This window comes from Triticum aestivum, chromosome 2A, assembly GCF_018294505.1.
Source record: "Triticum aestivum cultivar Chinese Spring chromosome 2A, IWGSC CS RefSeq v2.1, whole genome shotgun sequence".
In the NCBI taxonomy this organism is placed as follows: domain Eukaryota; kingdom Viridiplantae; phylum Streptophyta; class Magnoliopsida; order Poales; family Poaceae; genus Triticum; species Triticum aestivum.
The window spans coordinates 77,087,619-77,159,707 of NC_057797.1; the positions used below are offsets into that span (position 1 = coordinate 77,087,619).

The 72,089-nt window shown below is 48.7% G+C and overlaps 1 protein-coding gene and 1 long non-coding RNA gene across 4 annotated transcripts; one reads left to right on the forward strand and one right to left on the reverse strand.

The window, feature by feature from the left end:
- Positions 1-4,280: 4,280 nt before the first annotated feature.
- On the reverse strand, positions 4,281-4,859 carry LOC123184809 (uncharacterized). Its single transcript, XM_044596866.1, has 2 exons — positions 4,775-4,859; positions 4,281-4,687 (listed from the first exon to the last, which is right to left on the reverse strand). The coding sequence occupies exons 1-2, from the start codon at positions 4,782-4,784 to the stop codon at positions 4,395-4,397; spliced, it is 303 nt and encodes a 100-aa protein (XP_044452801.1). The 5' UTR covers positions 4,785-4,859; the 3' UTR covers positions 4,281-4,394.
- Positions 4,860-22,675: 17,816 nt separating this feature from the next.
- Positions 22,676-34,370, forward strand: LOC123187600 (uncharacterized). 3 transcript variants are annotated; one of them, XR_006494049.1, is made up of 7 exons: positions 22,676-22,842; positions 23,260-23,410; positions 24,161-24,325; positions 24,924-25,030; positions 25,726-25,831; positions 33,009-33,114; positions 34,063-34,370. It is a non-coding gene; the product is annotated as an uncharacterized lncRNA (long non-coding RNA). The 3 variants fall into 3 exon arrangements; XR_006494050.1 differs by having other exon boundaries at positions 22,683-22,968; XR_006494048.1 differs by having other exon boundaries at positions 22,683-22,842; positions 23,281-23,410.
- The last annotated feature ends 37,719 nt before the right edge of the window (positions 34,371-72,089 follow it).

Below are 72,089 nucleotides of genomic sequence, written 5' to 3' on the forward strand. Positions count from 1 at the left end.
AAAGTCAGAGAATATAGCCATCATGCATCTTTGAAAGGTAGAAGGTGCATTGCATAAACCAAAAGGCATACATCTATAAGAAAAAGTACCGAAAGGGCAAGTAAAAGTGGTCTTAGCTTGATCATCAGCTGACACAGGTATTTGAGAGAAACCAGAATAACCATCTAGAAATCAAAAATGTGTATGTTTGGATAATCTTTCTAGCATTTGATCAATAAAAGGTAAGGGGTAATGATCTTTTTTAGTAGCCTTATTTAATTTGCGGAAATCAATTACCATCCTATAACATGTAATAATTCTTTGCGGAATCAATTCATCTTTATCATTAGGAACGACAGTAATACCTCCCTTCTTAGGAACACAATGGACATGACTTACCCACTGACTATTAGCAACGGGATAAATTATACCCGCCTCAAGGAGCTTTAGTATTTCTTTTCTTACCACTTCTTTCATCTTAGGATTCAACCGTCGTTGATGATCAGTAACTGGTTTGGCATCTTTCTCCAAATTTATTTTGTGTTGACATAGAGTGGGACTAATGCCCTTAAGATCATCAAGAGTATATCCAATAGCAGCACGGTGCTTCTTCAGAGTTTTCAATAACTTTTCTTCCTCCTTCTCTGAAAGGTTAGCACTAATAATAACAGGATATATCTTCTTTTCATCAAGATAAGCATATTTAAGAGTATCAGGTAATGGTTTAACCTCAAACACGGGATCACCCTTGGGTGGAGGAGGATCCCCTAGGATTTCAACAGGCAAGTTGTGTTTCAGAATAGGTCCCTATTTAAAGAACACTTCATCTATTTCCCTTCTTTCATTCATAAACATATCATTTTCATGGTCTAGCAGATATTGTCCTAAAGGATCACTAGGAGGTACGGCAATAGAAGCAAGACCAATAATTTCATCTTTACTAGGCAGTTCCTCTTCACGGTGTTGTCTATGAAATTTAGAGAAGTTGAACTCATGAGACATATCACCTAAACCAATAGTAACAACATCCTTCTCGCAGTCTATCCTAGCATTAACAGTGTTTAAGAAGGGTCTACCAAATATAATGGGACAAAAGCTATCTTGTGGGGAACCAAGAACAAGAAAATCAGCAGGATATTTAGTTTTCCCACATAAGACTTCAACATCTCTAACAATTCCCATGGGTGAAATAGTATCTATATTGGCAAGCTTAATTGTAACATCAATTTCTTCTAACTCGGTAGGTGCAATATCATGCATAATTTCTTTGTATAAGTCAAGCCATGATAACAGGCACTAGCACTAGCACTAGCACTAGCACTAGCACCCATATCACACAAGCCATGATAACAATGATCTCCTATTTTAACAGAAATAACAGGCATGCCTACCACAAGTCTATGTTTATCTTCAGCACAAGGTTTGGCAATTCTAGCAGTTTCATCACAGAAATAAATAACATGCCCATCAATATTATCAGCCAAGAGATCTTTAACAATAGCAATATTAGGTTCAACTTTAACTTGCTCAGGAGGTGTATAAGTTCTAATATTGCTTTTACGAACCACAGTTGAAGCTTTAGCATGATCCTTTATTCCAACAGGAAAAGGTGGTTTCTCAACATAAGCAGTAGAAACAATAGGATCATTATAAGTGATAGTCTTTTCTTCAACTTTAATAGGTGCAGCTACTTTTACTTCTATGGGAGGATGATATTTAAACCACTTCTCCTTAGGGAGATCAACATGAGTAGCAAAAGACTCACAGAAAGAAGCTACTATCTCAGAGTCAAGTCCATATTTAGTGCTAAATTTACGGAAAACATCGATATCCATAAATGATTTAACACAATCAAACTTAGGTGTCATACCTGACTCCTTACCTTCGTCGAGATCCCAATCTTCAGAGTTGCATTTAATTCTTTCCAATAAATCCTATTTGAATTCAATAGTCTTCATCATAAAAGAGCCAGCACAAGAAGTATCGAGCATGGTGCGATTGTTGTCAGAAAGCCGAGCATAAATTTTTTGAATAATCATTTCTCTTGAGAGCTCATGATTGGGGCATGAATATAACATTGATTTAAGCCTCCCCCAAGCTTGAGCGATGCTTTCTCCTTCGCGAGGCCAAAAATTATATATATAATTACGATCACGATGAACAAGATACATAGGATAAAACTTCTGATGAAATTCCAATTTCAATCGTTTGTAGTTCCATGATCCCATATCATCACATAGCCTATACCATGTCAATGCATCTCCCTTCAAAGATAAAGGGAAGACCTTCTTCTTGATAACATCATCGGGCATACCTGCAAGCTTAAATAATCCACAAACCTCATCCACATAGATTAGGTGCTCATCAGGATGTAATGTTTCATCTCCTGCAAAAGGATTAGCTAGCAGTTTTTCTACCGTACCCGAAGGAATTTCAAAGTAGACATTTTCCTTTTCAGTAGGTTCAGTAGGTTGAGGAGCAACTCTTTCCTCTACTAGTCGGCGTGAAGATACCCCGAACACGCCCCTCATAGGATTACTTTCCATAGTAACAAGTGACAGTAAATTTCAGCACACTATATAAATTTTTCCTTACCAAATTCCACCTACCAAAGGCGCTTCACTCCCCAGCAACGGCGCCAGAAAAGAGTCTAGATGACCCACAAGTATAGGGGATCTATCGTAGTCCTTTCGATAAGTAAGAGTGTCGAACCCAACGAGGAGCAAAAGGAAATTATAAGCGGTTTTCAGCAAGGTATTCTCTGCAAGCACTGAAATAATAGGTAACAGATAGTTTTGTGATAAGATAATTTCTAACGAGCAACAAGTAACAAAAGTAAATAAAGTGCAGGAAGGTGGCTCAATCCTTTTTGTAGCAAAGGACAAGCCTGGACAAACTCTTATATAAAGAAAAGCGCTCCTGAGGGAATTTTTTTCAAAACTGTGATAGATTTTATAGCATTTTCGGAAAGTATATGACGTAATGCAAAAAAACCACAACTAGTAGCCCGTCGGCCATCCTCTGGCCGAAGTAGGGCATTTCGGCCAAAGCTAGGCCGAAGTAGGGCTTTTCGGCCAAAGCTAGGCCGAAGTAGGTGATTTCGGCCATCATTAGGCCGAAGTGGAGCATTTCGGCCAAAGCTAGGCCGAAATAGGCTTTTTGGTCTAATCTAGGCCGAAAAGTACTACTTCGGTCTCATGTAGGCCGAAGTTGCATGGCTCGTGCTGAAATGTTCCCGCCACCCCTTCCCGCCACCCGTTTCCCGCCAACCCCTTCCCGCCACCCGTTTCCCGCCATATGTTCCCGCCAACCCTTCCCGCCATATGTTCCCGCCACCCGTTTCCCGCCAACCCCTTCCCGCCACCCGTTTCCCGCCATATGTTCCCGCCACCCGTTTCCCGCCAACCCCTTCCCGCCACCCGTTTCCCGCCAACTCTTTCCCGCCTTATTTTCTCCTCTGTATCTATAAAACCCCCTTCAGGCGAAGGTGGATAAGCATTCCAGTGTAGTGTAGTCGAGATGTCCCATTATCCATTCGATCGTAGTTTTCACCCTGGGATGAGCAGCACTCTTCTGAGTCTAGTTACCGATTTCAGGATGGACAATAGGATAGTTCCATGGGACGAACTCACCGGTAGTGACACCATAATGAATGAGTTGGCTCACCAATTACGTAGGTCTGGGTGGCCTGAAAGGACCTATGAGGAGGTACGTCAAGAACTTCTTAGGTTGCATGAAAGGTGGAAGAAGGTAGTGGAGCCGAAGAGTGAAACTTTCAGAAGGACTGCAGCAAAGAATACATTTTTATGGACTGAGGAGAGCGAGGACGATGAAGATGTCTTCATGCCGCCGCTTCCGGGTTCTGCATCGTCAAAGGGCAAGAGTTCTGCATCGTCCAAAGGCAAGACTTCTGCATCCTCGAAGGGCAAGAGTTCTGCATCCAGCAAGGGCAAGAGTTCTGCATCCAGCAAGGGCAAGAGTTCTGCATCGACGGAGGGCAAGAGGACCGCATCGTCGAAGGGCAAGAGGGCTGCATCAACAGAGGATGACGATGATGACTTCATGTAGTATGTAAGATGTATTCCAGTTTGTATTGTATTATTGTAGGGCATTATGTTCTATCTGAATTTCATTTTGTAGTATGTAAGATGTATTGCACAAGTTCAGCCGCACCGTTTAATTCAGATGTACTTGTATCTTAATTATCGGTTGTAATCTATTTGGAAATGTAACTGGAATAAGAATGCGAATTAATAGTAATATGTCTCTCGCATACATAAAACAATATATGTCTCCTGATCAGATAGAAGGAAGTGCGATAGTAACATAGATAATGAGTCATACATAGATAATAAGCATATGCGAATAGTCTGAAACTAACATAGATAATGAGTCATACATAGATAATAAGCATATCACTGCGGGGGACGGCGACGAGTCTGGGTCTTCCTCGGGCGAGGACCGGAAGGCGATAAGCGCTGAGGCGGTGGACGAGGCTCGCGATAACCACGACCATAGTTAACCTCGTCTGTCACGGTCTGTGTCTCCTGCGTCGGTGGTGGTGGTGGAGTGTGAAACACTGTCTGCGAGAAGCCATAAATGTTTGTAGCATGGTCATCATCCTCGCGGTCGCCCTCAAAGTAATCAGCACCACCACTAAGGATGGGTGACTGCTCTGAATGCATGAACGGTTGCGACAGGTTGCCGCCTGCGGTAAAGTAAAAAACTTGTAAAATTGATACAAATGCATGAACGATTACTACTCTGTTCAAAAGAATGTAGTGAGTAGGGTTACCTAGTTCCATCTGCTGATGCCAGTAAGAGCTCCCTGGCTGTGAAGGAGGTGGCTGATGCCAGTAAGAGCTCCCTGGCTGTGAAGGAGGTGGTTCATTCCAGGAAGAGCTCCCTGGCTGTGAAGGAGGTGGCTCATTCCAGGAAGAGCTCCCTGGCTGTGAAGGAGGTGGCTCATGCCAGGAAGAGCTCCCTGGCTGTGAAGGAGGTGGCTCATGCCAGGAAGAGCTCCCTGGCTGTGAAGGAGGTGGCTCATGCCAGGAAGAGCTCCCTGGCTGTGAAGGAGGTGGCTCATGCCTGGAAGAGCTCCCTGGCTGTGAAGGAGGTGGTTCTGCACGGTGCACAGAAGGTCGTGGTTGTGAACGTTGCACAGAGGGTCGTGGTTCTGAATGCTGTACAGAGGGACGTGGCGGACGATGTGCTGGAGGAGGAAGTGCAACATCCGAAGACCGTCTACACGTAACAGCAGCGTAAATCCCCCATAGCTTGTCATCAAGACGCCTCAACCATGAGACGCCCTCTCGCGGTGGGATAGTTTCTCCCCTCTGAAAGCGCCGCATTAAAGCGGAAACCTCCTCTCGCGCCTGTACTGTCAAGTCACCCTGTAGATGAAGAGTTAACCAATTATATCCTCGTTGTATGATAGACACCACGAATAGACACCCAAACGAATATGTCCAGATTAACAAAAGACTCAACATATAAGAACCAAGGCATTTACCGCGTGGTGTCTGGTTCCCACAACAGAGGCAGTTGGGTACATATCGCTGGTGAGAGGGGCTTCGATCTGATCAGGAGCAGCTGATGGAACCAAGTAGATCCTTGTTGTATGCCGGTAACGCTGCAGATACAACCCGAACATTTGCCAGTTAAAGGCCCGACCCTCACCCCAGGTATTTGTCGCAGCGGTAGTCCATTCGTCAACGTAAGGGGTAATGCTCTTAAGCCAGTAATCCATGGACTTGTTTCCTCCTAGGCGACTGTCCCTGATATTGACATGCGCGATACAGAATTAGGTATATTATGAATGTATAGCTGACAACTAAAATAGTATTAGTACTTACTTGTGCACGTGCTCTGGCAACTGTGGAATTTTTGGAATCTCAGGCTCTTGATATAGACCGAACTGTCTCATTACTCTATGAAGAGACATCTCCTCAACCGTCACATCGAACACCAACTTGGCCTTGGTCATCCAAAAATGCCGATCTCTAGTGCACAATCCAGAAATCCCAACTGGGTACCTCGATGATATAGCCTCAGCCGAGTATGGCTCCCAGATAACTTGATCCTCGTGCAAACTATCAAACTGCGCCGTGAAGGACGGGTAGCATCCCCTAACCTGACTATGTGCAAACTGTCTCTGTGCATGACAACAAATAAGCATTAGTAATACTAATGAATGGCAAAAAATAATTAAATTAATTGTTACTTAATATAAATGTACCTCTCGCCGTGCCCAAACAGAACCCATAGTAGGTAAGTCGCCGATAGCAGGCACATAAGCCCCAGCTAAGTCCTCCAAACCAAAAGGTTTATCAATGTAGACATAGGGTCGTCCAATAGGGAATCTCTCGTATGACCAGAGCAGCAACAATAATGGACATCCAACAACACCAGATTTTCTAGACTTCAACAAGCAAGCTTTGCACAGGCCTCTGTACGTAGCCGCTAACACAGCAGAACCAAAACTCCTCTGTAGAATATCCGCGGGGCAACGTGCGTCAGCTATCTCTCGTGCAATACCGATGAGTCGTGCATCGACAGTGGTCACGTGGTTCTCCGTAAACATCGTCTTGCCGAACAGCCAAAGAATATATGCCTCTAAGGACCGGTCAATCTGTGCCTCCGACAACTCAACATTGGGATGTCCTAACGAGACAATCTACATAGAAACGTAATAATTGTATGAAAATCGGGCAACTAAAAAACAACATTTGTTTACGTGGCCGTGATGGTTACCTGAAACTGGCTCAACCATCTAAAAAGAGGTCCATGAGGATCGTTGTCTATGGCCCTAGCAGTCGGGACCGCAGCCAAAAAACGGGTCTGCATCGCTGTTTGCCACCCTGATTCTGCCTCTAAGGGACCTATGGCAGCACCGGCCAGAGGTAATCCCAACAAGTACGACACATCCTGTAAAGTAGGCGCCATCTCTCCCCATGGGAAGTGAAACGTATGTGTCTCTGGCCTCCATCTATCTACTAAGCAGGTAAGGAGTGACTTGTCGTAAGAGAAACGTCTCACTTGCCTCTTGTGTAACTGCACTGGTTCACCTGCCTCATCTAAGTCCGGACCATCAATCCACTCATCCAATGTACCCTGAACCAGCCGTGCCAAGGGTAGAAGTCCAGCCCAACTTAACCTACAAAATAAAAATATTGTTAGCGGCTATAAAAAGTATGTAAAACATAGTAAGTCATTATATGGACTCCATTATATGCACACATACCTATCAACCCATGAATCGTGTATCAGCCAGTTAGTCTTTGGGGTACGAGTGACCAACACGTCTAAGTTGTTGCCCGCTTCCAATAGGGCGCCCCGGTGCTTTCTGTCGATGTTGCCATTAAGCAACGGATACAAAGACATATCTGCAATTCAAACAACAAATCTCAGGCGCAAATAAAAACATAGATCTGACATATTACAAATTAAAACATAGTCCTGACATAGTACGAATTAAAACATAGTCCATGAGGATTTACATATTAAAACAAAGTCCTGACATATTACAAATTAAAACATAGATCTGACATATTACAAATTAAAACATAGTCCTGACATATTACAAATTAAAACATAGTCCTGACATATTACAAATTAAAACCCACTACGACACATTATATAGCTTGTGAGTTATTTCTTCCTCGTCCGCCCCTTCGGCCTCGACTGCCACGACCACGTCCGCCTCTTCCTCTTGTTGTCGCAGCCGTCGATGTGGAAGCACTCGTCGATGCGGAAGCACCATCTTTGTTCAGGTCGGGACAATATTTCATCCTATGCCCATAAGCCGCGCATAACAAACATTGCCTGGTTGCTCCACCAGCTTCAGACTGGTCCATATCGTTCCGGATGCGACGGGCCTTCCGTCTGCCCCTACTTGTTCGCCGAAGGTCTGGATGCGGGATATATACTCTCTCACCGTCGTTTACCTTGTTGAAATTGCCGACGACTCTAAACCCTGTCATCTCGCCTGTCCAGGTGTTGAGCACTGCCTCTTTTAAATAGTATGGGGACACGAAGGAGATAGCATCCAACTCAATCTGCCCACAGGCAGCCAACACATGAGAGCAAGGTAGGTGCAACAACTTCGGTTTGTTGCATGTACACTCACACGTTGGATAAAATTCCGTTCCAATTTTTACCTCGTGTGTCTTCACCTCATTTCCAGAACCAAAACCATCGGTAGGAAGCTGAACCTCATACCTCCTTTCTTGATTCCCTATGAGTCTGACAGTGTGCTTCTTTGCTTTCTCTATCTTCTTTGCCATGTATTCCATGACACGGCTACAATAAGGTGTGTTCTGATTATCTTCAATATGCTTCTGTGCTAACTCGTGCCTTTCTCTGAAATATCTCAAAGTGCCATGGAATACAGCCTCCACAATAGCTGTGAGTGGCAATGCTCTGTTCCCTCTCAGCACAAAGTTATACACCTCTGCAAGATTGGTTGTCATGTGGCCATACCTAGCTCCATGTGTGTCATGCAGCAAAGACCAATTCACTGGAGGCTCTTTCTCTATCCACTCAGAAAAATTCTTTATTGCCCTTCCCTTCTTTCTCGTAGTATTAGGAGGGTCAATTCCTGGCAAGTCACAAAGACCTACTGGCTCCTCTAGCTCCGCGATGAGTGCTGCTAATTTAACTTGATCTTCTTCCATTTTCTTCCTCGCACGGACCTGCTTCTTAGTAAACTCATCTAGTTTTGACCAAATAAATTCGTATTTGCGCTGCTGGCTCTGCTTGCATAATTTTTTGAACAAGTTCATCAACCGCTTGTTCTTGAACTGTGAGAAAAAATTAGCCCCAAGATGGCGCATGCACCACCGGCTCTGCAAGTCCCTCCAAGGTGTTCGTTCGTCATCTGTTGGATTACGAAGTGTCTTCACGGCCTTCAATATACCAGCATGTCTGTCATGAATGACACACACGTTTGGTCGGTCCTTCACAATGGCAATTTTCACTTGCCGGAAGAACCATACCCAGCTGAGAAAGTTCTCACCCTCCACAAATGCCATGGCAAGTGGGATGATTTGATTGTTCCCGTCCACACCAATAGCAGTCAGGATTTGCCCTCTATACTGACCGGTCAGGAATGTACCATCCACAAACAGAACAGGAGGACAATGCCGGAAAGCTTCGATGCACATACCAAAAGAGAAGAACACTCGTTTCAACACCTTGAAATCTGGTATACTCAGCAACCTCATGTGTTGTACGTTCACATAAGTGCCGGGATTCCTCTCCTTCAGTATGCCCAGGAGACGGACAACATTATCATATGAGTCGAAGAACGTCCCAAACCTTTCCTCCATAGCCTTCTGCTTAGCCCTCCAAGCCTTCCCATAAGGAATGACATACTTCCATCTGACCTTCACTGCTGTCTGGATGTGTTTTGCTTCCATATCTTTCTTCTCAACTATCTCAGTATACATGAGTTGCGCAATGAGACTTGAAGTCAGGTTCGGATGCTTCACCAGCAGGTTCTTCCTCACACAATTATGTGGGATGACAATGGTGACAACCCAGTGGATGTCGTACTTCGGCACGTGCCCGTGCACCTTCCCTGGACAACCTTTTTCAACACATTTCACGGTATAGTTTGTTGGACTTGATATGTGTGTCTTAAAAACCCTCTGCGTAGACATAGCCCACTTTATCACCGCATACTTCAATTTTTTCTTTGTATCAAACATAGCCCCTATTTGTACTTGGTTCAGATTATACTGCCATGGAGTCTCATGGCCATCGTTCACCGTAAGGCCGGTGGATATGTCCTGCTCCCATGCAGAAGGAATCGGTACCTCAACTTCATCCTCAGAATTTTCAGAATCCAGTTCCTCCACCAATCCATCCTCGTCCTCTTCCTCCATCACCCTCTGCATTTCATCCCCTTCCTCATCCCCATCAGCAAAACCTGAACCAGCTAATATTATCGACTGGCTGCTCTGCCCAGTATCAGGACCACAAACATTGTGTGGCACGTAGTCTGACTCTTTCTCGGGTTGGCTAGCATCCACATCTTGTGGTTGTGACCCGGATAAAACAATCTCGTTAGCCACTTCACTGCCTTGGCCGGGTTCATACCCCCTGTGGAGTTCTACGGTATTCTCCTCCTTCGGCACAGGTTGCACAAGTGCATATGGGTGGATTCTTCGGTCTCGACAGCGTCTTAACAGGGACAACCAATGCTGGCTCCTATCTACCGGCATCAACTCCCACTTGACATTTTTACAGGATTTGGTCCACAATGCATGAATACTGACAGAACATACTTCAGGATCCAGACCGAAACTAGTTGTCAACCAGTACTTCAACTGTCTAATGTCCAGTCTGTCCGGGTCAGCTAGTGTCATGACGCCATTTTTAAACTCGCTAAGATCAACCCCCAACTCATTATATCGAACATTACCAGCGCCGTAGTAAACATTCAGATTTACTGATTCAGACATTTTCACCTGTCAGACATTGCCATCTTCTCATTAATCACAATATACACTAATATTATCCGCTACACGGACTATGCGCTAAAATGCCTCCAAAAATATATTAACACTAAAATTCACAATATACACTAATATTATCCGCTACACGAACTATGTGCTAAAATGCCTCCAAAATTATATTAACACTAAAATTCACAACGAACACTAATATTATCCGCTACACGAACTATGCGCTAAAATGCCTCCAAAATTATATTAACACTGCAATTCACAACGAACACTAATATTATCCGCTACACGAACTATGCGCTAAAATGCCTCCAAAAATTTATTGACACTAAAATTCACAATATGACTTATATACACTAACTAAACTATACAATTTACATAATATTTGTGAGGCCGTGATTATACCTTCGAAGTGTGTGTACGCTTCTTGCACCACCGGAGAACGACAACGCCGCCCCCGACGACCGGAGGTTCAACTCCGGTCAGCCCCTAACCTGCTCCTCCTCCTCACCACCTCCTCCTCTGCAGCAGCTTCTACTAGTCACCACCACCTACTACCCGTCCTCCTCTCCACCATGGCTCCTCCTCCCCACCATGGCTACTCCTCCCCAAACACATCAAAAACTATCCCATAGCAAAAAATAACACCATAGGCCGGTGGAGATTGCGATGATCTACCGATTCTGTGGGTTGGATTTGCAAATGAGTGGCAAATGGAGGAGATCGGCGCGGGGGGGCGAGGTAGAGAAGAACTGAGAGAGAGAAAGGGAAACGAAGAAGAACAGGAAAGAACAGAGCGCTGGCGTCGGCGGGGCTTATCCGCACCTTTTCGGCCGTAGCCTGGCCGAAAAGCTCTGCTTCGGTCACCTGTGGGCCGAAAACGGCCCAGTTCGGCCTCCCAGCAGCCGAAGCTACTATTTTCGGTCGGGCCCGAGCTGACAGCGCGTTTTCGGCCCAAGCGCGGCCGAAAAGCCTACTTCGGCCATGCCCTGGCCGAAAAGCCCCTTTTCGGCCCACCCCTGGCCGACGGGCTACTAGTTTTGCATTTTTCTCATTCTACACTATAGTTTCCGAAATTGCTACAAAAAACATGATACTTTTGAAAAAAATTCCTCCCGAGGACACATGGGAATTATCGTCAAGCTAGTTTTCATCATGTTCATATGATTTGTGTTCGGTACTTTGATAATTTGATATGTGGGTGGACCGGTGCTTGGGTGCTGTCCTTACTTGGACAAGCATCCCACTTATGATTAACTCCTATTGCAAGCATCCGCAACTACAAAAGAAGTATTAAGGTTAACCTAACCATAGCATGAAGCATATGGATCCAAATCAGCCCCTTACGAAGCAACGCATAAACTAGGGTTTAAGATTCTGTCACTCTAGCAACCCATCATCTACTTATTAGTTCCCAATGCCTTCCTCTAGGCCCAAACAATGGTGAAGTGTCATGTAGTCGATGTTCACATAACACCACTAGAGGAGAGACGACATACATCTCATCAAATCGAACGAATACCAAATTCACATGAGTATTAATAGCAAGACTTCTCCCATGTCCTCAGGAACAAACGAACTACTCACAAAGCATATTCATGTTCATAATCAGAGGAGTATTAATATGCATAAAGGATCTGAACACATGATCTTCCACCAAATAAACCAACTAGCATCAACTACAAGGAGTAATCAACACTACTACCAACCTACAAGTACCAATCCCAGACTTAGGGACAAGAACTGGATACAAGAGATGAACTAGGGTTTGAGAGGAGATGGTGCTGGTGAAGATGTTGATGGAGATTGACCCCCTCCCGATAAGAGGATCGTTGGTGATGACGATGGTGATGATTTCCCCCTCCCGGAGGGAAGTGTCCCTGGCAGAATAGCTCTACCAGAGCCCTAGATTGGTTCTGCCTCGTGGAGGCGGAGTCTCGTCCCGAAAGCTTGCTTATGATTTTTCTTTGGACGAAAGACTTCATATAGCAGAAGATGGGCACCGGAGGGCCAACAGGGGGGCCCACGAGGCAGGGGCGCGCCCAGGGGGGAGGGCGTGCCCCCACCCTCGTGGCCAGGGTGTGGGCCCCCTCTAGTATTTCTTCCGCTCAATATTTTTTATTATTTCCAAAAATAACTTCCGTGGAGTTTCAGGACTTTTAGAGTTGTGCAGAATAGGTCTCTAATATTTGCTCCTTTTCCAGCCCAGAATTCCAGCTGCTGGCATTCTCCCTCCTTATGTAAACCTTGTAAAATAAGAGAGAATAGGCATAAGTATTGTGACATAATGTGTAATAACAGCCCATAATGCAATAAATATCAATATAAAAGCATGATGCAAAATGGACGTATCATAGGACAGTAGCAAATTTCCCTCAAGTGGATGACCTAAGGTTAATCAATCCGTGGGATGCGTAGGATGAAGATGGTCTCTCTCAAGCAACCCTGCAACCAAATAACAAAGAGTCTCTTGTATCCCCAACACACCCAATACAATGGTAAATTGTATAGGTGCACTAGTTTGGCGAAGAGATGGTGATACAAGTGCAATATGGATGGTAGATATAGGCTTTTGTAATATGAAAATATAAAAACAGCAAGGTAACTAATAATAAAAGTGAGCACAAATGGTATTGCAATGCGTTGAAACAAGGCCTAGGGTTCATACTTTCACTAGTGCAAGTTCTCTCAACAATAATAACATAATTGGATCATATAACTATCCCTCAACATGCAACAAAGAGTCATTCCAAAGTCACTAATAGCGGAGAACAAACGAAGAGATTATTGTAGGGTACGAAACCACCTCAAAGTTATCCTTTCTGATCGATCTATTCAAGAGTCTGTAGTAAAATAACACAAAGATATTTTTTCCGTTCAATCTATCATAGAGTTCGTACTAGAATAACACCTTAAGACACAAATCAACCAAAACCCTAATGTCACCTAGATACTCCAATGTCACCTCAATTATCCGCGGGTTTGATTATACAATATGCATCACACAATCTTAGATTCATCTATTCAACCAACACAAAGTACTTCAAAGAGTGCCCCAAAGTTTCTGCCGGAGAGTCAAGATGAAAACGTGTGCCAACCCCTATGCATAAGTTCACAAGGTCACTGAACCCGCAAGTTGATCACCAAAACATACATCAAGTAGATCACGTGAATATCCCATTGTCACCACAGATAAGCACATGCAAGACATACATCAAGTGTTCTCAAATCCTCAAAGACTCAATCCGATAAGATAACTTCAAAGGGAAAACTCAATCCATTACAAGAGTTAGAGGGGAAGAAACATCATAAGATCCAACTATAATAGCAAAGCTCGCGATACATCAAGATCGTGCCAAATCAAGAACACGAGAGAGAGAGATCAAACACATAGCTACTGGTACATATCCTCAGCCCCGAGGGTAAACTACTCCCTCCTCGTCATGGAGAGTGCCAGGATGATGAAGATGGCCACTGGTGAGGGATCCCCCCTCCGGCAGGGTGCCGGAACAGGGTCCCGATTGGTTTTTGGTGCCTACAGAGGCTTGCGGCGGCGGAACTCCCGATTGATAACCCACAAGTATAGGGGATCAATTGTAGCCTCTTTCGATAAGTAAGAGTGTCGAACCCAACGAGGAGCTAAAGGTAGAACAAATATTCCCTCAAGTTCTATGGACCACCGATACAACTCTACGCACGCTTAACGTTCGCTTTACCTAGAACAAGTATGAAACTAGAAGTACTTTGTAGGTGTTTTTGGATAGGTTTGCAAGAAAGTAAAGAGAGCATAAATAAAAAGTAGGGGCTGTTTAGATAAAGACACAACTAAATTAGTAAAGAGCTTGTTGTCACGAGAAAGTTATTTGTCCCTAGGCAATCGATAACTAGACCGGTAATCATTATTGCAATTTTATTTGAGGGAGAGGCATAAGCTAACATACTTTCTCTACTTGGATCATATGCACTTATGATTGGAACTCTAGCAAGCATCCGCAACTACTAAAGATTCATTAAGGTAAAACCTAACCATAGCATTAAAGCATCAAGTCCCCTTTATCCCATACGCAAACAACCTACTTACTCGGGTCTGTGCTTCTGTCACTCACGCCACCCACCATAAGCAAATCATAAGCATATTGCAAACCCTACAGCGGCAATCCCTCACGCTTGCGCGACACGGAGAGCACCATAGGACAACACAAATAAAAACATACAACTCAAACCAATCACGATCATCAAATAGCCATTAGGACAAAACAGATCTACTCAAACATCATAGGATAGCCATACATCATTGGGAAATAATATATAGCGTTGAGCACCATGTTTAAGTAGAGATTACAGCGGGTAAGAGAGAGGTTACACTGCTGCATAGAGGGGGGAAGAGTTGGTGATGATGGTGGTGAAGTTGTTGGTGAAGATAGCGGTGATGATGATGGCCCCGGCAGTGCTCCGGCGCCACCGAAAGCAAGGGGGAGAGGGCCCCCCTTCTTCTTCTTCTTCTTCTTCTTCCTTGACCTCCTCCCTAGATGGGAGAAGGGTTTCCCCTCTGGTCCTTGGCTCCCATGGCGTGGGAGGGGCGAGAGCCCCTCCCAGATTGGATCTATCTCTCTGTCTCTCTCTGTTTCTGCGTTCTGTTGTGGCTCTATTTCACCGTTTCGTATATATATGGAGATCCATGACTCCGATTGGCCTGAAACCTTCGCCGTGATTTTTTTCCGAAAATTGGCTTTCTTGCGGCAAAAGAAGAGCGTCAACCACCTTACGGTGGGCTCACGAGGGTAGGGGGCGCGCCCCCTACCTCGTGACCACCTCGGACACTGGTTCACGTTGATTTTCCTTCCATATTTTCCATATTTTCCAAAAATAAGCTCCGTCCGTTTTATCCTGTTTGGACTCCGTTTGATATGGATATTCTGCGAAACCAAAAACATGCAACAGACAGGAACTGGCACTGGGCACTGGATCAATATGTTAGTCCCAAAAATAATATAAAAAGTTGCCAAAAAGTTTATGAAAGTTGAATAATATTGGCATGGAACAATCAAAAATTATAGATACGACGGAGACGTATTACCGATCTAGGTTATGTTCTCGGGGTTTCTGTATATATAAGAGGTTTTGGCGTCGGGAACAAGTCAGGGGGGTCTCCAAGGCGGCCACGAGGTAGGGGAGCGCGCCCAGGGGGGTAGGGAGCTCCCCCACCCTCATGGGTGCCTCGGGACTCTTCTGGCCCATCTTCGATACTCCGTGGGCTTCTTCTGGTCCAAAAACAATATCCGTGAAATTTCAGGTCAATTGGACTCCGTTTGGTTTTTCTTTTCTGTGATACTCAAAAATAAGGAAAAAACAGAAACTGGCACTGGGCTCTGGGTTAATAGGTTAGTCCCAAAAATCAAATAAAATAGCATCTAAATGCATATAAAACATCCTAGATGGATAATATAATAGCATGGAACAATCAAAAATTATAGATACGCCGCCATGGCTCGCTCGTCCTCCTCGGCGACGAGGAGGCGGTGCTGCAGCCGAATGTGGTCCACACGATCCTGGTCCGTGATCAGACGAGGCGGAGGGGCGACGTGAAGATCGACCTCCCACCTGCTTCAACGATATCGCACTGCGATATCGCTAAAGCCTTCCGCCGACGCTGGTCCGCCCGCTCCGCGCGGCGCCTTGCCGTCCTCTCCGCCCAGTAGGCGCGCTCGTTGGCGACGTCCTCCGGGTGGCGCTGATGTCTACTACACAACATTCTTCTTGTAGACGTTGTTGGGCCTCCAAGTGCAGAGGTTTGTAGGACAATAGCAAATTTACCTCAAGTCGATGACCTAAGGTTTATCAATCCGTGGGAGGCGTAGGATGAAGATGGTCTCTCTCAAGCAACCCTGCAACCAAATAACAAAGAGTCTCGTGTGTCCCCAACACACCTAATACAATGGTAAATTGTATAGGTGCACTAGTTCGGCGAAGAGATGGTGATACAAGTGCAATATGGATGGTAGATATAGGTATTTGTAATCTGAAAATATAAAAACAGCAAGGTAACTAATGATAAAAGTGAACGCAAATGGTATTGCAATGCTAGGAAACAAGGCCTAGGGTTCATACTTTCACTAGTGCAAGTTCTCTCAACACTAATAACATAATTGGATCATATAACTATCCCACAACATGCAACAAAGAGTCACTCCAAAGTCACTAATAGCGGAGAACAAACGAAGAGATTATGGTAGGGTACGAAACCACCTCAAAGTTATCCTTTCTGATCGATCTATTCAAGAGTCCGTAGTAAAATAACATGAAACTCCTATTTCCGTTCGATCTATCATAGAGTTCGTACTAGAATAACACCTTAAGACACAAATCAACCAAAACCCTAATGTCACCTAGATACTCCAATGTCACCTCAAGTATCCGTGGGTATGATTATACGATATGCATCACACAATCTCAGATTCATCTATTCAAACCAACACAAAGTACTTCAAATAGTGCCCCAAAGTTTTCACCGGAGAGTCAAGACGAAAACGTGTGCCAACCCCTATGCATAAGTTCACAAGGTCACTGAACCCGCAAGTTGATCACCAAAACATACATCAAGTAGATCACGTGAATATCCCATTGTCACCACAGATAAGCAAATGCAAGACATACATCAAGTGTTCTCAAATCCTTAAAGACTCAATCTGATAAGATAACTTCAAAGGGAAAACTCAATCCATTACAAGAGTTAGAGGGGAAGAAACATCATAAGATCCAACTATAATAGCAAAGCTCGCGATACATTAAGATCGTGCCAAATCAAGAACACGAGAGAGAGAGAGAGAGAGAGATCAAACACATAGCTACTAGTACATACCCTCAGCCCCGAGGGTAAACTACTCCCTCCTCGTCATGGAGAGCGCCGGGATGATGAAGATGGCCACCGGTGAGGTATCCCCCCTCCGGCAGGGTGCCGGAATAGGGTCCCGATTGGTTTTTGGTGGCTACAGAGGCTTGCGGTGGCGGAACTCCCGATCTAGGTTATGTTCTGGGGGTTTCTGTATATATAAGAGGTTTTGGCATCGGGAACAAGTCAGGGGGGTCTCCGAGGCGGCCACGAGGTAGGGGGGCCACCCTGGGAGGCGCGCCCAGGGTGCCCCCTACCTCGTGGCCGCCTCGGGACTCTTTTGGCCCATCTTTGATACTCCGTGGGCTTCTTCTGGTCCAACAACAATCTCCGTGAAATTTCAGGTCGATTGGACTCCGTTTGGTTTTCCTTTTCTACGATACTCAAAAATAAGGAAAAAAAAACAAAAACTGGCACTGGGCTCTGGGTTAATAGGTTAGTCCCAAAAATTATATAAAATAGCATATAATGCATATAAAATATCCTAGATGGATAATATAATAGCATGGAACAATAAAAAATTATAGATACGCCGCCATGGCTCGCTCATCCTCCTCCGCGACGAGGAGGCGGCGCTGCAGCCGAATGTGGTCCGCACGGTCCTGGTCCGTGATCAGACGAGGCTGAGGGGCGACGGCCTGCGCCTGTTCGCGCGTGTGGACGTCCCGGAAGTTCATCTGCGACGGAGACCTCTCTAGGCACCACGGCCCCGCGTCGTACGCGCGGGCCGATTCGTGCACGGTCCGGAACATGCTGAGGCCGAGTCGGACGTCGCCCGACGGATCTCGACGGAGTACCAGCCGTTGGGGCGCTCGCGGACGCCGCGGTAGCCTGAAGATCCCTGGCGGCGCGGCGGCATGGTGGCGCGGTGGTGGTTGGGCGCTGGAAGCGGCGAGAAAGAGGTGGAAGCGGCGAGGTGGCGAGGGGATGGGCGCGTGGCAGTGTGGTGGAGTGCGTGGTGAGCGCCGCATTTTATAGGCGCGCGCGAAGCGGCGCGCCAAATCTACCATGCGAGCTGCCGCTATCTCCCCCGCGCGCGCAATCGCTTCCCGTGTGCGGTAGTTTCCCGCCTCCGCTGGAGCGTGCGAAAACTTGCCGTGCGCGCTAAAATGCCAGTTTACCGCGCGCGCGCGTCTTTTGGCGCGTCTGTTAGAGATGCTCTAAGTGTTTCACCCTTCTCAGTCATGATATCCTAAAGGACCCAGCTCTCATTTATCTTCTTTTTTCCGAAAAAGGGTTTCCCCCCGCTTTGTATACAAAGCAACCAACCGAACCATACAGAGATAGGTGTTGAGGCGGAAGCAGCACAGTCACGCCCAAAATAAACGTCAGAGAAAAAGCAAAAGAAACAAATGCCGACAACGGCGGATCAACAAAAACGAAGAAGCCTCGCGATCGCTGCGCCCACCGGGATCTTCCACTAGGCTCCAAGACTCCAAAGCACTGGCACCTATCAACACCTCCAAGAAGGATTGCGATGATGACGACGCTGCTGCCAAGGGTTTCCCCCGGTACACGACGAGGCGAGAGGAAGGGTAGCCCCCGACGCCCTCCCAGAAGGTCAGGTGGCACCCATAGGCGCCACCGCGCCGGTGTCGGCCACGCCGACACGGGTTTCCCCCGGTCCCAACCCGCACCTCGAGCGCTCCGGATCCAGCCACCAAACCAACCACCACCATGCGCCAACGCGGTCATGAGGCCCCCACGCTGTCTCACCACGGCACCGCGAAGTGAGGACATCGCGGCGAAGAATCTGAGCCGGGACTAGGGCATCAGCACCATTGACACGCGGGAGGGCCCCACCTCCACCGTCAGCGACGGTAGCCGTCCGGACGCAATAGCAGGAGCACACCAGGCCCGTGGGCCCACAGGCCCGGTCGAGCCCTCGTGGGCCCGTAAAGCTCCCGCCTTCGCGCTGCTGCCGGCACGCCATCGGCGCCGACGCCCCATATCCGAGCCGCTCCTCCTCCTCACCGCGCCGCAGACAACGAGGCCACGCCGGGGGCCGACCCGCTAGGACCCAGATGGGGCCCGCCGGGCCCAGATCTGGGCCGGGGGCGCGACCCCGCACCACCACGCCACCTCGCCGCCAAGGAGCAGCGCCGCCACCACGTCCACCGCCGGCCACCCCGCCGGGTCACCGGACCGCCGCCAAACCGAGCGACACCGCCGCCGCCCCCCTGCCCCGGGCCAGGAGGACGCGCGCGCGGGGAGAGGAGATCCTGCCGCCGCCGGCACCCCCCGGGCCGGAGCAGGGGGCACCCGCCGACGACGGCAGGGGAGAGGAAAAGGATGCGAAGCCGAGGGGAGAGACGCAGGGGCCGCCCCGGCCAGGGCGGAAGGAGGGGCTGGGAAGGAAGGGTGGTGGAGGGGGCGGATTGGGGCCGCGCGCCGGCGAGGGCGGCCGGATCCCGCCGGAGACGGGCAGGGGAGGTGGCGGCGGCGAGGGTTTCGGGGGTGGGAGCGAGTCGCGGGAGCCCCACCACCTAACCTTATCTTCTTTTCTTCTTTTTTCTCTTGAACACGTTGAAAACATAAGTTCACCATGGAGAAGCATTTGACATTTTTGGGCTCGAGAATTTGAAGCGGCAGACATTATAACTCCAATCAAGACTAAAAACTTTGACAGGTCTGCTTAAGAACAAGTTTAGCAGCAGTTTACGTTTCAAGTTTAACCTTTTACAGCTAGTTCGACTGGTCCCTGATCAAAATTTTGATGGTATATAACTCTTTACAGGTTCAAGGTCTCTTGTAATTGCGTGCTTGATCTGGTAGTACGACATGTAAAACATGAAGGCATGCGAAATGTTTCATAGTGTGTCTTAAAGCCTGGCATTTCAGCAGTATAATTGCAGACTGATTTTGCATAAAGCTGAGAGCGAGTTTTTGGTTATGAAAGTGTGGGAGACATATCCCACATGAAAATGTGCAATGATTCATTTCAAAGAAGTCTGTTACAATGTAACCACAAAGTTATTATTTCACTTGAATATCTTGCCTCAGTTTTGATATTTATTTAGTAAATGTAACCACAAAGTAATGTGTACTACCTAAATAGGAGTAGGAGATATTTTTTGCAATCAAGGAGATAAACGCACGCTTCTATATTTCAGCATGCAGAGAAATTACAGCTAGCGGTACTCATTTTCGCTTTGCATACCAGTACAGACCAAAACTATACTTTGCTTACAATACTAGTATGAGAAGATATGAAATGAGTCCAAAATAACAGGAAGTGAGAACCGTGTCTCATGCCAGCCGGAGCACAATGTTTCCTCTTGTCCTAGCTATATCCATTCAAGAGTTGAGATCGTAAGCTAAACCATGTAGTGGGGTGCTAGCACGATCCGCCAAAGAATGCGAAGGGGGTTGACGGGCGGAATCTCCGCGCGGAACTCAACCCTCCAAGCCCAGCCAGACTCGCCCTCCCTCCTGTAAATATGAGTCTGAAATATGACTCCAAGATCAGGACGGTGGTAGGCGCTTGCCGTGTTGTAGAACGATATCATGACAAAGCTGGGGCCTGCGATGTATCGGTAGATGTGCCACTCGGGCCACCTGAGCTGCACGAAGGTGCGGGGCACCGGCTGGCCGTCACGCGTCCTGAAACGGGGCGGGAACGGAACCGGGCGGACTCCCAGGCCACAGATGCACTCGGGAGGGAGGATCTGACTGCAATCCTCGCAGAGCTGGATACCGCAACACGGGACAAACCAGGATGACTCCCGGCGTGCGCACCGGCGACAAGTGTCGGGCACCTCCTCGGCCCCAATCGCGTCATGCTGTAATGAATAGGCCAATGATTGCCAAATTTCAGCAACCTTTATTACTGAAGAATTTGGTATCGGCGAGCTACTGAAGAATTTGGTAACAAGCATGGTTTTGTTTACCTGAGCTGCAGCGGGGGCGACGGGAACGCCGGGCCGAGTCCTCTCAGTGGCCGCCAGTATGTGCTGCGTAAACCAATCCAACAAAAGTTAGAACTTACGTCTTGTCATGCTGCAACTTAACAATGTTTTGCTTTGTACTAGTACATGACAAAGAAAATGTTCAGCTTTTTCACTTACAGTAGCCAATGCCGCGAGAATCTGGGAGGTGCTGCCGTTCCACTCCCCGACGCCCATGCCTCCGGGCGTCTCTGAACCGGCCGGGGTCGACGATGAGTGTCGCCGTGGAATCAAACTGCAAGAAAATAAATTACTCTACACATGAGCACATGCTAGTACTAATTTTGAGTATAGTGCTTGCATCAGTTCTAATTCAGTATAGGGGCTTACCGCGAGCGTAGTGATGGTGCCGTCGTCTGCTTCGTCGCCATAGAAAAGGTACAAGTAGGTCGGTCGAGGCGGGGGAGCAGGAGCAGCGGTCGGCGCCACCACCGAAGAGTACCCGGTGGGTTCGTCACCATGAAGAAGAAGCATGTAGCCAGCGGGGATGTCATCCCCGTGGCCGCCAGAAGACGCCGAAGGTGCACCCGCCGTGACAGAAAGAGCACTGGCGGAAACAACCTGTGCAAAAAAAGATAACGCGACCTATTGATCGAACTCAGCCGGTTATCGGTTGCGTGATCGAATTTATCCGGTTCGGGCAGCTTACCCTGGCAATGTTGGGCTCGCCGGAGGCTAGGCGGAGCGTGGCCCCGTCTCCAGAGAGGAGAACCACGTACCCAGGAGCGGCGGCGGCGGCGTCGGTGTGTCCGACGGAAGACGACGTCGAAGGTGCGGTCACCGGTGCGCCCGCGGTGACAGCAGCAGCAGGGGCCGAAAGAACCTGTGCGAAGGAAACCCTCAGTTTCTTGGGGTTCATGGGTTTCTTGATTCAAGAACTTGTCCCGTTCTTGATCAGCGAGGCTTACCGCGGCAGTAGCGGTGTCGCCGGAGACGTCTCCGCGCGGGAGGTACGCAATAGGAGCCAGCTCCCAGACGACGGGAAAGATGACGGGGCGGGTGGCCATGTCCACCGGACCGCCCGCTAACGCGGCGGCGCGGGAGGCTTCCTGGAGATCCTCGAGGGAGGCAGCCGGCGGCGCGGCGGCATCTCCTGCCTGCTCGGAAGAGCCCGACGGGGAGGGGAGGTGGTGGTGATCAGGGAGGCGTCTCTCGTCTGGCGCCATGGCCGCTCTCTCTCGCTCTCTCGGGTTCTTGATGGAATGGAAGGTTAGGGGAAGGAAGGATGGAAGGGAGGAAGGGGAGAAGGAAGGGAGCTGAGGAGAAAAGCGGGAGAGGAGAGGGGGGGTTTGATTTTGGAGAGATAAACGTGGCGTTGCGGTTGCGGGTCCCTGAATCGGACCCGACCCATAAGTTTTTGTTTTTATTCTGTGCGTTTTTTAGTCGGTAATAAAAAATACTACTACTCCAGTAACGATTCCTGGCAAGCGAGCGGGCGAGCGGGCGCCGCCGCTAGGCGAATCGGCGGGGAACGGAGGCGCCGCCGCCGCCGCCAGGGGAATCGGCCCGTGGCTGTGCTCTCTTCCTTTCGAGGGTTCCGTCGGGGTGCGGCCGCTAGGTGAGTCAGGGGCTTCCGGAGCGAGGGATTTGTGTAATTTTAGGGTTAGGGTTGCGAATTTGTGGTCTTGGGCAGCGTTTGAGGTGGGTTTCTCCCACGGATTCGTGGTCTTGGCGAGCGTTTGAGGTGCGTTCCTTCGGCTAATTTGATGGACTTGAGCTTCTCTGTTGTTTGACGTGGGTTTCGTCCGCGCTAACAAAAGTCAACGTATGCGATAGATTGTTAGGGTTCTCTGTTGTGTATGGACCAGCTGAATATGGCAGCATAAAATTGCGACTGTTTTGCTAGTTCCACTTGACAAATCACGGAGGAATTCCATTTTAGGCTTGTATTTACTCCTGCTGCATGATGTGTGTGTAGTTAGTTCCTGATGGTCACTTGTTATCTAATGAGATTGTTTTGCTATGAACTGAACAGGGAAAATATATATGAATGCAGGCACTGTCCTATGCCATGGTATTCCAGATTCTAATAGAAGTCAAGGGGTTCATCCAGGAGGTGTGCAGTGCTAGTCTCTTCCGTTGGACGCACCCGCTGCCTGCTCGGCATCAGCTACGTAACACCCATGGTGAGCTCTCCGTCTCTGGTTGCTTGCTCTGTTGTTGTTTCATTCAGGGCCATCGAGGCATGACTATGGTTGTCGCTCTTCTAGGGTTCTTACAGCTAGATAAATAACTTCTAGTTTGTTTTGGCCTCTGTCACAATCTGGACCTCTCCTACAAGTGTTTAACTGGAGAGAGTTATGCCGATCCTTAGAATCTTCACGGCTGTTGTTTATTTATGCAGCCTGCTGTTTCGATTGTGCTGTGCTGTACAGCTAGAATAGACATAATCTGGAGAGTTACTTCTGTTGGGTACTGCGTGTGTACATAGGAGATGCTTGCTGGATTGCACGTTTGCTCTAGCATACTTCTATAGTTCATTGCATTCCCTGATTGTATGATGCTTTTATAGCTCATTGCACGTTTCAACTACATAAGGTTCCTATTCATTTCATATTTAATCATATGTGATGCGTGAGTGCTTAATTGATGCTCACGTGCTAGCTAACCTTGTATTTGCTCCTGCTGCATGATGTGTGTGTACTTCCTGATGGTCACGTGTTATCTAGTGAGATTGTTTTGCTACTGGATGAATGGTATTTCAGCCACCTTGTACCTAAGCTAGCTGCTCACTTTTATTATTACCTAAAGTAGAATTGCTTGCTGTTGGATAGACATTGTTTTGCATGACGAAATTTATATCATATTTCGTCCTTGTGTAGGCTAAGTTTGTTTCCCTTGTTGTCCTCATTATGTTTGTTTGTTCAATCAACCAGGAGCAGCAGGCGCTGTCCATGGATGAGGATGACGACCGGGACCCAATAATGGGAGATCTGAAACTACACCATCTGACAGGCAAGGTGTGCGGTGGTAGGCTCGGCCTTGGCGTTGTCCGTTGGACAGACCCGCTGCCGCCGGTGGTGCTGTTTGGCATCGGCATGGTGAGCTCCTCTCCCTCCTCTGCTCTGATGATGCTCGTGGCCTTTGAGCCATGGCTATGGTGGTCGCTCTGGGTTCATGGCCATCGTTCCATGGCTATGTCTGGTTAGGTTGCTAGAGTCCTTTCTTAATCATCATGCTACTGTTTGTTCATTTGCTCATTTGTCTGCCTGGCAATTAAACTATGCTCAATGCATACATGTACCTCTTCGAGGAGCAACTGATAGAATATATATATGTAGCTCCTGTTCATGTCGTGTACAGCACACTCAGGTATGGCGATAAGTATGTCATGTACATCAGCTCTTTGATTAACCACACTCTTCTTCCTCGATAATTTTGTGATGTACCAAGTGACCTGCTATTCACTCTTATTGGTACATAATTCACTATTGAACCTTCTTTGCTTAGCAGGTCTGCTAGTGTTATTGATTTTCAGAAATCAAATTGTTTTCCAGATGATCCAGCTTGTGTTATGGATTTTTAGACAGTCATGTGTATATATAGAAATGAAAGCTTCAGATTTCTCATATACAGAGTGTGTAGTTACAGTAAAATGGTGATGCAGTGCTTGGGCTGACAAGGCTTTATCTCATACAGGCACAACTTGTAGATGAGTATTCAGTGTTGGACAGTGAAGAAGAAGAGGAAGGCAATGCTTCCGTTGGACCCGCTGCCTGTTCGGCATCGGTTACATAACAGCCATGGTGAGCTCCCTGTGCTCCGGGCTCGTGGCCATCGAGCCACGACCACGGGCATCGCTCTTCTAGGATCTTACTGTGAAATAGATAAGCTCTAGTTTGTTTCGGCCTCCGCTGGAACCCGACCCTCTCGTACAAGTATTTAACCAGAGAGAGCTATGCTGGTCCGTAGTAACTTCATGGGTTTTCCGTTCTTTTATTTATGAAGCATACGGTTTCTGTTGTGCTGTACAACTAGAATAAACATGATCTGGAGAGTTACTCTGGTTTGGTAGTGTGCACATAGGAGATGCTTGCTGGTTTGCACATTTGCTCAAGCACACTTTTAAAGCTCATTGCATTCCCTGATTGTATGATGCTTTTATAGCCCATTCCATGTTTCAATTATATATATGGTTCCAATTCATTTTGTATTTGATCTTGTGTGCTGGTCTGGTTGATTGATGCTCACGCACTAGCCAAGCTTGTATTTGCTCCTAACGCATGATGCATGTGTAGTTCTTGATGTTCACTTATTATGAAAGGAGTTTTTTTGCTACTGAATGAATGGTATTCCAGCCACCTTGTACCTCATCTAGGTACTTGCTGTTTTTCTTACCCAAAATAAAATTGCTTGCTGTTGGATATAAGTTGTTTTGCACATGATTTCTTGTCTTTCTTTTCTATTTGAGCACAACAACCATTTGTTCCTTCTTGTGCAGCAGCAGCAGAAAGTGGACAAGGGGTTCATCCAGGGGGTGCTCAGTGCTAGGCTCTTCCGTTGGACTGACCCGCTGCCTGCTCGGCATCGGTTACATAATACCTTTGGTGAGCTCCCTGCCTCTGGTTGCTTGCTCTGAGCCTGTGTCCATCGTGCCACGACTACGGGGGTCGCTCTTCTAGGGTTCTTGGTGCTAAATAAATAACCTCTAGTTTGTTTCGGCCTCTGCTGGAACCCGGACCTCTCCTACAAGTGTTTAGCTGGAGAGAGTTATGTTGGTCCGTAAAATCTTCACGGCTTCTATTTCTTTTATTATGCAGCCTGCTGTTTCGATTGTGCTGTACTGGTAGAATAGACATTAACTGGAGTTACTTTGCTTTGGTACTGTGTACATAGGAGATGCTTGCTGGCTTGCACCTTTGCTCACGCATATTTTCATAGCTCATTGCATTCCCTGGTTATAATATAGAATGCTTATATAGCTCATTCCATGTTTCTGTTAGAGTACTATATATATAGCCATGTAGCCTTTTGTATTTACCCCATTGTATAAGGGGTCTTCTGCATAATTCCTGCACCTTTACATATATATATATATTGGCCTATGGCGTCATGGGAATACAAGTTCCATATTCCTAACATGGTATTAGAGCCCTAGGTTTTTTTTTCTCGCGCGCGCAACTCGTGCTCTTCTATCCAATTTCCGGCGTCGATTGCCGCTGCTCCTCTCTCCGGCCGACTGCTGCTGCTCATCTGTTGTACGCACAACCATAACTCTCCCGATCGCCGTTGTGTTCGTCCGCACCCGGTTTTCCGTTGGCCGCTGCTGCCCCGATCTATCTACCTATCCAGATTGGGTCGCGCCCTCGATCCAGATCGGGTCGCCTTGATCCACTCGCTCCGCTTGGCGCTTGAGCTGCTCGTGTGTGACGCCGCCCGCCTGCTGGGTCACCCTCCACAGCCCAAGACTTCAGTCTGAGGTGTCTGTCCGCTGTTGCCGTTCCAAGCCTCCAGCCCCAGCTCGTTTCTTCATAAAAAACAAAGGAGTGTACGGCTCCTACCTGGTGCTGCTACGTGCTACTTGCTGCTACGTGTTGTCTCCTTAGTTCCTCTTGATCTGGCGGTGTACGTGCTCCTACGCGGTGCTACTACTGCTCGTTGGTGCTGCGTGGTGCCTCAGCCGCAGCCGCCGATTGCGGGAGTAAAAAATAATCCTCGAGTATGCATCTCTCTGGTTGCCTGATGACTGTTGATGGTGTTCCCTACATTGATCCCGTATCGCACATGTGCTGTCTCTTGGTGCTTGGTGCTCCTCCGTTGTTTCCTCGGAGTTCTTATGGTGATGGTTGCTTTATGTCGACTCTTACAACCGATGGTGATGATTGCTTTATGTCGACTTCTACAGACGGTCACTATTCAGCGACTCCTCTCGCAACCTCCGCACATGGTGTTTGTCACTCTACACCGACTTCTCTTGTGACTTTCACCGGCTGTGCTGGTGCATATGACTCCATCGACACACGCGTTCTCTTGGCGCTTGGGGCTTGTCTACATGCACCCTCGTCTTCTTCATCGGCCTCTGCAGACGACGATGTTTATGCTATACCGTCTCCTCTAGCGGCTTCCACGGGTGCATCTACGTCCACCTCTTCAGTTGAGCCCCTGACTGAGCAGGAGATTACGCGACTTCGATACCTGCTAGCCGCTTCCTCTGGTTCTTCACCGACAGGTTCTACTGGTTCTGCTACCGACTCTTCTGGCAATGTGAGACCACCTTCAACACAGTCAGGTACATCTCCGTGGATTCTTGATACTGGAGCATCTTTTCATATGACTCATGATTCATCCACTTTGTCTTCTATTCGAGCTCTTGATTCTCCTGTTCATGTTCTTACTGCTGATGGTACCTCCCTCCCGGTTAATGGTCGAGGCATTTTTAGCACTTCATCTTTTCATGTTCCTAATGTTGCTCATGTTCCTCGACTTGCCATGCAGCTTATTTCTGGTGGTCAGGTTGTTGACTCTGGTTGTCGGGTCATTCTTGACTTTGACTCATGTTCTGTTCTAGACCGTTACATTGCTGCTCTCCTTGGTGCTGGCCCACGGCGTCGTGGCTCTCAGGGTCTCTGGGAGCTTGACTGGCTTCACCTTCCCTCCGCTGCCACCGCCGCCAGTCTTTCCCCCTCCGTTGCCTTGTCTACCAGCTCTTTTCAGCAGTGGCATCATCGCCTGGGTCACTTGTGTGGCTCTCGTCTCTCATCCTTAATTCGACGTGGTCTTCTTGGATCCGTCTCCAGTAGTGTGTCTTTAGACTGTCAGGGTTGTCGGCTTGGTAAACAGGTCCAGTTACCTTATCCTCATAGCGACGCTGTGTCTCAGCGTCCTTTTGACCTTGTTCACTTCGATGTATGGGGTCCAGCTCCATTTGCCTCGAAAGGATGTCATCGCTACTATATTATCTTTATAGATGATTTCTCCAGATACACCTGGATATATTTTATGTCTTCTCGTAGTGAGGTGTTATCTATCTATCAGCGTTTTGCTGCCATGGTTCACACTCAGTTCTCTACGCCTATTCGTGTTTTTCGTGCTGACTCTGCTGGAGAGTATATCTCCAAGATGTTGCGTGGAGTCCTTGCCAAGCAGGGTACTCTTGCCCAGTTCTCTTGTCCTGGTGCTCATGCTTAGAATGGCGTGTCTGAGCGCAAGCATCATCACCTTCTTGAGACGGCTCGTGCGATAATGATTGCCACCTCTCTTCCGCCTCACTTTTGGGCCGAGACTGTCTCCACTTCCGCCTATCTCATCAACCTTCAGCCGTCCACTGCTTTGCAGGGTGGCGTTCCTTTCGAGCGTCTCTTTGATCGTTCTCCCGATTACTCGGCGCTTCGTTTGTTTGGTTACAGTTGCTATGTTCTTCTTGCCCCTCGGGAACGCACCAAACTGTCTGCTCAGTCGGTTGAGTGTGTATTCTTAGGTTATAGCGATGAGCATAAGGGCTATCGTTGTTGGGATCCTGTCGGTCGTCGGATGTGTATTTCTCGGGATGTGACTTTTGATGAGTCTGGTCCCTTCTACCCGCGTCCATCTTCCTCGACCTTTTCAGTAGAGGATATATCTTTCCTCACTTTTCCTGGCACACCTATCACTCCCGTTGAGCCCTTGCACGCCCGTCCTGTTGCCCTTGCTTCTCCCACTATTGCAGATCTGATGTCACCATCTCCTATGGTTTCCTCATTTCGCTTGTCACAGGATTCTGCACCTTCATCCCGGTGACTTCTTCGTCTCCATCCCCTGAGTCTACCTCGGCTATTCCTCGTATTATTCCATCTTTTCCTCAGTATTACACTCGGTCGTCCATGTGTTGTGGATACATCTACTGATGAGCCATCTACTTCTGATGTGCCATCTTCGTCCTCTCAGCCTATGTATGGCTTGCGTCCTCGTCCGCTTTCGCCTGTTGATCGCCTTGGTTTTCCAAGCGCTGGTGCTGCTGTTCTTGAGCCGACTTCTTATCGGCAAGCTGCTGTTCATCCTGAATAGCAGTTTGCGATGGCAGACGAGCTTGCTGCTCTTGAGCGCACCGGCACATGGGACCTTGTTTCTCTTCCTCCTGGTGTTCGTCCAATCACTTGTAAGTGGGTCTACAATGTTAAGACCCGCTCTGATGGTTCTCTTGAGCGCTACAAAGCTCGTCTTGTGGCTTGTGGCTTTCAGCAGGAGCATGGTCGTGATTACGATGGGACTTTTTCTCCTGTGGCCCATATGACCACTATTTGCACACTTGCCGTGACCTCTATGCATCACTGGTCTGTGTCTTAGCTTGATGTTAAGAATGCCTTTCTTAATGGTGAGCTACGTGAGGAGGTTTACATGCAGCCTCCACCTGGGTATTCTGTTCCTGATGGCATGGTATGCCATCTTCGTCGCTCTCTCTATAGCCTTAAGCAAGCCCCTCGAGCCTGGTTTGAGCGTTTTGCCTCTGTGGTGACTGCCGCTGGTTTTATAGCGAGTGCTCATGATCCAGCGTTGTTTGTCCACCTTTCAGCTCGTGGTCGGACTCTTCTTCTTCTCTATGTCGATGACATGATCATCACTGGTGACGACCTCGAGCATATTGCCTTTGTGAAGGCCTGTCTTAGTGAGCAATTTCTTATGTTTGATCTTGGCCTTCTTCGCTACTTTCTTGGGATCGAAGTCTCTTCTACCTTTAATGGCCTTTTCATTTCCCAGGAAAAGTATATCCAGGATTTTCTTGCTCGTGCTGCTCTTACTGATGACCGAACTGTTGAGACTCCCATGGAGCTCAATGTTCACCTCCGCGATACTGATGGTGACCCCTTGTCTCACCCGACGCGTTATCGTCATCTTGTTGGGAGTCTTGTCTATCTTGCTGTCACTCGTCCGGATATCTCTTATCCAGTCCATATTCTGAGTCAGTTTGTCTCTGCTCCCACTTCGGTTCACTATAGTCACCTCCTTTGTTCTTCGATATCTTCGTGGCACGATCTCTCACCGTCTGTTCTTTCCTCGCTCCGGTTCATTACAGCTTCAGGCCTATTCAGATGCTACGTGGGCTAGTGATCCCTTGGATCGCCGTTCACTTTCTGCTTACTGTATTTTTCTTGGTGGTTCTCTCATTGCCTGGAAGATGAAAAAACAGACTGCAGTTTCCCGTTCGAGTGCAGAGGCTGAGTTACGGTGGTTGCTTCAGGACTTTGGCGTTTCTGTCACTACACCTACTCTTCTACTATCTGACAGTACAGGTGCAGCATTGCACGCGACCCTGTGAAGCATGAGCTCACCAAGCATATTGGTGTTGATGCTTTTTATGTGCGTGCTGGTGTGCAGGATCAGGTTATTGGTCTTCAGTATGTGCCTTCCGAGTTATAGTTGGCGGATTTCTTTACGATGGCCCAGACTAGAGCACAGCATGGCTTCTATCTCTCCAAACTCAGTGTTGTTTATCCACCATGAGTTTGACGGGGGGTGTTAGAGTACTATATATAGCCATGTAGCCTTTTGTATTTACCCCATTGTATAAGGGGTCTTCTGCATAATTCCTGCACCTGTACATGTATATATACTGGCCTATGGCTGTTATGGCGCTGCTAGAAGGAGGGCGCGAGAGGGCCGGCCGGGGGCCTTTTTGCCCACGGCCGGGCAAGAGGGAAGGGATTTCCTTCTTAATTCTTGCTTGATTAGATTGATACATCTCCTCTCTTTATATAAGAGGTTTACTTGACTCCCAAGCAAGGCTTACTTGACCCTAAGCAAGCGACCCTTATCTCTAATTAACCCTAAGACTAACAGGCTATACCGCCAGCCTAGGCCCATTAGACCCATTACGTACTCTAACACTACACCCCATCTGGACATGCAGCTTGTCCTCGAGCTGCAGCCTAACCAACTTATAACCATGACTCGACGCAACACAAACCTAACACCTAAAAACAAGCCTTTGACATCTCAGCTTGTTTTATTACTCTCAACTTGAAATGGACTGGGACGATTTATTTTGGACCCCTTAACAAAAAGTGGACACCATCTGCACGTCGGACGTCATGTGTACAGCCACCTGGATCCCATGGACACCATGTGGACAAAAGGAGTGCATGTGTATGGCCACCTGGAAGTGGTTGCAAGAGCGACCAGCAGAGATGTCCTCGCGACGGCCGGTGGAATGCAGTGGTGCTATGCTGTGCGCTCCTGTTGGTGACACCCTGCCTTCTCCCCGCCGGACGGCTGCTGGTCTGCACCGCACAGAGAATAGTGGAGGGCTTGCGATGGAGAATGACGAGGAGGGGTGCGCCCCCCAGCCGCCGATGTTGCAGACTTTGAGGTCGCTGCCTGCGGGGAAAACAGCACGCCCAAGATCCCCGACGCAGCGGACGAGATCGAGGTCCTTTGCGCAACGAAGCACAGCTGGGAGGAGCGGCAGCTGCAGGCCACGCATCTCCCACACATGCCGACGCGCTAGGAGGCCGCGCGCAGCAGCCTGCAGCCTCACCGCCGCCGACACGTGGCGGGTAGTGATCCAAGCCGGAAGCGGTGACGGCGACGGCGGGAACTTGATCTGCTGGATGGGGACGCCCTGGGAAAGCGGTAATGGCGACGACGGGAACTTGATCTGGTGGATCGGGACTCCCGCCGGCGCGTTCGATGCGGGGCCGGAGCTGACCGGCGGTGGCTGCTGCAGCGGAGCGCCGGGCGCGGCGGAGGCCGCCAGGAGCGGCGGCTACCACTGTAGCTAGGGCGGGGTGGTGGTGGCAGTGGATGGCAGCTGCAGCGGCCCGACGAGCGCGGCGGGGACGCCCTGGGGCAGCGGCTGCTGCGGCGGAGCGCCGGGCGCGGCGGAGGCCGCCAGGAGCGGCGGCTGCCATTGCAGCCAGGGCTGGGCGGTGGTGGCAGCTGCAACGGCCCGGCGAGCGCGGCGGAGGCCGCCTGGTGCAGCGGCTGCCACGGCAGCCATGGCGGCGATGGGCGGCGCAGCCGGGTGCGGCCCGTAGGACCCGGCCAAGAATAGGCGGATCTCCTGGACCGCCTGGGTTAGGTCCCGCAGCGCCTTGGACACCTCCTCCGGGGTGAGGACGGCGGGGCGGACACCTCCTCCGGGGTGAGGACGGTGGGGCGGGCACAACGAAGGATCCCGACGCGGGCAGGAGCGGGGCGACGGTCGTGGTGGTCGCGGAAGAGACGGGTTGGGCGGCGGTGAAGACATGATTGAACCGAAGCTAGCTGATACCAAATTGTTATGACGCTGCTAGAAGGAGGGCGCGAGAGGGCCGTCCGGGGGCCTTTTTGCCCACGGCCGGGCAAAAGGGAAGGGATTTTCTTCTTAATTCTTGCTTGATTAGATTGATACATCTCCTCTGTTTATATAGAGAGGTTTACATGACTCCCAAGCAAGGCTTACTTGACCCCTAAGCAAGCGACCCTTATCTCTAATTAACCCTAAGACTAATGAGCTATACCGCCAGCCCAGGCCCATTACGTACTCTAACAATGGCCTCATGGGAATACAAGTTGCATATTTCCTAACAGTTTCAAGTTCCAGTTCATTTCATATTTGGACGCGTGTGATGCATGTGTGCACGCACTAGCTAAGCTTGTCTTTGCTCCTGCTGCATGGTGCTTGTGTAGTTCCTGATGGTCACTTATTATCTAAGGACGTTGTTTTGGTACTGAATTGGTATTTCAGCCAGCTTGTCCCTCATCTAGGCGCTCACTGTTTTTGTTACCTAAAATAAAATAGTTTTCTGTGCCTGGCTCGATTTGTTACAGCAGGTGCCTAGCTCCATGGACTAGGAGGATGAACAGGACCCCAAGCCCAAGCCGACGAGCACGATGAGGACATGGTCGAGTCCAGGGTGACCTCGACTCACACAAGGTCTTGCCTCTGCTCCTCTAGACTGAGGTTTTCCCTCCAGTTTATGCTTATGTTTTTTTAGTGAATATATAATATCGTTCTTTTGTTACAAAGTTCATTTGTGAACCAAAGTGACCATGAGTTGAAAGATGGTTTCTATGCTCATGTATGATTGTAATTTCTATTCTGGTTGTGAAACCAAACTAGTGTTGTGAGGTCCATCATGGGTTTGGTTTACTGCTTGCTTGATGCCACTAGACTCGAGGTTCTTGTGTAGGAGTATGATCAAGTTCTGCAATTTGCGTAGGTTGATGATGACAAGTTTGGTTCTAATTGATACTCTTATCATATTTGGTCCTGCTGTAGATGCGTGTGTGGTTGATGGTCACTTATACTAGCTAAAGGAGGTTGTTTTGGTACTGATGAATGGATGGTATTTCAGTTTGTGGTTGCTGTGTGCTTGTGTGTTGGAGTCTTAAGTAGCTACGGGAATAATTTAGGATGCGAGAAATCTGGGAGTTGTAAGGGCATCTACAATGGGGCGCTTAAATAGGGGTGCCAGGATTTTAATCCTAATCAATGGGTGGTTAGCAGGTTAAATTCCAGTCTCACTTCTGGCATCGACGCTAGAAGTAGAGGCGAGCCCTTCTCACCGCCTTGCATTGAACAAGAGGGTGCTTAGCTCATTTTTCAAATTTTGGTTGTTTATTTCTACGCCCTCTGTTCCTAAATAATGCATTGAACAAGAGAGTATAAGATATTTTTGCAGTACAATTTGAACTGCAAAAATTGTCTTATATTTAGGAATAGATGTAGTAGTGATTAAGCAATCAATTTGAACTTATTAACACTCACTCTGGCAGTATCTAAGATAACACCCCTATTTCTCCATATCGTTGTGCTAAGATCGTTGATATCTAATTATGTTCCCTGTATAGCATTTAACTCCGCTTCTTGTTTTGCTTGCAGGCATGTATGATGTAGCTAGAGAACTCCTGATGCCAGCTCTATATATATGGTGGCCTGACCATTCCCTATTGTATTTGGTGGCAAGAGGATGCTACTGCTTTTGAGTATTTGAGTTAATTGATGCAAACGGTTGAATATTTGACAGTTAGAACGAGGCTGCGTTTGATTGATTCAGTTTGGTTCAGTGAGCAGGGTTCATGTATTGTATATGAATACAGAGTGATTGGACTGGTGCTTGCCGTGAAACTCTATGTATTGTACTGTATATGAATTGTTCATCACTGATGGATATGTGCTCTTGTGTGAAACAACTTGAAGCTGTCTGCATGATATCTTCTTGGTTTTAAAGTAGAGTACACTTGTTAGAGCCTCACATTTCTGCATGATATCATACGTTTGTTTGATCTCTAGTTTCTTCTGCAATTGTTTGGTCCCAACGGCTACCCTACACTATGCTAACTGATGTTTGATAATGGCATCTCCAACGACGACCGTAAACCGTCCGTGTTTGGACTGCTGAAGTCATCCAACAATCCTGTATTGGTCTGCATGGCAGTCCGGACATGTTTTCTTTTGCAAATCAGAGACAAATGTGGGGGCCGTCCTAACCCACCCAAACCCACTTCCTTGCACGTGCGCATTTCTGCGGCGCCGTTTCACAGCGTCAGTGTCCGCATTCGTGCTTGGCTAGAGTGGACGCGTTTGGACTTCGTGCTTGGCTAGAGCGGACGCGTTTGGACTGCAGAAGTCATCCAACAATCCTGTATTGGTCTGCATGGCAGTTCGGACATGTTTTCTTTTGCAAATCAGAGACAAATGTGGAGGGCCGTCCTAACCCACCCAAACCCACTTTCTTGCACGCGCGCATTTCCTCGGCGCCGTTTCAGAGCGTCAGCGTCCGCATTCGTGCTTGGCTAGAGCGGAAGCAACTGCTCACTGACACTGGCATTAAAGCGACGCGCTGAGCGTTGCCACTTCCCGATGCCCGCGACTGCTCTGCATTCAAACTATACGACTGTCGTCTGTTCGTTCGTTTGTCACCCACATTAATAGAACGCGGTTGTTGAGGTGGCTACTTCGGCGTCACCCGCCCGTCCCTTTGCGGTCCACCATTGCTATATTAACTGGTGCCCCGATCATAGCTGCGGTCGTCCGCCTCTTGCCCCTTTCCGCACGCTTTCTGGAACAAGTTGACGCCGGACCAGAAGGAGATGGCCGCCATTGCCGCCAGCAGGCAACCTGAGGACGGCGACGTCTCAATGGAGGATGCAGACAACGACGAGCCAACGCCAGCCTCCTCCTCCGCGCCACCCTTGTCGATGTATTGCACCATGTTCATCGATGAGGCCGTGCCCATTACATGGACATGGTGAGGAAGGAGCGCAGGGTGCCAACGACCTGAAGGTCCTTGGTTCGAATTCCAGATGACGAGCTATATCTCGGTTAAAGCAAGATGTAGGCTGGTTCGCTTAAAGCATTCCCCCTCGCACGTCATTTCTGGGCCAACCCATTTAGCTCGGTCGCACGTTCTTATAGGCTGCCTATGTTCCCATTGCTTGTTCGCATCAGTTTTTTTTGTTCTTTTCTTTTTTTGTTTTTCACTTGTTTTTGTTTCTTCCTCGGTTTTCTTTGATATTTCTTTTTTCTTTGTTTTGTTTCTTTCTTTTCTTGTTCTTATCAGTTTTTCTTTTTTTATCTATTTATTTATTTTTCACGGGTTTTCTTTGTTTTTTCTCAGTTTTTATTTTTCTATTTGTTTTTCTTTGATATCCTTCAATTTTCCTTTTTGCTCCTTTGTCAATTTTCATTGGGTTTTTTAACACACTTCTACCTTTCTTCAGTGCACATTATAAATTTTAGCGTACACGTGAATTTCTTTTGACACACGTTGAACATTTTTCAAATACACGGTATACATTTTTAGTTTACTATACATGTTTTGAACACTTTCTTGAATACATGGTTAATATTTTTTAAATACATGTTAATTGTTTTTCTAAATCTACATGAACAATTTTTTACATTGTATAAATAGAATTTTAAAATCTCATAAACAGTTTTTTGAAACACGGGAACATTTACTTAAAATTTCACGTATGTTTTTAAATTCTACAAAAGAATTTTATATTCAAACTTTTTTCATATTTTATAAACATTTTTTCAAAATTTCCACATACATTTGTTTGAGTTGCAGAAATACTTTTCATGGTAAGAACATTTTTTTGAACTCTATCAACAGTCGTAGTTAATGTGTTAACATTTTTTATATAGTGAATTTTACTTTTTACCCTGTAGTCGTACATTTATGACACATATTACCCCATTTAGTGAAATTTCTATCGAAATATCAGAGTTTGGAGACTTTTAACACGGTTTTACCCTAGTTTTGCACTTTCCTTGTTTTTGTTAGATAGGATCAGCATGTTACATCAATGATTCCTAAAAAAAATCGGAGGGCGTCATTGACAATCATATCCAGACTTCTCTTGTCCATCTGTTCCATTCCTCGTCGTCGTCCACATATTTTTGGATCCCGTGTGTCACCTCACACCTTGTCTGATGGACACGCATAAAAAAATGAGGGTTCAAATCTTTCAAAAGGGGTATTCTAGACGAATTTTCACTTTAGTGTCCCAAATGTACACAACTACAGGGTAAAAAGTGGAATTCACTCTTTTTTATACTGTTTTAATATTTTTTTTGAAAATCATGGTGTTTTTAATTAAATATAAATTTTAATTAATTAATTAACATGAAAAAATAAGAAATTAATTAGCCTGACCCGTACTGAATCAGCCCACTACGGCACCTCTTGACGATAGGTAAGCCCCTGATGCACGCAAAATCCTATTCGGCGCCTTAAGCGCCGAATACAGGCCATTTGGTACAGGGCACACACCCCTCCAGTACGCTTTGTTTTCTAGCTGGCCGGCCCATCCCACTTTGTTTTGCCTTTTTTTAATTTCTATAATAAACTGCAAAAAGACGAAATCACTAATTAAGGAGTACTTGTTGCAAAGAACACTCCACTTTTCCAGGTCGCGACAAGTGGCGCACATGCAGCGCGCTACTTGTCGCAACCTGGGAGTTTTCCCTTTTTTGGTAGATCCGTTTATTCAAAACGTATTATCTCTTAAACTGTGCGTTCAAATTTCGAACCGTTTTCACCATTGGATTCCTCGCGCCGAGATCTTCAAAACTAGATCTCATGTTGATAGGTTTTGATGAACTTTTTTTTCACAAAAAAAACCGGACGAAAAAAACAGGGCGAAAAAACCGAACCGTGAGCACGTTTTTTTTCCTTTCCGAAAAAGGCACGCCCGTGCCTCTCGTGGAAGCAAAACCGTGACTCTCGTGGAAGGAAAAAACAAAAAACGCGTTTCCGATAGGCATGGCCGTGACTCTCGCTAAAGCACAACCGTGCCTCTTGCGAAAGCAAAACCGTGACTCTCGCGAAAGAAAAAAAACAAAAAACGCGTATTTTTTTCCCTTTCCTAGAGGCACGGCCGTGACTTTCGCGAAAGCACAAACGTGCCTCTGGCGGTAGCAAAACCGTGACTCTCACGAAAGAAAAAAAAACAGAAAACACGTTTTGTTTTTCCCTTTCCGAGAGGCACGGCCGTGACTCTCGCGAAAACACAACCGTGCCTCTCGCGGAAGCAAAACCGTGACTCTCGCGAAAGAAAAAAAAACAGAAAACGCGTTTTTTTCGTATCCGAAAGGCACGGCCGTGACTCTCGCTAAAGCACAACCGTGCCTCTCGCGGAAAAAAACCGTGACTTTCGTGAAAGAAAAAAAAAAGAAAACGGGTTTTTTCGCGCAAAAGTTTTTTTTCGAATTTTTTGATCGAAAAGCTAAGAAAGACCGGGGGAAAACCAAAACGTCGAAAACCCCCCAAAAAAACCATTTAAAAATCCGAAAATGCGCGTGGAAAAATAAAAAAACAAAATCCGAAGGAAACGTCCAGAGCGCGACACGTGGCGAATGGCTAAGAGCGCACCAACTGACGCTGATCGTTGCGAGGCTTCCGAAGGAGCGCTCGTTAACTAGTTGGTCCCGCAAAAAGATTGCGAGGCAGGATTCAAACCCACGACGCTCTTCTTCCGAGTAAGACCACGAAACCACCAGACCAACCGACTAGGTGTGTTTGCATAGTGGTTGTTTTCCCTTTTCTTTGCCTCCTTCTTTCTTTGTTTTCAAATTCGTGAAAAACAATTGCAAAAGAAACTCGTGAACTTTTTTCTTGAAAGTAGATGAACTTTTTTTCAAATACGTGAACTTTTTCCTTGAAAGTAGATGAACTTTTTAAAATTGATGAACTGTTTTCAAATTTGATGAACTTTTTGAAAATTTTGTGAACTTTTGTCCAAAATTGATGAACTTTTTTTCAAAATCGGTGAACTTTTTTGAAATTGGTGAACTTTTTTTGAAAGTTTGATGATTTTATTTTGAGAATCAGTGAACTTTTAAGAATATGTGAGCATTTTATTTTTTGAATTCTGTTTTCTGAAATTTAGATTTTTTTTTTGAAAGTCAATGGCCAATGGTTGTCCGGTCTACCATGAAAAGATTGAGTTTTTTCTTCTTTTCAGTAAACGAAATGATCGAAGCAGGGAAAGCCAGGAAGCGCGCATCGTGCGAGATCTCCGTTGGCGCGTTCTTGGGCTGGCCCATGAAGCCAGCCGCGCAGGCGCCGGTTTCGTCTACTGGCGCATAAGGCGCCAACGAGGAGCTCTCCTGACGCACTACCCGTGGAATAGGTTTGGCGAATATTGGAGGCCATCCCCAAGCCGACATGTTGCGAGTGACGTAGCTATTTCATACCCTTAAATCATTTCCAACTTGAACACAGATGTTCCGCTTCGTCGTTCCCTTAGTTCCTCTTTAAACCCTAGAGAGCGGAGAGCTCACCGGTGTGGGGTGTCACACACAGTGATGCGGATGGCTGGCAACACAAGATTGTGAGTAGTCGGCTGAGGCAGGGGCGTCCAACGGTGAGCGCGGGAGTGTGGCGTGCGGCTGCCTGATGCAGGAGCGTCCAAGGTGGCAACATGAAAGTGCAAGCTGCAAAAGTTTCTACTTTCAAAGTTATTAAAATTCCGGACAAATAAAGTGCGTTGTGACCTTATTGGTATGTGCTTTTGATGAATTATGTAAAACTTAGCCCAAAATAAGAGGGGTGCTAATAAATCCGCACGGAGGGAGTAGCATGTTGGCATGTTGTATTCATAGGAAAACCGATTTATATCCAAAATATTGTCAAGGCACTAAAAAAAGCTAGCTCCGGCCAAAATCACTCCTCGTTCACGTCATGCAGAAACACACGTCGCAAAGTCCTTACCAGCAGGACCGTGTAAGTGCACAACACAACACACGGGGAATGCGTGATACGGTCGATAGAAACGGCATAGTAGAACGCAAGCCCACTACCTGATGGTCATCTACGACTACTACTCCCTCCGTTCCTAAATAATTGTCTTTTTAGAGATTTCAACAAGTGACTACATACGGAGCAAAATGAGTGAACCTACACTCTAAAACATGTCTACATACATCCGTATATTGTAGTCCATTTGAGATGGCTAGAAAGACAATTATTTAGGAACGTAGGGAGTAGCAAGCAAGCATGTGCAGGTGAAGCACCATAGACGCCACCACTTCTCTTCTCCTACCAAGTTTCCAAATCGATGAAAGCACCCGGGACAAAGCTGTTGCGAATCAAAGGGGTGGTGGTGGGGATGCATCAATGACATTTCTGCTTCTCTACCGGTGTCCGTCGATCCGATCATTCGAGAGTGAGACGACAGGCCCCCTACCACGTCCCGCACATGGCTTTGGGCTGGAGGCTGGAGCTCCTCGTCCTCTCCTCCACAGCTTGCAGCTTGCAGTTTCTAGTCTTGGAGGCGGTGTTCGTCATCTGTGACCTGGCGGACCCATTCCTCCCAGCGTTCAGGCTGCCTAACCAGCTAAGTCCAGCTCTTGATTTGATTTTGATCCCTGCTTTTGTTGACAAAGGATAAATTTTATTGGCTCAAAATGAGGCATTAAGAAGATACAAACACAATAAACACATCCGGGGTCTGTGTAACTAGGATGCACGTAGCCAAGATTTTGATCCCTGCTAGCCCGGTACATGCTTTCTCTGATTCTGAATTTCTGATACATGGATGGCTCCCTTTTTTGTGCAGGTTGATGTGGTGGGCTTTGATGTGCGGCGCCTTCCCGTGGAGTTTGGTGCTACTGGTGTTACAGGTCAACTGGCTGTCTCTCCACGGCAGGGAGCCAACCAATGTCGAGCTCCTGGTCCTCATCGCGGTGGAGTGGGTCGTCGCGTGTTTCACCTTCGGCTCAGCGTGTGCCGCCCTCGCCGTCGACCAGTTTGCCATCCAGCACAACCACTGCCGCCCGGGGGCCACCGTCTGCTTAATGTACCTTGTCGTCATCTCAACCGCATGTGCCGCCGGGGCTCTCGCCGCCGTGTCGGCACTCGGGATGCTCTGGATCCTCGCCTCCCGGTTCCACCCGGCTCATGCGGCCTAATCAGTCAGGCAGCCTCCGCTGACGTGCCGCGTCTTCTTGTGGTTGTAGTATCGTTAGTTGTACTCTTTTTTTTTTTGCGGGAGGTATCGTTAGTTGTACTACAGAGAGCTGCTTGTTGATTTCTTTGGAAGCAGTTGTGTTGCTTGTAAGAACTCGTGTTCAGTTGCAAAATGAATTGGTGCGGTGATTCCTCTTTGGCCCATGATGTCGATCGAACACACGCACTCAGACAGCACTCATCCCTGCTCGTGCACAAACACATACCTCAACTAATAAGTTCACGATTGGTGTTTTATTTTTAAGAAAGGGGAGCAAGCCCCAACCTCTACATCAAGCGATGGACACATTAATATTATTGATTATTCAACAAAGGTCTGACAGGAATATAATCTAGAGCCGGGGTCATCGTCGATCCGCCCGCATAATGTAGCAGGAGCAAACACCCGGTGCAGCAGAGCTAAATTGTACACCACATCTGCACATGCTTTAGAAGCCGCCACCACCATCGAACCGACGACCCAACTTTAGTAAAGACATCCGCGTCATCCTTGCGAGGACGATCAGTTGTGGACGCCCCCATGGTGCCAAACAGCACCACCGCCCTGCACTCGTCCATCAAGGCGCATCCACCGCCAAGACCCGTCGGCATCGACGCGGTAAATACAACGCTGCTCCACTTTTGGACCCTTCCAGCCAACACATGCTTCAAAAACGATGCCCAGACCGTGCTGAAGGTGAGGTACGCCAACAGCAACTACGCGGCGACAAAGGTCGCGACTAGGACGTCCCACGGCTAGGACGAAGGTCGCGACTAGGCGTGGACCATCAGCACCACGAAAAGACACGGGGCGCAATTTTGCAAGCCCAATGCCCCGACCCAGGATTGTTTCACCGATTAGGAACTCGCTGAAGGCGCCGGGAAGTTGCCGTCCGCTCACTAGCTAGCTCTCGGCCGCACACGCTTTGTAAGGTTAATGTGCATGCGATGCGATGCATTCTATCGTGACATATTCACAGCGTAGGGTGCACATCACGTCGCGTTACAACTCTCCCTCACTCGTGTCGTACGGGAATACACGGCCAAAGTCCAAGCTGGAATGCGTGCAAGGACTGTTTTTCCAGCATTGTGCTGGCCGCATGGGGATCTTGCATGATTTTTTCATTTTTTGTGCTAGTGATACTCGTGTCCCAGCATTGTCATTCTGATGATGCTGTGCTTGGTAGCGTTTGGGTACACACCACAACAGAATGGTGTCGTGGAACACAAAAACAGAACACTCATTGAGATGGCCCGGACGATGCTTGATGAATACAAGATTTGATTTTTTCATTTTTTGTGCTAGTGATACTCGTGTCCCAGCATTGTCATTCTGATGATGCTGTGCTTGGTAGCGTTTGGGTACACACCACAACAGAATGGTGTCGTGGAACGCAAGAACAGAACACTCATTGAGATGGCCCGGACGATGCTTGATGAATACAAGATTCCAAGAAAGTTCTGTCCTGAAGCCATTGATACTACCTGCCATATCATCAACCGTGTTTATCTTCACAAGCTTCTGAACAAGACATCCTATGAGTTTCTTACTAGCAAGAAGCCAAATGTCAGTTACTTCAGAGTATTTGGCGCCAGGTGCTGGATCAAGGATATCTGATTTCTTTATATGAAATGGCAGAGTGAGAGCATCTACAACTGGACTACCCATATCTGAGGCAAACGACCGGGCGGGCTGCCCGGTCCGTGTGCGGACGAAAAATCATCACTCAATTGGGCTCCCCATATCAGGCCCAAACGACCGGACTGACCGGCACTCCTCCTATCCGGCCCATATCTAGGACGGATATAGGAGCCTGGATGCGGGTTCCATGTTAGATCCCCCCCCCCAACCATACCCTCACAAGTAAACCCGGGCATGGGCAGCCCGGCCCGATGACCCGGCCCGAGCCTGGCCCGAAAAACCCGGGCCGGGCCGGGCCGGGCTTGACACTCGGGCCGGGCTCGGGCTTTGTTTTGCAGCCCGAAAGGTAGTTCGGGCCAGGCTCGGGCTTCTCTTTTTCTCTTTTTCGAGCCGGGCTTGCACGTACACGTACTAAAAAACACCGTTCGGGCCGGGCTTTCGGGCTTCGGGTTTGAGTTCGGGCCGGGCTCGGGCTTGAAATCAGGGAGTATTTCGGGCTTCGGACCGGGCTCGGGCTTGAGAAATGAAGGTCGGGCTTTTACAAGCCCGGCCCGAAACCCGGCCCGGCCCGACGTTTGCCCAGGTTTACTCACAAGTACCCCACCCCATCGGAATAACCCTAGAAATCCACACTCTCTCAGCCCACGTTCGTCTTCTCCGCTTCCCTCATCTCCTTCGGTTCCTCCCAAATCCTCCCCCCCCCCTTGGCCATGGTCAACTCCGGTCAGGACTTCGGCAACGAGCCCGATCCCATGGACTGGGACGATCTCATGAAGGAGGAGGACGACGGATCTAGCAGTGCACTGGACGAGAAGTAGCTCACGCTCGAACATGGACACCGGCGGGAGCTCAAGCTCCATTGCGTCTGCCGCGATATCCTCCACCTCCCGCCAGCGGAAAGCCGGTCGCCCGTCCCACATCCCACATCCGCCCGTCCCGCTCCGCGCCGCTCGAAATCTGGAGCGTGGGCGTCTCCTCTTCCCCTCTAGTGCCAGCACCGCCTGGGCAGCGGTGAGTGCTCATGCCCACAGCTCCAGTGTGGATGCGCATGCCGGATCGAAGGCAAAGGTGGCCCCCGAGCGAGCCATAGTGGAGCCCGTCTCTTCCCGCCAGCGGGTGCGCTCCGCCTCTGTCGACCCGAAGGAGGCGCTCCTCTACATGGTCATCCAATGGTCGCTGACCATGGCAGTGATCGACGCACGATGCATCCGGCGCAAGAACGCGAAGGCCCTCCGCGGGCTTGAGGAATCCGAGCGCCTCACGTCGGAGAAGGAGACCGCCACCGCGAAGGCCGCCCGCCAAACAAAGGAGCAGCAACGCCTTCTCTGCCGCCTCTCCGACTACATTTCGTCCACATCGGGGAGTGGCACTACCACGGACGACGACGACGACCCTTCCGCCGCCGACGCGTAGACGGAGGAGATGAACCGCCGCGCCGCCTACCGCAAGTGCAAGGACCGGTCAAGATGAACTCCGGCCGCCCGCCTAGCCATATCTTACTTGTTTGATTGTTGTTTTTGATTGAATTTGAACTATCTCGACCCTTTTGGATGAACTAATTGCATGTCCAAATTGCTGAAGTTTTATGTTATCTTCATGATCTACTGCCTGTTTTTGTATGAGATAGGATATTCAAATTTAGTGTTTGTGGTTAATTGGCTACTGTCGGGGTGCGAAAACGCTCATGAACGTATAGGGCGTCAAATTAGATGCTTTCAGGCCTCTCTTTTACATCGACCGTGCAGCGCGGCACAACACACGGGCAGCAGATACGGTCGATAGAAACTACTGGTAGGATGCAAACGCGCTTTGCCTGGATGGCGAGCGAGCTGCGAGCATGTGCAGCAGGCGCCACCTCCTTCCCTTCTCTTATCAACTTTCCAAATCGGTGAAAGCGCCTAGGACGACTGGCGCGGCAAAAGTGTTGGCACACATTTGTAGAAACGCCATTGAATCAAGGCAAGGCGAGGTGGGAGTGGGATGCATCAGATTCCTACTTCTCTACCTACCAATCGGATCATTCGTTCCGTTGGAGAGCTCTCTCACGGTGGCGCCGCGCGCATGGCTCTAGGCAGCAGGCTGAAGCTCCTCGTCCTCCTCTCAAGATGGGTCAGCTTGATACTCGCCTGCACGGCGGCGGCCATCGTCGGCGAGGCCAGCCAACCGTTCCCGGCCAACCAGTTGAGTCCCGCGCTTAATTTGTTCCCTGCTTGGGTATTTTGTATTTTGAGGACGTATATATATATTCTGTTCCCTGCTAGCCCGGTCATGTACTAGTTGCGCTCTCGTTCAGGTTCATGTGGTGGATTCTGTGCTTCGGAGGCCTCCTGTGGGGTTTGGTGCTGCTAATGTTCCAGTTCGTCTGGCCGTGTATGGAGGGCTTTGAGCCCGGAAATGTGGCGCTCCTGGTACTGGTCGCCGTCGACTGGGCCGTCGCGTGTCTCACCGCCGGCTCGGCGTGCGCCGCCCTCGCCGCCAACCAGTACGCCATCCAGCACCAGTATAAGGACTGTGGCCCGAAGACTGGATTTTCTCCCATGCACGGGAGGTCCCGTGCATGGTCCAGCCATTCGTTCTTGCGCTGAGATGCCCGCCCGAAATGCCAGCGTAAACTATTCTAAAGCTTTCCCACGGCACTGTTCGAGTACAATACCTGACATATCCTGTCAGATACGCATTGAAACTGTGGGTCAGCATTAATAGTGTAACAGGGATATGCGTTGGTTACCAGCAACACAAAAGTCACCTCCCTCTACACATCGAGTATGCTGTGCCGGATCCAGTATTCCCCATTGCTTCCAGACACCTTCTTCCTCCTCCCATCACCCACCATGGGAGAGCTCTGTGCGGAAATCTCGTATATTTATTTATTATTAATCGCTGTGTTTTCTATCGTTTGATGGTCGAGGACATCGAATAAGATCCGAAGTGTCCGTCTCTACTGCAATTACGTCAAACAGATCTCAGATTAGAAATCTTCGAGTTCTTCTTAGACCCAGTCTCTGCTGCAAGCCTGCAACCTAAGGTATTTCAACAGATGATTCTTCCTACAAACAGGCAAAATTAGGATGGAGAAGAGAAGGTGATGGGGGAGAAGGCGAGGCTGGTCGAACGGGAGAAACAGTGAGAATTTTTGTACAGAGAAAAAAATTGCGGGACAGGTGGGAGGGCTGGAGCGGCATGGCATAAAGTGTATTGATGACTGACATTGATACGGGCCTATATTAATGCATGGAATAGCAAATACTACATGTATACGAAGAAAGTAAGTTTGCATGCGTTCGGATCTCCAACTAGACCAACGTCGGATGCATGCACGGGACGTCCCATGCATGGGAGAATAGCTTTTCTCCTGTGGCCCGGGGATCCTCGTCTGCATGCGGTACCGTACTGCCGCCGCGATGGTATGTGCTGCCGGGGCTCTCGCCGCGGTGTCCGCCCTCGGCATGCTCCGGATCCACGGGTCCCGCTTTGCCCCGGCTCAGGCGCCATAGTTTCTCATCTGCCTTGTGTTCTTGTCAAAGCTTTGATTAGAGCTGCCAATGCAAGTTCTGGCGTTAGGGTTAGACATTTAATTTAATTAGCAGACGTTTATTCTTTTGAATTTGAGGTAGTTGACTTCTGTTGCCTGTAAGAATTCGTTCCGGAAATCAAATCAATCCAGGTGTCGAACACATGCGGCACTCGCTCTTGATGTGGCAGCGAAAGCAAAGCCAAATCTTTGCCACGCACATACATTTGGGATTCAGTCCTACTCCGCCACTCGCCTCACCACATCCTCGCCGGTGCCGCACCGTCAGCGGCGTGGCTATGGCGTTCACGCGCACCGCGGCGAGGACACTGGCATTGGAGATCGCGTAGGCGAGGGTAGGGGAGCCGAAGCTGAGCACGTCGATGACGCTGGCGTTGCGGAGGATGCTGCCGCTTGGGCGGCTCGGCGCCGTGACGCGTGCGCCGTGCAGCTCTACGGCGAGGTCCACGCCTCCACGGCTGCGGCGATCTGCATGCGCTCCTCCGTGCAGAACACAAGCACGGACAGAAATCATTCGGAGTGCTCTACTGTGCTACAAAAAGCAGAGTCTCATATTACGTACCTGAGCACGAGTTGCATGGCTCTGAATAGCCTGGTCGCCTATAATTTCTTCATTCTTTTCAGTAGGAGTTCGTCATTCTTTTCGAGCATCTCTGTCACATACTTCTACTACGAAGCTGGCACACCTACACTACATCCACCGTGCAAGTGCGCAACACAACACACGGGTAATGCTACGCTCGATAGAAGCTACACACGGGTAATGCTACGCTCGATAGAAGCTACACACGGGTAATGCCACTATCGAGCGAGAGCATGCATGTGCACCACAGCAGGCGCCACCACTCCCCTTCCCCTATCGAGTTCGAGTTTCCAAATCGGTGAAAGCATCCAGGACTGGCGCGGCAAAGCTTTTGCGAGCTTTCGTGGAAACGCCATTGAACCAAAGGGGGTGGTGGGTGGGGGAATTCATCCTCATCCATGACCACGTTTCTGCTTTCTCTACCAGTGTAGCACACCACATCCCGGCCCCTCCCTCCCACTGCACCCTCATGGCTGTAGGCACGAGGCTGGAGGTCCTCGTCCTCCTCTCCACGACCGGCAGCTTTCTTCTCGGCCTAGCGGCGGTGGCCGCCGGACGCCGGTGGCCTGGCGGGCCCGTACCACCCGACGTTCAGGCTGGCCAACCAGTTGAGTGAGTCCCGCGGTTAATTGGATTGCTGATCGCTTCCCTGCAAGCCCGGTAGATGCATGCTTTCTCTGATGGTATCACTTTAATTTTGTCCAGGTTGATGTGGTGGACTTCGTTCTGCGGCGCCTTCCCGTCGTTTGGGGTGCTGCTGGTCGTGCAGATCGGCTGCCTGGATGCGGACGACGTACGGGGAGCTCACCAACGTCGAGCTCCTCGTCCTCATCGCCGTCGAGTGGGCCCTCGCGTGTTTCACCTTCGGCTCAGTGTGTACCGCACACGCTTTCTAAGGTAAAGTAAATGTGCATGCGATGCATTCTATTGTGACATTCACAGCGTAGGGTAAACAGCACGTCGCGTTACAACTCTCCCTCACTCATGTAGTACGGGAACACACGGCCAAAGCCCAAGCTGGAGTGTGTACAAGGACTGTTTTCCAGCATTGCGCTGGCCTCATGTGGATCTTGCATGAATTTTTCTTTTTTTTTTGTGGTGGTGATACTCGATCGTGTCCCAGCATTGTCATTCTGATGATGCGGTGCTTCGTAGCGTTTGGGTTTGGGTACTAATTTGAAGCTTGGCAGTAGTAGTTTGTAAAAAGGCCATCTGATTTCTTTATATGAAATCACAAAGTGTGAGCATCTACAACTGGACCACCCATATCCGAGGCAAAACGACCCAGTTTGTGTGTGCGGACGAAAAATCATCACCCAATTGGGCTCCTCATATCTGGCCCAAATCACCAGACTGACCGGCACTTCTCCTACCCGGCACATATCTAGGACGGATATTGGGATGCCCGGACGCGGGCGCCATGTTGGATCGGCCTGCTAGGGCGGGCCCGTGCCGCCCCCACCGATACCTCACAAATGACCTACCCCATCGGAATAACCCTAGAAACCCACACTCGTCTTCCCCTCTTGCCCCGTCTCCTCCTGTTCCTCCCAAATTCTTCCCCTCCCCTCTATCATGGCCAACTCCGGTCAGGACTTTGGCGGCGAGCCCGATCCCATGGACCGGGACGACCTCATGAAGGAGGAGGACGATAGATCTAGCAGTGCACCGGACGAGAAGTAGTTCGCGCTCGAACACGGACACCAGTCGGGAGCTCGAGCTCCATCGCTGAGGGAGTCCTGAATTAAGGGGTCCTCGGGCGTCCGGCCTGTTGGACATGGGCCGAACTGATGAGCCGTGAAGATACAAGACAGAAGACTCTCTCCCGTGTCCGGATGGGACTCTGCTTGACGTGGATGGCAAGCTTGGCGTTCGGATATGAAGATTCCTTTCACTGTAACCGACTTTGTACAATCCTAGTCCCCTCCGGTGTCTATATAAACCGGAGGGTTTAGTCCGTAGAGGCAATCACAATCATACAGGCTAGACTTCTAGGGTTTTAGCCATTATGATCTCGTGGTAGATCAACTCTTGTAATACTCATATTCATCAAGATCAATCAAGCAGGAACTGGGTATTACCTCCATAGAGAGGTCCCGAACCTGGGTAACATTGTGTCCCCCATTTCCTGTTACCATCGACCTTAGACGCACAGTCCCGGACCCCCTACCCGAGATCCGTCGGTTTTGACACCGACATTGTTGCTTTCATTGAGAGTTCCGCTGCGTCGTTGCCAAGAGGTTCGATGGCTCCATCAATCATCTACAACAATGCTATCCTGGGGGAAGTTTTCCTCCCCGGCCAGATCTTTGTGTTCGGAGGCTTCGCACTGCGGGCCAACTCGCTTGGCCATCTAGAGCAGATCGATAACTACGCCCCAGGTCACCAGATTAGTTTTGGAACCCTGGACTATGTCGCTGACGTCCGGGGAGACTTGATCTTCCAAGGATTCGCGACCCCAACTTCCGCTCTGGACTTAGATCCAGAGCGCGTTGCCATGCCCAAAGACGGACTTCTTGAGCCCGCCGGACTATCTGCGGCCACTAAACCCAGTATGGAAGGGCTGAATGGAGTAGCGTCGCTGGCAGCCATCACGAAGCCAGACCCTTCTCCGGACACTGGCTCCGAACCCTCGGAGTCAGCACCGTGTGAGTTCGGCCGAGGAGGCTCCCTCCCGCCGTACTCCGCGGACTCTCTTCTCTCCGGACAAACCTCGCCTTTAAGTGAGGCTCTGGACTTAATGCGATCCCTTGTCATTACAGAGGAGCAACGTTCGAACTACGCCTAGCTCGGACTAGGGGCTGAGGGCAGGGAATATTACGCCCCACCCGCCGCCAACTTCATAGTCACTGTCGAGGACTTAACCGACATGCTCGATTACGGCTCCGAAGACATCGACGGTATGGACGACGATGCCGGAGATGAGCAGGCCCAAAACCCGTCGTTTACCGGACGCTGGACGGCCACCTCTTTGTATGGCGTGTACATGGTGGATACACCCAAAGAGAATAGCAGCGATGATAAGGAAGATTCAGTCGAAGATAAACCTCCTGAGATACAGCCAAAGCGTCGACGTCAGCGACACCGCTCTAAATCACGCCATGGAAAAGACAGCAATACCGGCACAGGAGAAAACAACACTCCGGGTGATGCCGAAGACAGAGAAGACCCGGTCGAACCAACTTCCGAATAGGAGGATCGAGAAGATGGGCAAGTTAGCCCTGATGAACAGGCCATACATGAAGACTCGGAGGACAATAATTATCTCCCACTCTCCGAGGATGAGGTGAGCCTCGGCGACGAAGACTTCATCGTACCTGAGGAACCTCTCGAGCAGGAGTGCCTTAAGCGCCGGCTAATTGCCACTGCAAGGAGTTTGAAAAAGAAGCAGCATCAGCTTCAAGCTGATCAGGATCTGCTCAATGGCAGGTGGACTAATGTCCTGGCAGCCGAGGAATACGGCCTCGAGCGCCCAACCAAAAGTTACCCGAAGCGCAAATTGTTACCTCAATTCGATGACGAGGCGCGGGAGCCCATACCATCAGCGTGTAATGCGGTTGACCGACCACCACGTGGCCGGGACAAAGCGGCAACCCAAGCCGAACACCAGCCCATACTACCCCACCGTAAAGGCAGGGACATAATAGCTCGGGGTTATACATATGACCTGCGGCAAGACCTGGACAATAGAGTGTTGGGGAACGTTGCAGAAAATTAAAATTTTTCCTACGGTTTCACCAAGATCCATCTATGAGTTCATCTAAGCAACGAGTCAAGGGAAGAGTTTGCATCTACATACCACTTGTAGATCGAGTGCGGAAGCGTTCAAGGGGATGGTGATGATGGAGTAGTACTCGTCGTGATTCGGATCACCGATGACCAAGTGCTGAACGGACAGCACCTCCGCGTTCAACACACGTACGGGACGGACGACGTCTCCTCCGTCTTGATCCAGCAAGGAGGAAGGAGAGGTTGAGGAAGGCAGCTCCAATGGCAGCACGACGGCGTGGTGTAGTTGGTGCAGCAGTACTCCGACAGGGCTTCGCCAAGCACTACGGAGGAGGAGAGGTGTTGGGGAGGGGAGGGGCTGCGCCTTGAGTTGTCCCTTAGCAGCCCTCCCCTCACCCCTCTATATATAAGAGGAGAGGGGCAAGGGGGCCGGCCCTCTAGGGGAAACCCTAGAGGGGGGCGGCGGCCAAAGGGTGGGGGGCTTGCCCCCAAGCAAGGGGGTGCGCCCCCTTTAGGGTCCCCCCCCCAACCCTAGGCGCATGGGCCCAAAGGGGGGGGGGGGCGCCAAGCCCACTAGGGGCTGGCTGCTATCCCTACGCAGCTCAAGTGGCCCCCCGGGAGGGGTGGTCCCTCCCGGTGGACCCCCGGAACCTCTCCGGTGGTCCCGGTACAAAACCGGTATGACCCCGAAACTTTCCGGTGTCTGTTTAACAACTTCCCATATATAAAACTTTACCTCCGGACCATTCCGGAACTCCTCGTGACGTCCGGGATCTCATCCGGGACTTCGAACAACTTTTGGTAATCACATACTTGTCTTCCTGATAACCCTAGCGTCACCGAACCTTAAGTGTGTAGACCCTACGGGTTCGGGAGACATGCAGACATGACCGAGACTCTCCGGTCAATAACCAACAGCGGGATCTGGATACCCATGTTGGCTCCCACATGCTCCTCGATGATGTCATCAGATGAACCACGATGTCGAGGATTCGATCAAACCCCGTATACAATTCCCTTTGTCAATCGGTACGTTACATGCCCGAGACTCGATCGTCGGTATCCCAATACCTCGTTCAGTCTCGTTACCGGCAAGTCACTTTACTCGTACCGTAATGCATGATCCCGTGACCAAACACTTGGTCACCTTGAGCTCATTATGATGATGCATTACCGAGTGGGCCCAGAGATACCTCTCCGTCATACGGAGTGACAAATCCCAGTCTCGATCCGTGTCAACCCAACAGACACTTTCGGAGATACCTGTAATGCACCTTTATAGTCACCCAGTTACGTTGTGACGTTTGGTACACCCAAAGCACTCCTACGGTATCCGGGAGTTACACGATCTCATGGTCTAAGGAAGAGATACTTGACATTGGAAAAGCTCTAGCAAACGAACTAACCGACCTTTGTGCTATGCTTAAGATTGGGTCTTGTCCATCACATCATTCTCCTAATGATGTGATCCCGTTATCAACGACATCCAATGTCCATAGCCAGGAAACCATGACTATCTGTTGATCACAACGAGCTAGTCAACTAGAGGCTCACTAGGGACATATTGTGGTCTATGTATTCACACGTGTATTACGATTTCCGGATAGTACAGTTATAGCATGAATAAAAGACTATTATCATGAACAAAGAAATATAATAATAACACTTTTATTATTGCCTCTAGGGCATATTTCCAACAGTCTCCCACTTGCACTAGAGTCAATAATCTAGTTACATTGTGATGAATCGAACACCCATAGAGTTCTGGTGTTGATCATGTTTCGCTCGCGAGAGAGGTTTAGTCAACGGATCTGCGACATTCAGATCCATATGTACTTTGCAAATTTCTATGTCTCCATCTTGAACATTTTCACGGATGGAGTTGAAACGACGCTTGATGTGCCTGGTCTTCTTGTGAAATCTGGGCTCCTTCGCAAGGGCAATAGCTCCAGTATTGTCACAGAAAAGTTTGACCGGCCCCGACGCATTGGGTATGACTCCTAGATCGGTGATGAACTCCTTCACCCAAATAGCTTCATGCGCTGCCTCCGAGGCTGCCATGTACTCCGCTTCACATGTAGATCCCGCCACGACGCTCTGCTTGCAGCTGCACCAGCTTACTGCTCCACCATTCAACATATACACGTATCCGGTTTGTGACTTAGAGTCATCCAGATCTGTGTCGAAGCTAGCATCGACGTAACCCTTTACGACGAGCTCTTCGTCACCTCCATAAACGAGAAACATGTCCTTCGTCCTTTTCAGGTACTTTAGGATATTCTTGACCGCTGTCCAGTGTTCCTTGCCGGGATTACTTTGGTATCTTCCTACCAAACTTACGGCAAGGTTTATATCAGGTCTGGTACACAACATGGCATACATAATAGATCCTATGGCTGAAGCATAGGGGATGACACTCATCTCTTCTTTATCTTTTGCCGTGATCGGGCATTGAGACGAGCTCAATCTCACACCTTGCAATACAGGCAAGAACCCCTTCTTAGACTGATCCATTTTGAACTTCTTCAAAATCTTATCAAGGTATGTGCTTTGTGAAAGACCTATGAGGCGTCTCGATCTATTTCTATAGATCTTGATGCCTAATATATAAGCAGCTTCTCCAAGGTCCTTCATTGAAAAACACTTATTCAAGTAGGCCTTAATGCTGTCCAAGAATTCTATATCATTTCCCATCAGGAGTATGTCATCTACATATAATATGAGAAATGCTACAGAGCTCCCACTCACTTTCTTGTAAACGCATGCTTCTCCATAAGTCTGCATAAACCCAAACGCTTTGATCATCTCATCAAAGCGAATATTCCAACTCCGAGATGCTTGCACCAGCCCATAAATGGATCGCTGGAGCTTGCATACTTTGTTAGCGTTCTTAGGATCAACAAAACCTTCCGGTTGTATCATATACAACTCTTCCTTAAGATGCCCGTTAAGGAATGCCGTTTTGACGTCCATCTGCCATATCTCATAATCATAGTATGCAGCAATTGCTAACATGATTCAGACGGACTTAAGCTTCGCTACGGGAGAGAAAGTCTCATCATAGTCAATCCCTTGAACTTGCCGATAACCCTTAGCGACAAGTCGAGCTTTATAGATGGTGACATTACCATCCGCGTCCGTCTTCTTCTTAAAGATCCATTTGTTTTCTATCGCTCGCCGATCATCGGGCAAGTTAGTCAAAGTCCATACTTTGTTTTCATACATGGATTCTATCTCGGATTTCATGGCTTCTAGCCATTTGTTGGAATCTAGGCCCGCCATCGCTTCTTCATAGTTCGAAGGTTCACCGTTGTCTAACAACATGATTTCCAGGACAGGGTTGCCGTACCACTCTGGTGCGGAACGTGTCCTTGTGGACCTACGAAGTTCAGTAGCAACTTGATCCGAAGTACCTTGATCATCATCATTATTTTCCTCTTCAGTTGGTGTAGGCATCACATGAACATCTTCCTGAGCTGCACTACTGTCCCGCTCAAGAGGTAGTACTTCATCGAGTTCTACTTTCCTCCCACTTACTTCTTTCGAGAGAAACTCTTTTTTCAGAAAGGATCCGTTCTTAGCGACAAAGATCTTGCCCTCGGATCTTAAGTAGAAGGTATACCCAATGGTTTCCTTAGGGTATCCTATGAAGACGCATTTTTCCGACTTGGGTTCGAGCTTCTCAGGTTGAAGTTTCTTGACATAAGCATCGCATCCCCAAACTTTCAGAAACGACAGCTTAGGTTTCTTCCCAAACCATAATTCATATGGTGTCGTCTCAACGGATTTAGACGGTGCCCTATTTAAAGTGAATGTAGCTGTCTCTAGAGCGTATCCCCAAAATGATAGCGGTAAATCGGTAAGAGACATCATAGACCGCACCATATCCAATAGAGTGCGATTACGACGTTCGGACACACCGTTACGCTGAGGTGTTCCAGGCGGCGTGAGTTGTGAAACGATTCCACATTTCCTTAAGTGTGTACCAAATTCGTGACTTAAGTATTCTCCTCCATGATCTGATCGTAGGAATTTTATCTTTCGGTCACGTTGATTCTCTACCTCATTCTGAAATTCCTTGAACTTTTCAAAGGTCTCAGACTTGTGTTTCATCAAGTAGACATACCCATATCTACTCAAGTCATCTGTGAGAGTGAGAACATAATGATATCCTCCGCGAGCCTCAACACTCATTGGACCGCACACATCGGTATGTATGATTTCCAACAAGTTGGTTGCTCGCTCCATTGTTCCGGAGAACGGAGTCTTGGTCATCTTGCCCATGAGGCATGGTTCGCATGTGTCAAACGTTTCATAATCGAGAGACTCCAAAAGTTCATCAGCATGGAGTTTCTTCATGCGCTTGACACCAATGTGACCAAGGCGGCAGTGCCACAAGTATGTGGGACTATCGTTATCAACTTTACATCTTTTGGTATTCACGCTATGAATATGTGTAACACTACGTTCGAGATTCATTAAGAATAAACCATTGACCATCGGAGCATGACCATAAAACATATCTCTCATATAAATCGAACAACCATTATTCTCAGACTTAAATGAGTAGCCATCTCGTATTAAACGAGATCCAGATACAATGTTCATGCTCAAACTTGGCACTAAATAACAATTATTAAGGTTCAAAACTAATCCCGTGGGTAAATGTAGAGGTAGCGTGCCGACGGCGATCACATCGACTCTGGAACCATTCCCGATGCGCATCGTCACCTCGTCCTTCGCCAGTCTCCGCTTATTCCGCCGCTCCTGCTGTGAGTTACAAATATGAGCAACGACACCGGTATCAAATACCCAGGAGTTACTACGAGTACTGGTAAGGTACACATCAATTACATGTATATCAAATATACCTTTAGTGTTGCTGGCCTTCTTATCCGCTAAGTATTTGGGGTAGTTCCGCTTCCAGTGACCCTTCCCCTTGCAATAAAAGTACTCAGTCTCAGGCTTGGGTCCATTCTTTGACTTCTTCCCGGCAACTGGCTTACCGGGCGCGGCAACCTCTTTGCCGTCCTTCTTGAAGTTCTTCTTACCCTTGCCCTTCTTGAACTTAGTGGTCTAATTGACCATCAACACTTGATGTTCTTTCTTGATTTCAACCTCTGCTGACTTCAGCATAGAAAATACTTCAGGAATGGTCTTTACCATCCCATGCATATTGTAGTTCATCACAAAGCTCTTGTAGCTTGGTGGGAGAGACTGAAGGATTCTGTCAATGACTGCCTCATCAGGGAGGTTAATATTCAGCTGGGTCATACGGTTGTGCAACCCAGACATCTTGAGTATGTGCTCACTGACAGAACTATTTTCCTCTATCTTACAACTATAGAACTTGTCGGAGATGTCATATCTCTCGACCCGGGCGTGAGCTTGGAAAACTAGTTTCAGCTCCTCGAACATCTCATATGCTTCGTGATGCTCAAAACGCTTTTGGAGCCCCGGTTCTAAGCTGTAAAGCATGCCGCACTGAACGAGGGAGTAATCATCAGCACGAGACTGCCAAGCATTCATAATGTCTTGGTTCTCTGGGACGGGAGCGTCACCTAGCGGTCCTTCTAGGACATATTGTTTCCTGGCAGCTATGAGGATGATCCTCAGGTTCCGGACCCAGTCCGTATAGTTGCTGCCATCATCTTTCAGCTTGGTTTTCTCTAGGAACGCGTTGAAGTTCATGTTGACATGAGCGTTGGCCATTTGATCTACAAGACATATTTGCAAAGGCTTTAAACTAAGTTCATGATAATTAAGTTCTAATCAAATTATGAACTCCCACTCAGAATAGACATCCCTCTAGTCATCTAAGTGTTACACGATCTGAGTCGACTAGCCCGTGTCCGATCATCACGTGAGATGGACTAGTCATCATCGGTGAACATTCTCATGTTGATCGTATCTTCCATACGACTCGTGTTCGACCTTTCGGTCTCCGTGTTCCGAGGCCATGTCTGTACATGCTAGGCTCGTCAAGTTAACCCTAAGTGTTTTGCTGTGTAAAACTGTCTTACACCCGTTGTATGTGAACGTAAGAATCCATCACACCCGATCATCACGTGGTGCTTAGAAGCGACGAACTTTAGCAACGGTGCACAGTTAGGGGAGAACACTTCTTGAAATTGTTGTAAGGGATCATCTTATTTACTACCGTCGTCCTAAGTAAACAAGATGCATAAAACATAATAAACATCACATGCAATTATATAAAGTAGTGACATGATATGGCCAATATCATATAGCTCCTTTGATCTTCATCTTCGGGGCTCCATGATCATCTTGTCACCGGCATGACACCATGATCTCCATCATCATGATCTCCATCATCGTGTCTTCATGAAGTTGTCACGCCAACGACTACTTCTACTTCTATGACTAACACGTTTAGCAATAAAGTAAAGTAAGTTACATGGCGTTCTTCAATGACACGCAGGTCATACAAAATAAAGACAACTCCTATGGCTCCTGCCGGTTGTCATACTCATCGACATGCAAGTCGTGAATCCTATTACAAAGAACATGATCTCATACATCACAATTCATCATTCATCACAACTTCTGGCCATATCACATCACATGATCAATCACTGCAAAAACAAGTTAGACGTCCTCTAATTGTTGTTGCATCTTTTACGTGGCTGCAATTGGATTCTAGCAAGAACATTTTCTTACCTACGAATAACCACAACGTGATCTTGTCAACTTGTATTTACCCTTCATAAGGACCCTTTTCATCGAATCCGCTCCAACTAAAGTGGGAGAGACAGACACCCGCCAGCCACCTTATGCAACTAGTGCATGTCAGTCGGTGGAACCGGTCTCACGTAAGCGTACGTGTAAGGTTGCTCCGGGCCGCTTCATCCCACAATACCGCTGAAGCAAGATAAGACTAGTAGCAGCAAGCAAGTTGAAAAGATCCACGCCCACAACAAAATTGTGTTCTACTCATGCAAAGAGAACTACGCATAGACCTAGCTCATGATGCCACTGTTGGGGAACGTTGCAGAAAATTAAATTTTTTCCTACGGTTTCACCAAGCTCCATCTATGAGTTCATCTAAGCAACGAGTCAAGGGAAGAGTTTGCATCTACATACCACTTGTAGATCGAGTGCGGAAGCGTTCAAGGGGATGGTGATGATGGAGTTGTACTCGTCGTGATTCGGATCACCGATGACCAAGTGCTGAACGGACAACACCTCCGCGTTCAACACACGTACGGGACGGACGACGTCTCCTCCGTCTTGATCCAGCAAGGAGGAAGGAGAGGTTGAGGAAGGCAGCTCCAACGGCAGCACGACGGCGTGGTGTAGTTGGTGCAGCAGTACTCCGACAAGACTTTGCCAAGCACGTACGGAGGAGGAGAGGTGTTGGGGAGGGGAGGGGCTGCGCCTTGAGTTGTCCCTTAGCAGCCCTCCCCTCACCCCTCTATATATAAGAGGAGAGGGGCAAGGGGGCCGGCCCTCTAGGGGAAACCCTAGAGGGGGGCGGCGGCCAAAGGGTGGGGGGCTTGCCCCCCAAGCAAGGGGGTGTGCCCCCTTTAGGGTCCCCCCCCCAACCCTAGGCGCATGGGCCCAAAGGGGGGGGGGGCGCCAAGCCCACTAGGGGCTGGCTGCTATCCCTACGCAGCCCAAGTGGCCCCCCGGGAGGGGTGGTCCCTCCCGGTGGACCCCCGGAACCTCTCCGGTGGTCCCGGTACAAAACCGGTATGACCCCGAAACTTTCCGGTGTCTGTTTAACAACTTCCCATATATAAAACTTTACCTCCGGACCATTCCGGAACTCCTCGTGACGTCCGGGATCTCATCCGGGACTTCGAACAACTTTTGGTAATCACATACTTGTCTTCCTGATAACCCTAGCGTCACCGAACCTTAAGTGTGTAGACCCTACGGGTTCGGGAGACATGCAGACATGACCGAGACTCTCCGGTCAATAACCAACAGCGGGATCTGGATACCCATGTTGGCTCCCACATGCTCCTCGATGATGTCATCAGATGAACCACGATGTCGAGGATTCGATCAAACCCCGTATACAATTCCCTTTGTCAATCGGTACGTTACATGCCCGAGACTCGATCGTCGGTATCCCAATACCTCGTTCAGTCTCGTTACCGGCAAGTCACTTTACTCGTACCGTAATGCATGATCCCGTGACCAAACACTTGGTCACCTTGAGCTCATTATGATGATGCATTACCGAGTGGGCCCAGAGATACCTCTCCGTCATACGGAGTGACAAATCCCAGTCTCGATCCGTGTCAACCCAACAGACACTTTCGGAGATACCTGTAATGCACCTTTATAGTCACCCAGTTACGTTGTGACGTTTGGTACACCCAAAGCACTCCTACGGTATCCGGGAGTTACACGATCTCATGGTCTAAGGAAGAGATACTTGACATTGGAAAAGCTCTAGCAAACGAACTAACCGACCTTTGTGCTATGCTTAAGATTGGGTCTTGTCCATCACATCATTCTCCTAATGATGTGATCCCGTTATCAACGACATCCAATGTCCATAGCCAGGAAACCATGACTATCTGTTGATCACAACGAGCTAGTCAACTAGAGGCTCACTAGGGACATATTGTGGTCTATGTATTCACACGTGTATTACGATTTCCGGATAATACAGTTATAGCATGAATAAAAGACTATTATCATGAACAAAGAAATATAATAATAACACTTTTATTATTGCCTCTAGGGCATATTTCCAACATAGAGCAGGTTAGACCAGATCGATCTATAGATCGCGGGGGCGTGCCCCGACGGGCGATGACGGCCATCTAGCCAGACGTGACAAACATAACCACGCTCGGGCCAAAATCCGCAGACGATCTCCATCCGAGCTACGTCACGACTTGACCCGATATAGAGGCGCTGCACACCCCCTTTGCTTCACTGATAAAGTAATGGAACACGAATTCCCAGAAGGGTTCAAACCCGTGAACATCGAATCATACGATGGGACAACAGACCCCGCGGTATGGATCGAGGACTTTCTTCTCCATATTCATATGGCCCGCGGTGATGATCTTCATGCCATCAAATACCTCCCGCTAAAACTCAAGGGACCAGCTCAGCACTAGCTAAACAGCCTTCCAGAAAACTCCATTGGCAGCTGGGAAGATTTGGAAGACGCCTTCCGCGATAACTTCCAAGGTACATATGTCCGGCCACTAGACGTCGATGACCTAAGTCACATCATCCAGCAGCCCGGAGAGTCAGCCAGGAAGCTTTGGACTAGATTCTTAATTAAAAAGAACCAAATTGTCGATTGTCCAGACGCCGAAGCCCTCGCGGCCTTCAAACATAGCATCCGGGATGAGTGGCTCGCTCGCCACCTCGGTCAAGAAAAACCAAAATCCATGGCAGCCCTTACCACTCTGATGACCCACTTTTGCGCGGGAGAAGACAGCTGGCTCGCTCATAGAAGCAACAACACTAGTGATCCGAGCACTTCCGGAGTTCGAGACGGCAACGGCAAGCCATGACGCAACAAACATAAGCGTCAGAATAATAATGAAGGAATGCAAGAAACGGTGGTCAACGCCGGATTCAGCGGCTCCAAACCCGTTCAACGGAAAAAGGCATTCAAAGCAAATAGAGACGGACCATCCAATTTAGACAAGATACTAGATCGGCCCTGCCAGATTCATGGCACCCCCGATAAACTAGCTACTCACACCAACAAAAGCTGTTGGGTCTTCAAACAAGCCGGCAAGCTTAATGCCGAACACAAGGGGAAGGGGCTGCCCATTGACAGCGATGATGAAGAGACTTGCTAGCCGAACACGGGGGGTCAGAAGCAATTTCTCGCCGAAGTGAAAACTGTAAACATGGTATACGTGATGCACACCCCTACAGGGGAGTGTCGGTGTCAAAACCGGCGGATCTCGGGTAGGGGGTACCGAACTGTGCGTCTAAGGTTGATGGTAACAGGAGACAGGGGACACAATGTTTACCCAGGTTCAGGCTCTCTCTATGGAGGTAATACCCTACTTCCTGCTTAATTGATCTTGATGAATATGAGTATTACAAGATTTGATCTACCTCGAGATCGTAATGCCTAAAACCCTAAAAGTCTAGCCTGTATGACTATGATTCTGCCTCGTCTCTACGGACTAAGCCCTCCGGTTTATATAGACACCAGAGGGGACTAGGGTTATACAATGTCGGTTACAGAGAAACGAATCTTCATATCTGGGCGCCCAGCTTGCCTTCCTCGCCAAGGAGAGTCCCATCCGGACACGGGAGAGAGTCTTCGGTCTTGTATCTTCACAACCCATTAGTCCGGCCCATGTACCATAGTCCGGACGCCCAAGGACCCCTTAATCTAGGACTCCCTTAGTAGCCCCTGAACCAGGCTTTAATGAAGAGGTGTCCGGCGCGCAGATTGTCTTCAGCATTGGAAGGCGGGTTCCTTCTCCGAATACTCCAACACAGTCTTCGAACACAACGAACGTGTCCGGCTCTGCAAAACAAGTACCACACACGACCGCAGAGAGTATAATATTTCACGAGTCCAATCCGCTGACAACTTTTTGTAGCGTGATATCACGTCCCTGCCCGGTTATTATTTCGAACCGTTTTTTGGCCTGCCACTTCACATTTCAAGATGCGGTTTCTATTGGCACGTCTTGTCACAGCAGAGATCGTGTCCCCTTATTACGGGATTCTCATCAATACAGGCGTGGGTAATCGAACCGTGTTGTCTGCACAGCCCTTGGGAATATGCGAGTTTTAAGGCGAGTGGGGAGGCGCTTGATATTCACGGCCTTTATAAGGAGATAAATATTCCTTTCTTTCACCCATGCCTTCTCTCTCTTTCTGCCCTCCCATTCTCGAGCTCCAGCACCCAAGTCCTCGTCTTTTCCGCCTCAAGAAAGCACTCGATCATGTCCGGATTTGGAGCGCAAGGCAAGTGGATGGCCTCCTCCGTCAAGGAGAAGGACATCACCAAGCTTCGGGAGGCCGGGTATCTGGCCAAGGAAATTGCCCACCGGCTTCCGGCCAAGGGGCAGATCGTCCCCACCATGGAGCCCAATGAGAGGGTGGTGTTCATCCCCCACTTTGTCCGGGGGTTAGGGTTTCCTCTCCACCCTTTCGTCCGCGGACTCATGTTCTACTATGGGCTAGATTTCCATGATTTGGCCCCAAATTCTTTCCTCAACATTTAGGCATTTATTGTCGTGTGCGAGGCCTTCCTTCGCATTCCACCCCACTTCGGACTATGGCTCAAGATCTTTAACATGAAGCCAAAGGTGGTGGATGGCCAACACGCAGGGTGCGGAGGTGCCATGGTGAGCAAGATGCCCAATGTCACATGGCCCAAGGGTACCGTTGTGGAGACCGTCAAAGGGTGGCAGCAACTGTGGTTCTATGTCACAGAGCCCCGCGACGCCACCTGGGCTGCGGCTCCCGAATTCAAGTCCGGAGCCCCAATGCGGCTCACCTCCTGGCTAGAGAAGGGCCTGAATTGGTCTTCGTCGGACGAGCTGACAGCGCTGCAAACGCGCATCCAGAGCATGGTGGACAAGAAATCAAGCTCGTTAATGTGATCCAGGTGATGCTAGTTCGCCGGATCCTTCCATGCCAGAGCCGGACTTGCCATTTATGGGAGTTCAATCCGGTCGAGCACCAGACCTTGCAACGGTTCTTCGGAACTATGCACAAAGACATCTGGAAGGTGCTCTTCAAGGGAACGAGATGCGGTCGGAGACGACCAAGGACCGTGGGCATGACCTGGCCCATCCCGCCAGTGCGGTAAGTCTTTCGTGTTTCAAGGTGTATCCTTTACTTGCTTCTTCAGGGAAGATACCTAAACCTCACTATTTATTTTTCCAGGGCTGGACAAAGAAGGCGGAGCGGATTCGGTGTCCGGCTCCGCTACCTGAGGAACCAGCCATCCCGCTTCTGACGAAGATGCTGGTCCCAGCGCCATACCAGGCGCCGGAGAAGAAGGCCAAGGGGGCCAGAAGTGGCCTCCGCCGCAAGGGCGCTTCAGACATGACGTCCGAAGACACCGAGACTCATTCCTCCGCCGCCGAAGACGATGAGGAGGAGGAGGAAGAAAGAAACTCCCCCTGAGGGGGGAAGGAAGAAGAGGGCGGCCTCCACAAATCTTGAGGCAGAGGCGTCCAAGAAAGGGAAACTCTCCCGCACGGATAACTCCGCGTGGGACATCGATAGTAGCCCAAAGCCGTGCCCCCGAGATAAGCCCCAGGCCGAATCGTGAGTACTCAAAGACCCTGCCACATTCATGTATTTAGCCTCTTCGGTTCATAGTTTTAACGTGTTGAATCATGCACTTGCAGTCCGGCCCGTTCCGACCTTGAGCGATCCAAATCTTCGGGGAATTCGCTGGACCCGAAGGTGATGGACAGCGGGTCCCTTCCGGCGGCCTCCTCTCCCAGGGCCATGGATGACACCGAGGTGTTATCCCGAAGGATCCCAGGCCAGGGGGAGACGCAGGAGGCCGCCAGGGCAGCGCCAGAGGGTGAAGGCTCGGCCGCCGAACACATGGGGAGCAAATCCCCATGGAGACTGGCGATGGGGGCCATATTCAGTTTGGCCCCCAGCCGAATATGGTCTCGGAGACCAATGCGGCTCCGGAACCCGGCAAGCAGCCTCCTTCAAAAGAAGGAGGTGTGCCTATCCCGCCGGTGACCTGTTCAAAAAGAAAAACCGGACAGAGGATCAAGTAATTTTCGCAGGAAACTAACTAAATATGTCTTATGTGAATAAGCAGGTGTCGTTGCTGGCCGCAACCTCTCATGTTGCTGAGGTCTCCGGACTAAAGCAGAGTCTAGAGCGGGCCGAGGAAGAGCTCGGTCGTGTAAAAAAGCAGTTGGAGGACAAGCAAGGTATGTGATGGCCTTGTGTATATCCGGAAAAGGATGAATGACTTGTACTGACCATAGTGCCATGATATTTGTAGGAGCGGCTACTGAGGTGGGAACCCTCAAGAAAGCGCTGGCTGAGGCAAAAAAGAAAGCGGCAAAGGAGCAAGCCGCCCATGAAAAACACGAGGCCAGGGTTTGTGAGGTCCAGCAGGAGCTCCAGGACTCCATCAAGAAATGCGAGTCTTTGGAGCGCGACATTGCGGATCAAGAGACCGAGCTCGCCAAGGCTCGCCAGAGCGCACAAGAGGCCCGGGTTGAAGCCCAGGGCACCCTCAAGGAAATCCAGGAGGCCAAGAAAATCGCGGCGGGTAAGGCTTTTATTATGCAAAGCAAGTATGTGAAGAAGAGGTATCTCTTACTAACATTTGGAGTTCTCCGGCGGTGTTTGCGGATCTACCGCGCAGTGTTTCTGATGCTGCGGAGTTCTTCCGAGCCGAAGAGGGGAGCTCAACAGAGAAGCTGTTCTGGTCGCAATACCTTGCGCCAGAACATCCGGTGCCCTTTAGCGATCAGCTAAAACAGCTGGTCGAACTGCATAGGGTGGCCGAACTGGCCATGAAGGACTTAATAATCCGGTTGTGGCCTGCCGAAGCCATACCCAGCAGCTACTTCGGTCTCGTGAAGCGGTTGGTCAATGCCTTCCCCCGGCTTGACGCCATCAAGTGGTCGGTCTGTATCAAAGGTGCGCGGATAGCCTTCGCCCGTGTCAAGGTGTAGTGGGCGAAGATGAATGCCGTCAAGCTCGCGACTGAGGGACCGCCCGAGGGCAAGGAGCACTGTATGCCCGAGCAATATTTTAGCGATGTCCTGGAGGGATCCCGCATTGTAGCGGAGCAATGTGCGAAAGATGTAATCTTTGAATGAATACATTCATGTTATCTCGCCCTGTATTATGAAACAAAGTCGATTATGTAAGATAATGCTTGTTAAAATATTACCTCCTGTGTGGCCGTGTTTATAAAATCTAAGAGTTGGCCAGTCGTCCGCTTCGGCCCCCACGTAGGTAGTACGGGGGTGTTTGGGATGGAATCTAAACACTCTTGATCCAATTGTTTGGTCCTTGAAGGAGGTGTTTAGCGCAGCGAACCAGGCAATCAGACTATGTGGCTTTATCACCCTCACTTAGCCATAGGAGTTTGAAAATGAAAATTTAGGCGCAGCCCCAAGTATCGGAACTAGGGTGCTCTAAACACCTGACCGGGTAAGAACCGATTCATTGCATAATGCGGAAAAAATTGCTAAAGATTTGAAACCTCTGAAGAGTTTTCGACTTTCTCTACTGAGGTGCTCATCCGGATAAACCAGGACACAATCGTAGTAGTTCTCCCTTTACTACCCTAGTCGATATAGCGGAACGTAAGGCAGTGAGCACAGGAGCCGGGCAACCCAACTATTGACCAAAGACATGATTCAGAGCCAATGCATATAATGCTAAATTCGGGGTGCCGAACTATACTGTAAAGAGTGTTCGGACTTTGTTGCCGTATTATGGGGCACAATGAAGCCCCTGGCGGATTAAGGCGTACCAAAGTGCACGGTTGCGATTTGATATGATTATAAAAAAAGAGGTAGCAATCTAGTGCCATAGAAGTTGGGCCGCAAACTATTTCCATTAGAGTTTGATTAATACGTCAAAGCGTATTCGTACAAGTAGTGCAATAAGCAACAGGGATATTTAATATGCCACAACCAAGGGAGAGCCGCGGGATGATACGCCCATTTTGCATCATGCTTTTATATCGATATTTATTACATTATGGGTTGTTACTTCACATTATCTCACAATACTTATGGCTATTCTCTCTTATTTTACAAGGTTTACATAAGGAGGGAGAATGCTGTCAGCTGGAATTTTGGGCTGGAAAAGGAGCAAATATTAGAGACCTATTCTGCACAACTCCAAAGTCCTGAAACTCCACGGAATGTCTTACAATAAATAATAAAAAATCCTCGCCAAAGATGAAGGCCAGGGGGCCCACTCCCTGTCCACGAGGGTGGGCCCCCCCTAGGGTGCGCCCCCTACCTCGTGGGCCCCCTGCTGGCTCTCCGATGACCATCTTCTGCTATATGAAGCCTTTCGTCGAGAAAAAAAATAAGAAGCAACCTTTCAGGACGAAACTCCGTCGCCACGAGGCGGAACCTTGGCGGAACCAATCTAGGGCTCCGGCAGAGCTGTTCGGCTGGGGATACTTCCCTCCGGGAGGGGGAAATCATCGCCATCGTCATCACCAACGCTCCTCTCATCGGGAGAGGGCAATCTCCATCAACATCTTCACCAGCACCATCTCATCTCAAAACCCTAGTTCATCTCTTGTATCCAATTCTTGTCTCCAAGTCCGGGATTGGTGCTAGTAGGTTGCTAGTAGTGTTGATTACTCCTTATAGTTGATGCTAGTTGGTTTATTTGGTGGAAGATCATATGTTCAGATCCTTTATGCATATTATTACCCCTCTGATTATGAACATGAATATGCTTTGTGAGTAGTTACGTTTGTTCCTGAGGACAAGGGAGAAGTCTTGCTATTAGTAGTCATGTGAATTTGGTATTCGTTCGATATTTTGATGAGATGTATGTTGTCTAGCCTCTAGTGGTGTTATGTGAACATCGACTACATAACACTTCACCATTATTTGGGCCTAGAGGAAGGCATTGGGAAGTAATAAGTAGATGCTGGGTTGCTAGAGTGACAGAAGCTTAAACCCTAGTTTATGCGTTGCTTCGTAAGGGGCTGATTTGGATCCACTTGTTTCATGCTATGGTTAGGTTAACCTTAATACTTCTGTTGTAGTTGCGGATGCTTGCAATAGAGGTTAATCATAAGTGGGATGCTTGTTCAAGTAAGAACAGCACCCAAGCACCGGTCCACCCACATATCAAATTATCAAAGTACCGAACGCGAATCATATGAACGTGATGAAAACTAGCTTGACGATATTCCCATGTGTCCTCGGGAGCGCTTTTCCTTATATAAGAGTTTGTCCAGGCTTGTCCTTTGCTACAAAAAGGATTGGGCCACCTTGCTGCACTTTATTTACTTTTGTCACTTGTTGCTCGTTACAATTTATCTTATCACAAAACTATCTGTTACCACTTATTTCAGTACTTACAGAGAATACCTTGCTGAAAACCGCTTGTCATTTCCTTCTGCTCCTCTTTGGGTTCGACACTCTTACTTATCGAAAGGACTATGATAGATCCCCTATACTTGTGGGTCATCAAGACTTTTTTCTGGCGCCGTTGCCGGAGAGTGAAGCGCCGTTGGTAGGTGGAATTTGGTAAGGAAAAATTTATATACTATGCTGAAATTTACTGTCACTTGTTACTATGGAAAGTAATCCTCTGAGGGGCTTGTTCGGGGTATCTTCACCCCGTCCGGTTGAGCAAAGAATTGCTCCTCAACCTACTGAACCTATTGAAAATGAAACTCCTTTTGAATTTCCTTCGGGTATGATAGAAAAACTGCTAGCTAATCCTTTTACAGGAGATGGAACAAAGCATCCTGATGAGCATTTAATATATGTGGATGAAGTTTGTGGATTATTTAAGCTTGCAGGTATACCCCATGATGTGGCTAAGAGGAAGGTCTTCCCTTTATATTTGAAGGGAGACGCATTGACATGGTATAGGCTATGTGATGATACGAGATCATGGAACTATAGAAGATTGAAATTGGAATTTCATCAAAAGTATTATCCTATGCATCTTGTTCATCGTGATCGCAATTATATATATAGTTTTTGACCTCGCGAAGGAGAAAGCATCGCTCAAGCTTGGGGGAGGCTTAAATCAGTGTTATATTCATGCCCCAATCATGACCTCCCAAGAGAAATGTCAGGACCCCGACTCGATGTCACATCGATCTAGCTGGTAACACCTCATATCACTTTGCGGCCTCACGCACGGTATTCCCACGGGTGTCGTCTTACCCTTTTCCCGGGACCGTTTGCGCCTTTTGGCTCACGTATATGATAGTGTCGCTAGCATCCATATGATAAAGAGCCCGGGCTGACATGACTAGTCGTAAACCCAAAGTGGCACAGACTTACAGGGACAGGCATCCATGACCCAGCTTCGAACGTGTCGGTCATCAGCAAGTGGGTCCGGGCTGTAGCACTGGGCTAGTAGGACTCCGGTAAACCGGGCTGTAGCGGGCTAACAGGACTCCGGTACTCAAAGCGTGACATTTCCCCGAAGGGACAGACACAGGAACGAAGAAGGACACATGCCGGCCAGCCTAAGTGTTCCAGAGCAGTAGCAAGCTACCATGGCTCAGCGGTAACACTAGGAGACATTTCCCGGTAAGAGAGGCTACTAAAGATAAACAACTAGATAGTCAGATCCCACACATACCAAGCATTTCAATCATACACACAATATGCTCGATATGTGTAAATACAACGAAGCATCACAACATGACTCTATGACACAAGTACTTTATTTAAGGCTCAGGGAGCCATACATAATATACACACAAAGTTACGGGTCTCACGACCCAACATACAAGTTATACAATCATACAAGCCAACAGCGGAAGTAACTTGTCTGAGTACAGACAACTAGTAAAATAAAAGAGGCTTGGAAAGCCTGGCTATACTATGTGGTCCTTCACAAGCTCAGGGTCACCACCTGGGTCTTTAGCCTACTCGTTGATGTCAACGTCTACATAGAACCCATCAGAAGGGGTTGCAGCGTCTTCTGTAAAAATGTAGATTATAGCAACATGAGTACAAAGGTACTCAGCAAGACTTACATCAGATCCTACATACATGCATAGTATCAAAAGGGTTGGTGGAGTTATTGCAGCAAGCCAGCTTTGACTCTTGGCTAGACTATCCTACGATACTCCATTTGAAATAGTTTTGCGCACACGAGTCCACTATTCACCACTTCAATACACTACCGAGGATCCACCTCCGTCTTCCTACGGAAGAGCCATCCTCGGCACTCACACTTATCTTGAGGCTTTTAACAGTTTCCATTTACTTGTCTATGAACTGTATAGGCAACCAAGTAGTCCTTTACCGCGGACGCGGCTATTCGAATAGATCATGTTAACCCTGCAGGGGTGTACTTCTTCATACATGTTTCCACCACTTAGCGTCTGCACACGACATGTGCTCGGCAGACTTCAAGCGAAAGCCGACGTGGGTGTAGACCACGACCTACCTAAACACTTAAGCCTCTAGTCCAGGTTTATCGCCTATTCAGGTTCCATCCGCAGGGAGTCCGGCCGAGGTTTCCCATACGGCCCCGAACGATGTGAACAGGGTTCCCGAGATACCTAACGGGTATTCGGTACACCCGGCCACGTACCTACCGCATCACAGCCCACCCCTACGGTCAGCGCTGTCCACGGCCTCCAGTAGGCTACAAACACCAGAAACTACTTGCAACTCCTGGACAGAGAGCTAGGGTGATTAAGAAGTCGAGCGGGGTCATATTTCAGGGCCCAATGCATGGTAGTAGCTGTATCTTAAATCACACATACAGATCTCAGTGCTTAAGGTCGGCTTCAATGAAACAACCCACCATGTACTCCTACATGGCCTCTCATCGATACCTTTACCAAATCGTGTTCACCACACCACTCTTATTACCGACATAATCATTTCACTCTAGCCCATCACCCAGATGAACCAGACCTGACACAACTCTAAGCATAGCAGGCATAGCAAGGTAGGAACAACACATACATATGGCTCAATCAACTCCTACACATGCTAGTGGGTTTCATCTAGTTACTGTGGCAATGACAGGTCATGCAGAGGAAATGGGTTCAACTACCGCAGCACACAGCAGTTTGAATCGCGTTGTCTTAATGCAGTAAAAGAGAGCAGGAGCGAGAACATGGGATTGTATCGATATGATCAAATGGTTGGTTGCTTGCCTGATGGTTCGTTGCACGGATACGATTCTTCGTTAGGGTAATCACGGTACTCCTCGGGGACAGATCCTGTCGCAAAGGATAACGATACACAGGCATCACCAAACAATGTGCAACAATATGATGCATGCATGAAACATGGCAATATGAGTGTGTTGGGCTAATGCAACTAAAGCCAGAAGTGTTTGAGCAAATTTGAATCAAAGATTCAAATTTCAAATTCAAATATGGCCTTTTAAAGTGCCTTTCCTTGTTCTGATTAAAACATCAATTTAACTTGTTTGGTCATGCATGAAAATAGTACAGATGGATAGATTGGATTTTTCTGATCATTTTTCATATATAATTTGTCCAATTTGGAGTTACAGAATAAAAGTTATGAATTTTTGAAGTTTAAATAATATTCTGAATTTCCTGATTTAATTTAAATCCAGAAATATCATTTACTGCGTCAGCCTGACATCACAGTGACATCAGCAGGTCAACAGAGCTGGCTCGGGTCAAACCTGACGTGTGGGGTCCACACGTCAGTGTCACAGGGGCTAATCCCGCGTTGACCCCGGGCTGGTTAGCTTTGACTAAGCCCTGGGCCCACTTGTCAGCGTCTGTAGGTGGTGGTTTAGTGGCTAATTAGCTAGGCCACGTCAGCTCGCCGGAGTTCTGGCCGGCGGCGACCAACAGTGCGGCGGCGATAGTGGTTTTGGTCGTTTCGGCCACCAAATGGACCGCGGAGATCACCGGAGTGAAGCTGAGGACGACCCGCGGCTCTTGGCGGAGTCCGTTGGGGTCGGGGTGGCCGGAGTTGACGGCGGTGAGCTCGGCTGCGGCCGCCGGGGTTCGGTCGTGCACGGGAGTGGTGCTGGAGCTCGAAGTCGAGCAAAGTGAGGCGCTAGGGATGCTCTACTGGGTTCTGTGAACGCGTTGGACTCGCCGGGGTGACCAAATGGTCACCGGAGCTGCGTCGACGGCGAGCTCGGCGACGGCGGAGGTTCGGCCGTGGTGGAGATGAAGCTACGGTGAGGGATCGAGGGGGAGAAGAGGGGGAAACGGTGGCGTAGCTCACCGCGGTTGCAGTGGGCGTCGAAGCGGGCTCGGGGACGCGCTGGAGACGGCGAATTCGTCGGCGACGGTGGTCGGAGCCCGAAGAGGGGAACGGCGACGTGGCGGCGATGCAGGGCTTCCGGGGACTCGTGGAGCGGTGGGGAGGAAGAGGGAGTTGTGGCGGAGCTTCTGAGCTACTCGGGGGAGCGAGGGGTGGCCGGAGACAGTGGCTACGGCGAACGGCGGCGACGGTGTGCTTCGGCCGAGAGCGAGAGAGAGCGAGGGAGAAACGGGGGAGAGTGAGCGAGAGCAGGGGGGATCGGGACGGGCTGCGGGCGTCGTCCACGCGGCCAGGAGGGCGTCGGCAAGCAGGAGGTGGCCGCGCGGCCGCGCGCGCGCGAGCACGCAGCAGCTTCGGGGCGTGGGGAGGAAGACGACGGGGAGCTACAGTGTTGGGCTGGGTCGGCTGCTAGCTGGGCCGGCCAGCTGGCTGGGCCGCACAGGTAAGTCTTTCCCCTTTCTTTTTTGTTTTCTGTTTTATTTAATATATCTGCAACTGTGTTGAATTAATTAAAATACCTAGGCAACTCCAAAATTCACCAAACTACTCCTGGTCCATAGTTGGATTATTTCCAACATGAAACATTTTAGTTTGGAGATATTTGAGCATTTAAATATTTTATATTATTTTAAATGCCCAAATTCAGATATCTATGATTTAATTCAAAGACCCTATGATGGCCTAGAAAAATGTGCACCACTTTTGTCAGAGGTTCTGAACCAAGGCTAAAATGATGGACATTTTAGAAGGGCATTTCAGGTTCATTGAAAAATTATTTTAGTAACCCTAGTTGGTTTCAGAGGGGACTGGGGGTTCTGTCATCCCCATTTCAAGTTTCTGATGAAAGAGTAAACATGATGCAACACTCTAATGCATGACTAGCTAGGGTGTGACAACTCACCCCCACTCAAAAGAATCTCGTCCCGAGATTTGGGTTCCTCCGAGAAGAAGGCGGGATATTCGAGTCGAAGACGATCCTCCCTTTCCCAAGTTGCTTCATCCTCAGAATGGTGCGACCATTGAACCTTGAGAAACTTGATATTATGACGTCGCGTGGTACGTTCGGTTTGATCGAGGATACGAATGGGGTACTCTCGATATGTAAGATTATCTTGGAGATCAAGCGTTTCGTGGTCCACTTCACGGATAGGATCCGAGAAGCAACGCCTGAGTTGAGAAACGTGGAAGACATCGTGAACTCTGGAGAGGTGCGGAGGTAGTTCCAATTGGTAGGCAACTTCTCCTCGTTTGGCAAGAATGCGAAAAGGTCCAATGTAACGAGGAGCCAATTTGCCTTTGATACCGAAACGATGGGTTCCCTTCAGAGGGGTGACCCGAAGGTAAGCCTTCTCGTCAACCTCGAAAGTCATAGCCTTATGTTTTCGGTCATATTGACTCTTTTGACGGGATTGGGCTGTTTTCAACTTTTCACGAACGATACGAACTTGTTCTTCTGCTTCCTGAATCATATCCGGGCCAAAGAATTGTCTTTCCCCGGTCTCTGACCAGTTAAGGGGTGTTCGACATCGTCGTCCATAGAGAACTTCAAAAGGGGCTTTACCCAAGCTAGATTGATAGCTGTTGTTGTAAGCGAATTCGGCAAATGGAAGGCACTTCTCCCAGTCCATTCCGAAAGAGATAACGGAGGCTCGAAGCATGTCTTCTAGAATCTGATTGACGCGTTCCACTTGACCACTTGACTGAGGGTGGAAAGCGGTGCTAAAGGAGAGACGGGTTCCCATAGCATTTTGGAAACTTTCCCAAAATCGAGAGGTGAAAAGACTTCCTCGATCCGAATTGATTTCCAAAGGAACACCATGGAGAGACACTATCCGGGAGATGTATAAGTCTGCCAGCTGACTAGCGGTTATACTCTCACGAACAGGTAGGAAATGAGCTACTTTGGAAAGACGATCGACCACGACGAAAATAGCATTATTCCCTCTCTTGGTCCTGGGAAAACCGGTAATGAAATCCATACCAATTTTATCCCATTTCCATTCAGGAATAGCTAAGGGTTGAAGGGTGCCAGCAGGCCGTTGGTGCTCTGCTTTTAC